At 37.6% G+C, this 60,948-nt stretch overlaps 4 protein-coding genes across 4 annotated transcripts; 2 read left to right on the forward strand and 2 right to left on the reverse strand.

Moving 5' to 3' along the window:
• The first annotated feature begins 20,395 nt into the window (after window positions 1-20,395).
• On the forward strand, window positions 20,396-31,652 carry LOC128745658 (IQ and ubiquitin-like domain-containing protein). The gene is made up of 8 exons (XM_053842736.1): window positions 20,396-20,676; window positions 20,768-20,913; window positions 21,241-21,303; window positions 26,107-26,374; window positions 26,431-26,777; window positions 26,852-27,015; window positions 30,140-30,278; window positions 31,096-31,652. The coding sequence occupies exons 1-8, from the start codon at window positions 20,543-20,545 to the stop codon at window positions 31,650-31,652; spliced, it is 1,818 nt and encodes a 605-aa protein (XP_053698711.1). The 5' UTR covers window positions 20,396-20,542.
• A 16-nt stretch (window positions 31,653-31,668) lies between these two features.
• LOC128743009 (FAST kinase domain-containing protein 4) lies at window positions 31,669-34,417 on the reverse strand. The gene is made up of 6 exons (XM_053839513.1): window positions 34,267-34,417; window positions 33,977-34,169; window positions 33,749-33,921; window positions 32,483-33,548; window positions 31,980-32,049; window positions 31,669-31,921 (listed from the first exon to the last, which is right to left on the reverse strand). Exons 2-6 carry the CDS (start codon window positions 34,167-34,169, stop codon window positions 31,708-31,710), a joined length of 1,716 nt encoding a protein of 571 aa, XP_053695488.1. The 5' UTR covers window positions 34,267-34,417; the 3' UTR covers window positions 31,669-31,707.
• Window positions 34,418-37,814: 3,397 nt separating this feature from the next.
• On the forward strand, window positions 37,815-56,835 carry LOC128736226 (MOB kinase activator-like 1). Its single transcript, XM_053830709.1, has 3 exons — window positions 37,815-38,074; window positions 55,360-55,520; window positions 55,610-56,835. The coding sequence occupies exons 1-3, from the start codon at window positions 38,061-38,063 to the stop codon at window positions 56,080-56,082; spliced, it is 648 nt and encodes a 215-aa protein (XP_053686684.1). The 5' UTR covers window positions 37,815-38,060; the 3' UTR covers window positions 56,083-56,835.
• Window positions 56,836-58,651: 1,816 nt separating this feature from the next.
• LOC128745272 (retinol-binding protein pinta) lies at window positions 58,652-60,436 on the reverse strand. Its single transcript, XM_053842299.1, has 4 exons — window positions 59,979-60,436; window positions 59,590-59,916; window positions 59,434-59,529; window positions 58,652-59,376 (listed from the first exon to the last, which is right to left on the reverse strand). Exons 1-4 carry the CDS (start codon window positions 60,200-60,202, stop codon window positions 59,175-59,177), a joined length of 849 nt encoding a protein of 282 aa, XP_053698274.1. The 5' UTR covers window positions 60,203-60,436; the 3' UTR covers window positions 58,652-59,174.
• Window positions 60,437-60,948: the final 512 nt, after the last annotated feature.

The raw sequence follows: 60,948 nt of genomic DNA on the forward strand, positions 1-60,948 counted from the left end.
ACGTCACACAAACCTTTAATCTTTTAAGAGTTAGTGTATGAAAAATTTGGGTCATTCCATCCCAAACGTACACAAAAATCGGAAAAATTAGATCCGACCATCAGCGATTTCAACCAAACTTGGCATAAATGTTTATTCCGACCCCACAACCAATTTATCAAAGTTTTACGCCGATTGATCAATACCCCTAGCAGTGGCGCTACTTCCTTTTTACAGATTTTCAAAAAAAGTCGTTCTTCGGGCTTAAAAATCTCTGAATCAGTTTGATGTGATGACATGCCAATATACTTTTTCTATAAAAATTTGCACAAAATTGTTACTTTTATTTAAATATATAGGGTAAAGAACTAGTTTTAAGCAGTCTAAGCGGGTCACTGATTGTTTTACCTTATTACAAGCGATGGGTTGACTAAGTGGGGGATATCAGCATACCAATCTTCTTGCTATCTTTAGTTCTTCAAGCTGTTACCATTGGAAGGCACTATTGTTGAGCAAAACTTTTGATTTTTCGCTTTAAAAGTTGGAGCGGTAGAACTAATTTTGAACACACCGAACCCATTTTCACCCGCAAGGTGCTATTTTAAGCAATCCTGAAATCTGAATTTTTTTACGTCCCGTTAAAAAATCTCTCGAACTTTTCCCCCTATTCAGTAAGTTCGCGTTCCTATCCGCGACCTACTAATCGGCATCTGATGCGTAATCGGCATAGCGTATCGGCATAGATGCGTAAAATGCCATCTGTCTGAATTGTTTATCGGGGCATACACTCACCGCACCGTTCGGCAAACGGTATTCGTCGTCTCTTTTATTATCTGGTGTTCTTATGGGAAACTGCGAGTTTGACGTCTCACTCGCTGTTCATAAGGATGGTGGGAGAACAAAAGAGGCAAACATAGGAGTGCACACGATCTAACTCTAGAACAGTGTTGTCAAAGCAAATAACATTGAAACACATCGTTGCTTCATTAAATCACTGAGAAAATCTTCGAAAATTATTGAAAAAGCTGTCTTTTGTGTTGTTTTTAATAAAGAAAAATTAATTATGAACATACATTTCTCTTGAAAGTATTGAACTACGTTTTCACCATAGGAGGTTTCAGTTAATTTCAAACTAAAAATTCTTATTTCCAGAACCGAAACAGTGTCTTGGCAACACGATAGTTCATCAGTTGTGCTGCAGCTGCTGCTACTGGTGAACAGGTTCCGTCAATTCAGAATTTGTTTTCAGTTTTGTTAAAAAATAATAAAACTTTTGGCTAGTGACAAAGCCTTAGATAATAGAAAAAAAGAGACTGAATAATATGGTATGTGACAATTGAGTGCTTGACTTTCAGAGTGGTTGTAATCAGTGCTGAAAATTTGATGAATTCGTTAGTAGCGAGGTGGCGATTGCTGAAGAGCAGCTGAAAAATGTACGTTTTTGGACAACAATTTTTAATTCATCATATTTCTTGTCGGAAACCCAGTAAATTGTGTTTGTGTGAATCAAATGTATGGTTAAGTGATTTGTGAAGATGATCCTATCAAAAGATTTTGAAAATATGAATAAAAAAGTGCATTTTCGGATCATTTATGTTCAACTGATTAAAATAGGTAACACTGCTTAACTCGTTCCTTACCCTACAAACGTATTCAGAACATCAAAATTTATTAGGTTGATTCAATGTTGAAAATGCATCTTTTTCATCAAAATGCATTATTTAGTCATGAAAATGTCCGGAAGCTTCAGGTAGACGCGTTTAAATATACTTACACTAACAATTCGGATAGAATCACGCTTACCCCAGATATTCAAAATGCCATATCTCCCAAACTACCAATATTGTTTTTTTTTTAGTTCAATGATTCTTTTGTAGAATTTTCTGGCGAACATTTTGAGCACATTTATTTGAAAATAAAATTGGGGGTGTTTTGAGATATTTGCATTTTTCGTTTTAAATTGCAAAAAAATATATGATGTTGACAAATTAGATAAAAACTGAATCGAATGATGTATTCGATTGCGCGGCCAAAAATCCATGGAAAAAGTATATTCGCATGTCATCGCATCAAACTGATTCAGAGATCTAAAAATAAAAAATAAGAAAACTTATCCAATTTAATTCTACTATGTGTATTTTATTCAATGACAGATACGTATTTCGCCTACGACTTGCAGGCTTCCTCAGTGTCTGTTTTCGAGTTCGAAAGCAGACACTGAGGAAGCCTGCAAGTCGTAGGCGAAATACGTATCTGTCATTGAATAAAATACACATAGTAGAATTAAATTGGATAAGTTTTCTTATTTTTTATTTTTAGGTTTCGTATTCTACTAAGACGCTCCAAAAACTTCAGTGATTCAGAGATATTTAAACGCGTAAAATGACTTTTTTTGAAAATTTGTAAAAAAGGAAGTAGCGCCACTGCTAGAGGGATTGATCAATCGGCATGAAACTTTGGGAAATTGGTTGTGGGGTCGAAATGAACAATTATGCCAACTTTGGTTGAAATCGATGATGGTAGAATCCAAACCTTGTGTACGCTTGAGATGGAATGACCCATATAGAAAATAACAATTAATAAAAAATAATAACTGCGAACAAGGGCTCTAACAACATTCAATTGCAAATTGTTACAAATCAATGAAGAAATGAAGCTTTGGTTTCAATTGAAGTAGCACGGCTCCGCTTCAAAACAAGCTTCAATCTGCGTCAGCGAAGCAGGTTTCACTACATAGTGACGATAGCTTTAAGAGTTCATTGCACCTTTCTATCCAATATTTAGTAAAACGCTAGAAACTTTGATTGCAAATAAACTGAAATTGATTTACACAACACATATCCTTCAATGTAACGCGTGATGTATCTAGTTAACATTGACAAATTGTGCCTGACTTTCAAGCGCCGTCAGCTGGAACTGGAACAATAAGTTCGAAAATCGAAATAAATCGATGAGTGATGAATGACTGAGAAACATATTTTTGCAGTCTTTTGATGAAAATGCAATTTTTTTCAGCGGATGTCACATTTGCCTAGAACCCCTCTCCCCCCCCCCCTTTTGTCACAACCTGTTACTAAGTTGACACCCCTTCTCCCCCCATAAGCAATGGACGTCATTATTGAATGATCCCCTATGCAATTGGCAGCGAGCTTTCTGCTTATATTCCTGTTATTCGCTTCTGTATGTATCTATGTATGGGGGTAGCCATCATCACCTCAAGGGTTTCCCATTGTATGCAAGTAGAATTACTGCAGAATCGAATTTATCTACCTAGCAACGTTCATGTCAATGCTGTTCGTGAAGGACCAAAAGGTGTTGGGTGGATCTATAAGCAATGTCGCTTATATGATTCCACGGGAATATAAGACACTCCTTCGAGCATAGACTTCCAGATTCTAGATACATAACTTCGCCGTGCAAACTTTTCTTGCGTGATGATTTGTTTGCTAGAAGGGCGCGTCTAAATCCTCTCCGACCTTATATGACTTGGGCTGTTTACCACATCCCTCATCCAGTCTTCGATTCATTCGATACCCTGATGCTCTTTCTCCTTTACAATAATGATGCTATATGGCAATGTAATAAAATATGTGGCGTTATATGAATATATATTACATGAACATATATAGACAAAAACAGAACAATCTCACCAGCAGCCCTTCGAATGGAATAGAGTTGCATCATCTGAGTTTACATGAGTGCTTCCATTATTAATTTAATTATTTCTACTGGTTCTACTTTCTACCATGAGCATTATTTAAACTTTCTTCGGCCCGAGTTTTCACTGTTCAGTAGGAGGTGCTTGCTTCATGAGCTAAAACGAAACAAAACATTAAAATAACTTATGTTAAGCTTACCTACTTACAAGGTCGTGTGGCTCAGCCGTCATCCAAACCCGCAGTTTTGAGATCAGGCAGCCGGGAACCACCCATCATTGCACCTCCTAGCTTGGCTGCTCAATAGAGCATTACCGGGTAAGGCCACGTGGAGGCGCTAAGTAGGGGTTTGGGATGGCTGGAGCTATGTTGGACGTTTTCTCATTTGCCTTCCCCATTTCATACCCATATTCCTGTTATTCGCTTCTATGCGAAAACCTTCCCAAAGAAAAATAAAAATCAGAGGAATTGTGCACAAGACACGACTGCATAGGTGACGTAGGACTACGTAAGTCTCTTAGAAGCGAGAGTAGGAAGCATCCATATATATAATAATACGATTCTTCATGTACTTCATATAGGTTGTACATACGCAACGTTTATCAAAGTTGTATACGTTCAATCCTCAACCGATTTTGGAGTTATATCCATGAATTGATTGAATCTATTTTATTAAAACGAATCGAAGTCCCTTTGATTAAACCAAACAGTAAATAAATTTTCATGATCTGTTTCTACGTTGAATAGTGCTTTTCCTGTGGTAATCGGTAGACAGTACGCGCGAGTTTTCAAAAAGCTGCTTACCCAAAGTGCCGCAAGCTAGCTGCTTACCGATGTGTCGCCAATCAAAACCGCTGACCGACTGACGACGATGTGCACCGTAAGGCAAACAATGTTTCAAATACAACCTTTAAAATTATGTCACGGATGTGACTCGAAAGCTGCCTGCCCGATGTGTCGCAAGCTAGCTGCTTGCCTATGTGTCGCCAACGAAAGCCACTGACCGACTGACGATGCGCAGTAAAAGCCATAGCAGCTAAAACCATATCGTTCACTGGCGGAAGAGTCGATGAATTTTTCGGTTTGTTGACGTCTCGCTTAGTGAATTTGGATGTCTTCGTTGCCTTATCCGGGGAAGCAGCAACAGCTGAAGCTCAACAATTTTCGATCGGATTCTATAGGGTGCAAATAAAGAAGCTTAACCCATAACTCATATCGTGTATATTTCTGTCATCCGTGCTAGGGAAGCACTGACGTGGGAAGGCAAAAATATGAAAATTATTTAATTTTTCAATGACGCGCATTGAAAGTCAATAGTTTTCGATGTTTTCAATATTTCCCAAATTGATTTTCCGTTCAATTGATGTAAATATCTTGGAAATCTTTTGAAAATTGACTGCCGAAGCGTGAAAATGCATTTCCACTTTGATGACGTCATTTCCAACAACCATTCACGAACCGAGAATTCTGGTAAAACATTGGTTCATTATTTTCAATTTTTCAATAGTTCAGCATCAAGAATCCATTCTTTTCTTCATTTGGGCCAATTCTTAGAAGATTTTCCAATCGATTGCTGTAAGAATATTGAAAATCGATCGGGAAATCACTAAGCTATTAGCGTTCAAAACCTGACCACTTTTCTAGAAAGATTTTTTGGAATGATACCCTATACCAGCTACCTTCCTGAAAGACGTAGTCCTACGTCAAAACCATAAAGACTGTTATCAGTTTTGATCGCCGAATCGTTCGGTCTTCCACTTCTGTTCTGTGCTACCACCCTGGTAAACCCGAATCTTACCGCCACGGACATTCCATATTTGGGTTTTATTGCACTCTTATGATGGCATTTAAGACCAAAATTGGTCTTGAAGTAAACCACCATAAGAGTACAATAAAACTCACATTGTTGCTTGGACAGAGCTCCCAATTCAAAACGTGGTACAATGCAGGTCTAACTAGCCAGTCGTCGTATATTCGAATTTCGGCTGGTGGGTGCCGCTAAACGGAGTCAGTCGGACCGTTCAACATTCAACTAGCCCCGTAATAGACCAAATCATCATACTATCAATTGACAGATACTGGCGCCCTTGTTTACGTTTTAGAAAATTTTCCTTTTCGTTTATGTAGCGTGCGTTTTAACAGTTTACAGGCATAATGGCTTTTTAAATTTAGTCCTAATGCTGGTTAAACTCGGTTTAAACAACAAACTTGCCGTTTAAACAGGTGAAACTTTTTTGGACTCTGCGGTCTGTTTGTAAACAATGGCGCCAGTATCTGCCAGATGACGTCACCTTGATTTGGTCTATTGTTCTGTACTCTAACAGATAGCTGCGAAGATTGACCTTTACCGACAAGCATCAAGGTTACTTACATTGTAAATAATGACAAGAAATAGTAGCACAGAGAACAGACTACCAGGTAATTAACAAAAAGTGTGTAAAAGGTTTTTCTGTAATCTACGAGTAATCCTTCAATAGAGCACCCCTCGAGCCCTAAGTGGCAAACTAAATCTTGATGTCGCTGCCATCGCTGCTATGTAACTCCAGCACAAAGAAATATTGATAAAGGTACATGGATATTTTTGATGTATTTGGCAAACTATTTCTGGAGGGCGCTACCGACAGATTTTACACACAAAAAATCGATTACTTCCTTCGAGCCTGTTAATCTGTTCTCTGTGATAGTAGTTTTCAATGTAAATTGTAATCAATTACGTGAATTATCATTAATTCCTAGAAATTTTGAACACATTTACCAATATTACTTTGTGTTGGAGTTATACCGCACTTCCCACCAAACTGGACTCCGCAGTTTGAAAGTGCGACTGCACCCAACTGCGACCAACTGAAATCACTGTAGTAAGAAAGAGAAAGAGCAACAACGACAATGTTGCTGTTTCGTTCCGTCATGTACATTGGTATTAGGGAAAATAATTCAGATTTAGCTGCCAGGCACAATACATAATAGCGATGGCAGCGGCATTAAGTTTTAGTTTGCCACTTACAGCTCGAGGGGTGCTCCATCGTAGGATTACTCGTTGATTACATAAAAATCAGAGGGGTTGTGTACAAGACACGACCGCATATATAGGTGACGCAGGACTACGTAAGTCTCTTTGTAGTGATAGTAGCATGTATTCATACTTGTAATCATTCGATTCTTCATGTATACATGCTATATGCAACATATATACATGCTACATACGTTGTATGTAACATTTATCAAAGTAGTAACATTGCATACGCTCAATTCTCAAAAGATTGTGCATTTGAAAACAATTTAATAAAATCAAGAACACAAACTATTGCTTTCCTGCTACCTTACTGAAATTAAAGATTGTTTTTATTATCCCTGGTTTCCCACGTTGAAGGGATTTTACCAATTCAATCCTATTTTATCATCAGGACATCTTTTTACTACACTCCTAATGAAACGGCAAGCATGCGTATTAGAGTGTCCCAAAATAGCACTATGTCAGAAAACCCGGGGGCTCACCCCTCAAATGATAGCTTAGGGTGTCACAACAAAACTTTTATATGACGTCATCATTGGTTGCCGCGATTTAGGGGTCGCACATTTGAGTTTTATGAAAAAATGGCATTTTTCAGGAGTAGATTCAAAAAAATAGTTTTAGAAATGTTAAAGTAGGTGAAACAAGGTACTTAACTATTTTTTTCACAATCATTGGGATCTGATACATTTATAAAAAAAGTCATGGAGGCATATCTGGAGTCATATTTGGTTACAAAAAATTATTGAATTCGGGAAAAATTTAAAATTTTCGAAATTTCATTTAAATAAACGTCAAAACAGGGTATCGAACAGTATCTCAGAGTAACGTACGTATACTGTATAGATGGGAAATTTTATGACGAACAACTTTGCCGAGGAAAGTACGGACGTATGTTCAAATCTCGCTGAGGTATTCACGTTTTTCTAATGGCGGAACCAAACATATTTTCACAATTTTCAAATTTTAGTAGTTCCACGTGAAAAAGGTAAATGATAAAACTTGAAGTATTTATTCTAAACGTTACCTACGTGTTTGATAGGAAGAAATGTGCACTTTCCAGAGAATTTAGCACCATTTAGGCTCAAGAATCACTTTCAAAAAAGGCGTATTTATTGTAATATGTACTATGTTTGAAAAATCGTATCTCCCGAAACTAGGGTTGCTCCAAAATGATGCCTAAGCGTGAGTTGTAGAAATTTGATTTTCAAACCTGAAAAAATAAACACTGAAATTTTTTTGACGCTTTTTGTACTATCAGTAGATGGTAGAATCAGCAAGGTGTATTCATACAAATTGAAAGGTAATATTTATTCTAGTTGCTAACTTGGTAATATAACACGGATAACATATGAAAAGGGCACGTTTAAAATAAAAAATTAAAATATATTAAACTTTTTTTTTTCAAATATCTGAAATACGGCTGTATTTAAAAGATAATTATTATTTTGAACACGTGTTGTTAAGCACATACGAAGTTGTTCTTCAAATTCAAATTACATATATGTATAACGAGAAATATAAGAATAATAATAAGAAATATAATAATAATCTTGGGTTACAAAATATTCATAAAAGTCGTTGTTCTGCAAAATCCTTTGACAAATGTACCATTTCAGAAAAAGCGTCAAAATGCATCAAATCACCACTATTTTTCCAAAAAAAATATTCGAAGTTTTTCCTGTATATTTTAATTTTACATTTTTTCCTTACTTTAGAACATAGTGAATTTTTTTTCGGTGTTTATTTTTTCATGTTTAAAACTAAATTTTCAAAAACTCACCCTTAGGCTTCATTATGGAGCAAACCTAGTTTCAGGAGATACAAATTCTCAAACATAGTACTTATTAAAATAAATACGCCTTTTTTAAAAGTGATTCTTGAGCCTAATTGGTGCCAAATTCTTTGGAAGGTGCATGTTTCCTCTCATTAAAAACGTTCAGAGTAAATAGTTCAAGTTTTATCATTTACCTCTTTCACATGAAACTGCTAAAATTTGAAAATTAAAGAAATGTGTTTTGTTCCGCCTTTAGAAAATGGTAAATATCTCAGCGAGATTTAAAGATACGTCCTTACTTTCTTCGGCAAAGTTGTTCGTCATAAAATTTCCCATCTATACAGTATAGCTACGTTGCTTTGAGACACTGTTCGATACCCTGTTTTGACGTTTATTTAAATGAAATTTCGAAAATTTTAAATTTTTCCCGAATTCAATAAGGCTTATACAAATTTGGAAAAAAGTTTATGTCCTGGTCTCGAAATATTGTTCAAGGGGGGGCAAGAAAAAAATAATAACATCAAACCTTCAATAACTAAACAAAGGAGAAGAAACCAGTGTTTATTTTTCCAGATTAATAAAAGTTTAATACAAAAAAGTCGTACAGTACTTAAATTTTAGTTCAAACCAAAACAACTTTCAAAATTTTTTGATCCAAGCACATTGCTAGGTATTCTGGCAGAGATGAATCAACTTGAAAATAGTGGAGTGCTACAGGATCACCTTAGTGAGCCATAAACGTGTAACTGGAACGTGTAACTTAGGGTGAAATTAGTCGTCATCGATTCTGCCAGTTTCAAAAGCAGTTTTTTTGTTTGAAACAAAAATTCTGTTCATGAAAATATATTTGAAGTGTTTAGATTCGCAAGAAGAATGCAGTATTTACAATTTTACGAACAAAACTCCGTTTTTGGGCTCAAAAACTGCTTCCAAAATTGGGCTTTCCGACGAAAAGTTGATGACTGCTAATTTCCCGTTAACCTTCATTTGAATATTGCTTTTTACTTGTATGTCACTCGGATTTGGATAATAGTCCAAATCTGATTCACTTACTAGTTCAGAACTCTGTAACCACGAAATATTATCGGAATCTAATCTTCTCGAAAAATTGGCAATTTAGGTCCCTACAACTTTTTTACTTGGAACGCATGTGCTATGCTACCGACATTTTTTAAGAAAAAAATCTCTCACACCATTCACGTTTGAAACCACTTGTTTCTTGAACAACCTTTTAGTCATATGAATATCAGCTCATTCCTCAGCTGATGCTGGTTCTCAACAATAACGTGTTTATCTTTGATATATTAAGGATGCAAACGCACCACTATCAGAAGCGATTGCCATTTTTTGGCTAATAGCATTTGTCCAGTCCGGTGCTGCACTTCGGATGAAGTGCAGTACTGCACTGGGAGTTGTTTTCCAAATATCAGGGCTTCTAACAGCCCTCTGTCGAAGAACCCTGAACTTTAATTGAAAAATGCCGGACATCGGCATAACAGATGTTCCTAGTCTATTTTTTTGTGCCACAGAATCGACATATATCACCTTGCAGTTTCCCCATAAGCTTCGATAGCGATAGCGATAGCGGTTTGGACAATGTCCTGTTATAAGATCAGACTGTTTCGACTGCCTAGCAATGAAAGTGTTATTCCAATTTAATTCCACTTTCGTACATTTCCATACTAAAACTCAATTTTTAAAGCAGAAGCAGATAAAGCTCAATAAAAAAGCAATATAACTTAACATGACTTGATTTGGTGTAATGGTCGGGGCCACCGTTGATCCGAATGATAATCACAACATAACAATAGTCAGAAAAGTTTCGAACAGTTCAGTGACATCCTTTCTGCATGTCAAAAATGTTATCTATAAGTTTTTCGTCCCTTACTTCCAAATTTAAGCTAGGTACTTGGACAATATGGAATAAAACGATCAATTTGGAACCCCGAAAGCTGATGTTCCGGAGTGTGTAATTTGTTGTATTTTTATTTTAATCTTATCTACTACCTATGACAGCAAAATATAATCCCACAGCAATTCGGAATATCTCCGTCAAAAGTGGTAGCAAATTTCACTAATACATTGTTTAGTTGATTGATGCCTCAATCTAATTCGGTTCTTTTGAAGCAAGTTGAATTAAAATGGAACAAAATTCAAAGTAAATGGAGCCAAAAGTCTAATTCCAAGCACCCCAATTTTCGACGTCGGAACTTAAAGGTTAAGCACAATAGTCGCCTGTGACCTGTAGCAGGAATAAGAAAGCTAAGATGGTGTAGGATAGTTGATCGAGACTAACGGGATAATTACTTCAACTTTGCACAAATTGGGTAATTTAGAGATGTAAACTCGTTGAATTGTAAAAATCTGCTTACCATTAAAGAATGCAACATTATTGCAATTTATTTTTTTGCCCCTTCAAATTTCGAAAATTGTTGAAGGGGGGGGTGACAAAAACTTTTTTTCAAATTTGTATAAGCCTAATTTTTTGTAACCAAATATGACTCCAGACATGCCTCCATGACTTTTTTATGAATGTATCAGATCCAAATGATTGTGAAAAAATAGTTAAGTACCTTGTTTCGCCTACTTTAACATTTCTAAGATTTTTTTTTTTAATTTACTCCTGAAAAATGCCATTTTTTCATAAAACTCAAATGTGCGACCCCTAAATCGCGGCAACCAATGATGACGTCATATAAAAGTTTTGTTGTGACACCTTATCATTTGAGAGGTGAGCCCCCGGGTTTTCTGACATAGTGCTATTTTGGGACACTCTAATGCGTATTCATACAGAGTCGTATTATAACCGCACACTACAGCTGTAGCACATTTTTCCAACACAGATATCAAATTCGCCTAGGTTTAATCGTCTCGCAGTAAAGAATTTGCGATATGTTGGGACAACGAACTTGTGGCATTTTTTCTGGCACACTTCTCTAACACAGACATCAAATTGGACTAGGGTTAATCGCGTTCGTAAGAAATCTGTTGGCACGAGGGGGCTTTGTTCCTCTCTCTGGCATCACATCAAAATGGTCTAGGTTGAACCGCGGTGTTAAGAAATCTGGTTGAAATGAGGAAACTTGGTCACTTGTTTTGGCTTACTTCCCAAGCACAGATATCAAATTGGTATAGGTTTAGATCATCGTAAAGAATCTTCCAACCAATCACGAAGCGAGAATTCTGGTAAAACATAGGTTCATGATTTTCAATTTTTCAATAGTTCAACATCAAGAATCCATACTTTTCTTCATTTGGGTCAATTCTTAGAAGATTTTTCGATCGATTGGTGTAAGAATATTGAAAATCGATCGGAAAACCGCTGAGCTATTAGCGCTCAAAACCTTTCATTTTTCGTGACGCTCGCATTTTTCGATTTTTTGGAATGACACCCTATCTTAAAACTTGCCGTAAGACGTAGTCCTACGTCAAAAATTTTTTACACATTTCTCGTCAACTATCTGGTAGTCTGTTCTCTGTGTTATTAGTTCGTCTGAGACTGAACACACATACACGCATTTCTCAGTTTGCGAACCTAATTGAATGGTATAAGTCCTCCGGGCTTTGGATCGATTTCTCGGTTCTCGAGTGCATTTTAAACCATTGTTACGGTTCAACAAAGATCAATATAGCTGCGTATGTAGATTACTACCGCCTAGACTCGTTTTCAACCACAAACAGATTGATTGGAAAAATTCTTTGATTCTTTCCAGCATTTCAATTTGGTCCATTACTCTACGTATTATCATTCCACTTTACGGATTCCTCAATTTTCTTATTGAACGGCATGTGAAGTATGTTTCACAAGCATAGAGGTCGTTTAGTTGCTGGAGAAATCTGTTTACGATCCTTGTTTAGTGCTTCAAATCTGCTCCTGTAGTACCGTCTTTGGCTAAAAATTGCTCGTCCGTTCATCCTCTCGTTTTCCTAAGCTTGATGGTGCCCGTACCAGGTCATGTTACCTTGAAGGAATTACAACCATGTTTTCATTAAGCTGTAAATATTTAAACTAGCGGTTAGCTTGTTTAAGATAAGAAGGTAACCTTTTTATAGGGGTGTTTGGAATTTAGGGATTGACTAAGCATTTCAAAATTAGCTCAGTATTATATATGTAAATATCTGCACCTACTTTTCAAAAGGACCGATCTGCAACATATAAACAAACCGAGTAAGGGTTATTTTCTGCTGGACTAGCGTAGGAAAAGAAACCCTCACTTGGTTTGTTTACATTTTGCAGATTGGCCCTTTTGAAAAGTTGGTGCCGATATAATTAAAGCATGAAAAGCGTCAACGCGGTTTCAAGCACGGGAATGACACTAAGTCTTCTAATTCCAACCTGTACAAAAAACGTAGCCAACATAGAGCGGGCCCAAGCTGACAGCTTCATAGATGGGCTCAAGCTGTCAACCGAGTTCCGAGTCGGATGTGTAAATTGTAAAATTTTGTAAGTTTTAGTTTGATTCTAGCCAAGGTTGTGCATCACATAGCCAATGCCAGGCCGGCAATTGATGCGAAATACATCAAACTGTGAAAATGGTTAGTTAAATTCGTTTTGTGAAATCGCTTTGCGTTTGCCGCCTTTTTTATGTGAGCAACGAAAATGTGACGTCATATCAGCCCCCTGGTTTCAAGTAAATATTTCACATCTACTGACAAGCAGTACCGTCTCTTTCAACCAAAATTCGAAAAAGTTATGTATGGAACATTTGTAGAACTAGTTATTGTATCACAATTTTGCTGAATGAAACTAGCCCGTATCATTCGTATTGAACCAAATGAACGTTCACTTGGATACCTACAATGGAATCGCAGCGTTGTAGCACCGTAAATACAAATAACACAGCAACATTTTTTCAGCAATATTGTAGATAATAACTAGTTCTATAAATGTCCCATACATAACTTTTTCGAATGTTGTTTGGCTAAGATGGCACTGTCAAATAATTTGAGTCAAAGTAATCGAACCATTCTGGCTAACATGGAGCAATTAATCAAATCATTATTATGACGATATATATTACAATTAGACAGACCTGCAACGTTTGTCACGACAGTCTCATTCATTATTAACCACTTATTTGCCAGGGTCACTTAAGAAATTCAGTACTACATAATTTTTAGCAACGAACAACAGTAAAACAGAATGCATATCTTTGCATCTTAGCAAAGATCCAAATCATATGCACGAACGACAAAGTATGTTAAGTACCCCGTAATAAATTATGTTTTTCATAATTGATCTCCATTCACATATTATTGCGATCAGTGCGATAAACATTTCAATAAATTGTTACTTTCCACGGCGTGTAGTTCATATTTTGCATAAAAAGCAAAGCCAAAGAGCGATTTATATTCGCATTTCATTTATGCTTGTGCTGGACAACAGATGCATGTTAAAAATAGATAAATTCGAATTGAATATCATGCACAGCAAAATATATATTAAGAGACGATTTTATTTATAACAACTTTTAATTATATTACGCGCGATGAAATGCGTCCCAGCGGAGAAGTGCAAGTACGTATATCACTTCACGAGACATGTAATTTGTAAGTTTCGTTTTATGCTTCAATAAAACACTTGCACGCTAAGATTAACGAGTTAATCGTCACCTGTTGCGTTTTAAATGCAACTATATAAATGCATAATAAGTGTTCATTCCACTGCCATAAATTCGTCGACCTTTAACAAAGTGCAAACGCAGGCGGGACTCTTTATTTTGATTCAATAAAAAATAGTTAACCCGATCAAAAACGTCTACCATAAATGGATTTGTTAAAGGTTGATGTATGATATTTCAGAACAATATGAATGAAAAGTATGCCAACCATCTGTTGAATAATGTTAAGAACGGGTTTAACTGCGTGTCAAAAGTATGAAATCACCATATTTTCGAGAAATATAAAATCTACAAAAGATTAATAGGCTATACATGATAATGGAGAAGAGTTTCATACGTATTAACACCTATTGATTTGAATTTTATTTATACTATAAGGTGCATGCTATGCCCTATGGAAAAACATGTGTTTCATAACTATAGAACCATATTTATTTTTAATGTTTTTCTTTTTTAACAGATCGTATATTATTAACAATATTAAGTTCGTAAATTACATTTAACGAGCCCTCAATCAATTCCCAACAAGTAGATTCATCAACTTCATTCATAGCAGAAGCGATTGCAAATTACAACTCCTCAATACATTCGTATTGTTTGTTATCGACGTAAACTTTTCGTACAAATATTCGCTGCGTTTTCACGTTTGTATTCTGTTCCGGACTTTTATTAACAGAAGCATTGTCTTGGTGAAAGAATCACTCTATGCCAACGTCTCACTTCAAAATGACTTATGAGCAACTATATAGGGGAGGACTGTACAGAACGCGCCAGTCAGGTTGAATAGCGCATGCCATTAATTATTATTTAAAAACGCAGAAACTGTTAATAAAACTATGAATACTCTTTTGATTTCGGTGTAAAACAAACTAATTCATAATTTTATTGCATACTGACCCGACAAACTTCGTATTGCCACAAATTAAACTGTGTTGTACATAAATCATGAATCTCGGATGATCTTTGTCACAACCTCGAGTTTTGCAACTTTCTGGTGAGTTCATTTTGGCCGTTACGTAACTATGAAAGTATCCCAGATAACCAATAAGCATCACCAATTTTATTCAAATGCAAGGCAATAAGCATTTAAGTCGCCTTAAATGCTACCTTAATGCTATTTTGGCAAAATATACAGCTACTTTACTGCTAACCTTTGCTAATTTTGGATACCAATTTACAACACCTATGCAGCCAAAACGCTAATCTATAACAACGTGCAGTATAAAAGGCCAGATATGCTGATTTGCTGTTTATGTTAATGCTTATTGGTAACCTGAGATGGGAAGTTTAATATACAGATTTGTAATTTTTCCTCACAGTAAAGCAGAAAACAACTTCCGTCATTACTTAGCCAGAAAGCGGAAAGCAATATTCGCCGAGATTGGTCAACATTTCGCCGAATACCTTTATCGTGGAAACTACCATTTCGCAGGGGTGATCCTCTCCGCTGTCGCTCATTCGGACCCAACTGAAGGAAAGTAATAGAAGTCAGTAGAAACCTAGGAAAACAAATAAACATAGAGTCCTAGACAGTGGTGATTTCTGCTGGGGGATTGCAAATACAAATTTCGTTTTACGTCCGCCATTATGGGACGTAAGAACAATCGGTCGAAAAAAAGGTGGACGTTAATTAAAATTTTAGACGTAAAACGAGACGACATTAATTCAAATTCCGTATGTAAAAATATTGACACAAAAGGAAATCACGTAAAATAAATCGACGTAAAAAGGGATTCTAGTGTACCTCCGCCGCTCTTCGCTTCCAGCGTTTGCTCCGTGAAATATCGTCCGCAAGTGCGGGCTGTCCTCCCTGAGTATAGTCAAATCCATAAAAACTACCGGTCTAATAAGGGCTGTGTACTTTGTCAGCATCGTACGGTGGCTATCGTTTGCTAGAGGATGGAAGCGTTTTGCGAAGGGAAAAGTAGACTCGATTTTCTGCTCTAATGCGCCGCAAGATCTCCTTATTTGTGTTAACCGCGGCCACCAGCGATCCCAACGATTACCGATTAAAGCGATTAAAAGTACACGTTCGTCTTTTTGAGCCAGATGGCCTTCGCCGTTGCCAAGTTTCGGCCTACAATATCAAAGTCATCTGCGTAGCCAAGAAGTTTTCTACTTTCACTGAAAATTGAGTCTCTCGTTTCGATTTTGCTCGCCGGATCATCTTCTTAAGAACGATGTAGAAAAGCATGCAGGTTAAGCTGTCAACTTGTCTCGACTTTTACCGCGCTTGGAAGGGACTCGATCCTATTGACTCTAATAGTCTCTCCCAGCCAAGATTTGAATATACAACGTACCACGATGTCAACTGGGAAGTGCAATTTCAACATTTACCTTCTTTTATCTATAACAAAGGTTTAAAAATTGATCGAAAAACACGAAATTGATCCGAGGCTCGGAGGGCCGAGTGTCATGTACCAATCGATAGGGTTCGACGAACTAAGCAATGTCTGTATGTGTGTGTGTGTGTGTGTGTGTGTGTGTGTGTGTGTATGTGTGTATGTGTGTGTATGTGTGTGTATGTGTGTGTATGTGTGTATGTGTATGTGTATGTGTGTGTGTATGTGTGTGTGTGTATGTGTGTGTGTGTATGTGTGAGTGTGTGTGTGTGTATGTGTATGAGTGTGTGTGACGCCTAACTTTAGTCGTATGTTTCTCGGAGATGGCTAAACCGATTCGAACGCCGGTAAGCTTGTTTGAAGGTGTTACTGCCTTGTAGATCACTATTAAATTGCTTCGCATTCCGACGTTTCGTTTAAAAATTATTAGCAAAAATTTAAAAATCACGTGACACGATTTCTCCGGAACCACCCAACCGATGTCAACAATTTTAGTATCAGATGAAAGGTCTTGCTACTACAAAGTTTTTGAGAAAGTTTTGTTGAAAATCATCAAGCAGTTCAAAAGTTATGCTAAAAAATGTGTTTTACCAAGTGTCAATTAGTCGAACGTTTCTCCGAGATGACCGAAACGATTTATGCACTATTAGTCTTGTTTAAATGGTATTATAGCCTCATAGGTCACTATTCATTTGTTTGTGGATTGGGCATTTAATTTGGAAAATATGTGTAATCGTATGTAACACAATAAAATTTACAATAATGTATTACGATTTTATCAGATGAATCAGATTTCAATTATTTTAGTATCAAACGAGAGGTCTTAACGCTCTGAACATATCTGCCAAATTTGATGAGAAATGATCTTACCGGTCAAAAGTTATTTGATAAAAAATGGATGAAATTGCTTAGGAAAACTTTGCTGATATTAATCAAAGAGAATACAGAGCGAGGCCAAACCTCAAAAACGCGAGCGTAAAAAAATCATGATTTTTCAAGGGGTGTGTCTTTAGAGAAGTTTATTAAGGGCATCTCTTTACATTATTAGGGTGACCGAGAATCCAACTATTAGGATGATACAAATTTTTGTTTTTTTTAGTGTACCCAAAACAAAAAATGGTCTCAACAAAAGTTGTAGAACATAGTAAAATAAGCAACTTTGCTGAATATAGAAACTGTCTATCTCTTAGTAGTTGCGAAATATATTGATTTGTTTAAAAAAGCACTTAAGGACTCTACTCTGTAAAGTTGTCAAATAATGCAATTTCGTAATTTTTTTCCAGATTTGGGAATTAAAGTGTTGCGTTTTGTATTTCAATATGTATTTTGGAATTTTTGAATGTAAAAATAGTGATTATTATACTGTTGACAACTGAGCGCGCGAATGCTCACTAGAAAACACTTACTTTGTGGAAATCAACGGAATATCGGAGAACAGATTTGAATGATGATTTCGAAACATAAGGTGAATACCTAAATTGTTTCCTAGTGGTAGTGATAATTGAGAATTCGTAAAATTATCAAAATGGCGGGCTTTGTAAATATTAAAAACCAAGAAAAAAACACACTGTAACTCTTTAAAATGATGTTTTGCTAAAGTGATGCGTTCTGTGCCATTTTCCCTAAACATCCCCTACGATAGGATCCCGTTGAAACATATCATTCTACTGGACGTAGAACCTTTCGGCATGAAAAAATGCCATCTGGTCCAATTGAATGTAATCTACAATCTTTTTGATTGTCTCAGGGTGTCTGATTATATAACCAGGTGAGTTCACGCGGGAACAGCGACTGTTGAAGCAACCTAATTATCACAAATGACAACTTTAGCCAAGAGTAAATCTTACCATTCACCTCAATACTAACCGTATAACAAATCAATATTCAAAACGGAGACGGATTGAATAATATAGATCGTCACAATCTACATTACCATTTTATTACCCAAACATGTTTCTGCTTAATTTAAGCTACTTGCGTATATTTTTAGTGGTGGGTCATTCCACGCCAAGTGTCCGAAACCAGTGTAATCGACCTGATCGGATTTTTACCTAATGCGGACAGATTATTCGATTTGAGCCAATAAGCAAAAATCCCAAGTTTGGTGCAGATTGGACGCACCCTCCTTTTATCGGAGCCCCCTTTTATAAGCAAAAGCCTGGTTTTCGTCAAATCCGCTTATTTTCTTTTGCTTATATCTCCGGAAACATTAAATCTAGGACACTATTTTTACATTTTCAAAGAAAATTACCCAAGGAATTTAAAAAAAAACAGTATTTTTAGCACCAGTGTTGCCAAATAATTTTAATTCAATTTGAAAACTAAATGTCTATTTTTCTATCAATGAAGACAATTTGATCTCAAAACTTTCAACTCCATCGTGTTCTGCAGATTTTTTTACATAAGAATCACTTATTGTGATGAAGTATTCCTTTGCGATCCAAAGATCAGGCGAGCGTGTCTTTATTTATTTATTACCCAGTAGCGTAAAGGTAAACTTTTTTCAAATTTGCTACCTGCGGATGTCTTAGTATTGTACATCATAAAACTTAACTTTAACAAAATACTTAACTTCTAACATTAATTGCGATTCCAATATTTGAGGCAGCCCCTCTTAAAAACTGTTTCAGAAGTTGAGCGTTTAACAACTGGAGGTATTGCGTTATAGTTTATCACATATCTAACGAACAGTGAGCTTGAGTAGCTAGTCAAATTGTTGGGAGGAATTATCAGGTTGTGTAGCCGACGCGCGCGGGGTGGCAACAATTTCTCAAAGAGTACTGAGGGAGATTGCTTTCTGATCTAGGAACACACAAGAGTGGTGCGCGTAGAAATTTTCCAGCGGGCATCCGATCAGGTTTTTCTGCAATTGAGATACATGCGCGTAAACCCGTAAACAAAGCTTACACATGAATTCAGCGCGACTTTTAGCCTGTCCATGGAGCCCGCACTTGGTCTAACGTGAAGTATTTATCTCGCCAAATGTGAAGCGGGGTAAAATCAACGCTTTGAACGATTTCAGGCGTGTGTTGGTTGGAGCAGCAGAAGCAGAAACTTAGAGCGACCGAAGGCTTGCGCAGATTTTCCTGCATTGCTGATTTACTAGGCTGTCCCATTTCAGATCCGTCTGGAAAATGAATCCAAGATTCTTCGCACTCTCTGTCCACTCAATAGTTGGCCCGTCCATAGTGACAGAAGGTAAAAAGTTGGTTTGATCTATGTTTCTACGACGACTCTTCAAACACATTGCTGTACTCTTCGATTGGTTGACGAACAACTGGTTACGTTGAGACCATTCCATTATTCTCACTAGATCTTCGTTCATCATCCTAATCAATTCATGAGAACAGGGACCAAGGCGGTGGATATACAGCTGAACGTCATCCGCATACGCGTTTTTAGATGCCTTAAAAACTCCAATAACAGAAGAATAAAAACTTTATGTAATATTTGTAATGGCCTTATTAATTAATTAATAAGAACCAACTAATACAGCGAATCTATATGTATGTATATTTAACAGACCTTTAAATTGTGTTTCTAAGACACGTCGAATTCTATCTTAAATGATAAATGTGTCGGTATAACAAAGGTTCCTTCCACCATTAGGTGGATTATATCAGCTTTTTATCATGTTTTTGCAAAGCATTTTCTTTCATCCCTAAATGATGTTGGGCTTTCAACTAATTCACAACAAATTGACACACCATATTGAAAACCTTTTTACCTGCCTATAATCAATTTTATTTTCTTAATAAAGCGTTAAACATAGCAACCGTTTCTGTGCACGCCGTTAGAGCCGATAATCGATACTACGATTACTGAAGTTATATGCAGTCACCGCCTTTTTTTCATCTGCAACAGAAGAGTAAAATAAACCGGTGCAAGTTGAATTTTTAACGAGGAACTGCAAAATGTCCAGACAGGTCAAACCAAAACCAACGGAACCCGCGAATTTTGAAGAAGAAACCGAAAACAACCACGACGATGATGATATGTTGCTGCTCAAAGACGTTACCGTCAAATTTCATATACTGAAATCGCAAATAGTAACCCATGCTTATCCGAACATCTACACAATAGAGGAAGTAAAAAGGGACATTTCCAAAAAGTTTCAAACTTCTCCGAAATTTCTCGTTCTAAAACAATCCAACAGTATGAAACCCTTGGAGGAAAATCAACGTTTATTCGACATTTGCGATAATGAGTACGGTGTGGTCGACATGGATTTAGAGCTGTCCGAAAATGCATACGAGCAAAATGTGAAGTTGGAACCGCAGATCTATTACAAGTAAGTAACTTGATTTAAGGAACTGAACCCAATGTTTAAAATTCAATGCTCTTTGTCAACTAGCATGAATTACATGAATTTTTCCTTTTAGCAATATTAACCTACCGGATTTTATTACTGTACGCGTATCCGCTGACGACAAGACGGATGGAAACTCATGTCGTGATTTAGTTGTCGAAATCGAAAATCAAGCCATTATGAAACCTTTTATCGGTGGATACGTCGACAAAGTTACAAGTACTTCTTCTGCTTTTTAACAATACAACCTTCATAGCTTATTATTCCTTTTCAAAGTTTAATTATTTTATAATACCTATTAGCTAGTTCGGTTATAGATGTGTAAAAATTTCTTTGGTGATTTGGTTTCTAAATTCAACCTATTTGCCTTTTCTTTCGCCAATAAAAATACTTTGCCGGCATACAATTTAGAACATCAAAACCACCTGTTCTTCCGCTAGAACTAGGCCATAGACCGAAAAAATAGATGCCATCGCTCAATGGGCTGAAAATACCCTTCCGTTTCCTATGTCGTAAGCGTTCATTGGTGTCCTTTATGTTTTCCAGAAACCGAATATCACGATGCCTTTACACAGACTGGTCCACCATTGGAGCGTATTAAGTATGAAGGTAAGTCCCAAGATGAGCAAATATTATGACGTACAAGAACAATTAATAATCCAATAATAACTCATCGTAAGCGGCGATATTTTCAGATAACATCATTTTATAATGCTTATCCAAACCTAAATTTACTCTCAATAAATAATCATATGCAAAGCATATTTCAATTAACTCTTAGTATAGTATACAAAGCCTTGTTTTTGAACTGTATTTTGGAACAATGCAGTATAACAAAATTCGTATAACGTGCTTTGGCACATATAACAACAGGACCATTTTCAAAATTGTCATGCAAAACGGGCCGAAAAGTCTTATAATTTCATGACACTTTTACGTGAGCACATACAGGGTGTTCAATAAGTTCGAATACACTTTAAAAATGTGTTTGAAAAATGAAAATAAAAGATGTTCTTTTCTGAGTCAATTTTTATTGAAGCAATATTTATTGAGAACCTTGACGACATATTTGGTGGAAGCACCCTCCCACACCCTTTGTGCTTTATGACGAGCTTGAGATGTTTCTCAAAAGAATCACCCGCGGCACGCACCTGGTCCATGGCCATCTCGTCCCAGATCTTGGAAATGAGCTTCTTAAATTGGTCCATAGTGCTCACTTTATGTTCGCTCTGCTTGGCCAGCATGTGCGACCATACATAAAAGTCTAGGGGATTAAGATCCGGAGAGCTGGTAGGCCACAAAGCCTTATCAAAAAAATCAGTCAAATTCTCCCTACACCACGCTTGGACGATATTCTCCGTGTGGGCCGGTGGGCCATCCTGTTGAAAGACGTAATGATCTTTCCCGTAGAGGTCACGAAGTGCCGGAGCCTCAACCTTCTCCAGAAGCTCGGTCTTATAGTACGCGGCGTTGATTTTCACGTTTTTAGCTTAGCTTAGCTTAGCTTAGACTGATTGCATATATCAATGGTTGCACTCAGTGACCTGAACCAGTGAAATTGCACAATGAATCAAGTGAATGAGGTTGGGAGTGACCGATCATCCTCACTGTGCAAAATTCAGTGACTCGATATATAAAGGGTCAATAACTGCGCCGGCCACGTCCTTGGAATCAGATGGGATTGGGGAAGGAGTGTTAGTGTAATCTTTGCTGTTTTTGGGACCGTGTTAACCTCTGCATCCCTGCAAAGATTACAGGAAGGAGTTGCGACTTGTTAGTAAGGCAGGTTTCGTTGGATCGGGATTCACCTTGATAAGTGATGTGATCGTTATTCTTTAAATTTATTTATTTTTTAAAACGATTAGAATTATTACATATTTAAGTATTTTTAAGTCGACAGTCCAGATAAGCCTGTTCAAGATATTTTAGTTTTGCGAACAGATTTATACAAGAGAAATTTTTACGCGGCGTTGATTTTCACGTTTTTCTCGATAAACACCAGTGAAAGCTTCCCACGCTTGGATACGGCCCCCCAAGCCATCACCAACGCGGCGCTCTGGAACCGCGGGATGTTTATGTGGGACGAGGGGATGCTGGCCAACGTCGGCGCCCACAGCCGATCATTTTGTTAATATTTTTTGAAACGTTGGTTCTACAATTGATGAAGGGACGGTAGGGAAAGTAATGAAAATTTGATGGCTGCTGGCGTCCTCGCCGAACGCGGCCACCCGGATCTAGCACGGTCCTTGGCCGAGCCCGTCTCCCGGTACCGACGGATGGTGTTATAAATGAAATTCCGCTTCACCACGTGGGATCTCAACCGCCGAAATATGTCGACGGGTCGCTCATCTCTCGCAAACAACTTTACTACCACGTAACATTGCGCGTCGGTTAGCCTATATATAAGGCTAAATCTGACACAAATACCAATATACAGAATGCATATGATGCGCACTTACACAACGATGAAAAGTTGTATTCGAACTTATTGATACAGGGTGTTATAATGGATTTGTTTTTGGTACTTTAAAAGCCGATTGTAGGCTCTTAATTAACGATATGTTAATTGTAACGATGGAAAGAATTAAGTAAAAACAGTTTCATGAGCACTTTTTTTTGGCATTGTTGATAATAAGTCCCAATCTCGCTATGCTTCCTGGCTCCCTAGCCAGTGTGTGTGTGTCTGTGTGTGTGTGTGTGTGTGTGTGTGTGTGTGTATGTGTGTGTGTGTGTGTGTGTGTGTGTGTGTGTGTGTGTGTGTGTGTGTGTGTGTGTGTGTGTGTGTGTGTGTGTGTGTGTGTGTGTCTGTGTGTGTCTGTGTGTGTCTGTGTGTGTGTGTGTCTGTGTGTGTGTGTGTTTATGTGTGTGTGTCTGTGTGTGTGTCTGTGTGTGTATGTGTGTGTCTGTGTGTGTGTGTGTGTGTGTGTGTGTGTGTGTGTGTGTGTGTGTGTGTGTGTGTGTGTGTGTGTGTGTGTGTGTGTGTGTGTGTGTGTGTGTGTGTGTATGTGTATGTGTGTGTCTGTGCGTGTGTATGTGCGTGTGTGTCATATTTTGGAAAAAACAGCGCTGTTTGGACGATATATTGCAATTTGTTGGTCATGCGTTGGTTTTGTAGGTCGAATTATACCCAAGGAACAAAACGGCAGCAGTTAAAAGAGCAGGTGTGGAATAAGAGTTGCGTGGTAGCATCCAGTGCTGAATAAGCGAATTTGCTGAAGTGCGTGTTGTTTAAACGTTATATCCCACATTTTTCCTAGCTTTTAATCAACATCTACATGTTGTTATTTAAGTGTGGAACGAGAGTCGAATAGGCATTGTGCAAACGTATCAGCAGCACAGCTAAGAGCAGGTGTGGAATACCGGTCGCTTAAAAGCTACCGTATCAGCTAAGAGCAATTGTGGAGAAAAAGTGGAATTAGAGTGGAATAAGCATTGTGCAAACGTTTCAGCAGTATTACAGAAAGCACATGTGGAATAGTAGTGGAATAAGGATGGAATAAACGTGGCGCAAACGTATCAGCAGCATTGCTGACAGCACGTGCAGAATAAAAGTGGAATAAATGTTACGCAAACGAATCAGCAGCATTGCTGAGAGCAACTGTGGAATAGTGATGGAATAAGGGTCGAATGATAGTTGCGCAAACGTATCTGCTGCATTGTTGAGAGCAAGTGTGAAATATGTGTCGATTAATCGTCGTACAAACGTATCAGTAGCACCACCAAGAGCAGGTGTGGAATAAATAGTGCTTGATGGCAGCCAATAACACCAATAACTTGAATGACACTTTATACTTTACACTTTATAATTTATATAAATAAATTTATATTAGGTACACTTTATTTCTTTTTTTTACAGATTAAGAATAGAAAAAATTTTCATCACCACTTTTAGCAGACAAGTCTTTGCTGGTCGTGGCAATCCTTTTATTTGTTGTTGTCTGGACGGTATGTATCTTCTCCCTCGGCGTGTCGTTATCCCTCGTCCAAGGCAACCAGCTCTGCTTGACGCTTTGCGAGTTACTCACAATAGATTTGCTCAGCGAGATGAATTGCGTCGGGCTAAAGCCACCAGAATTGTTATGGTCGGGTGGCATAGTGGCGATACCACCACTGCTGGTAGCACCGTACCGTAATCGCGTGATCAGCTCCCGCTGCCGGTGCGCAAAAAAACCACTTCTGCTCTTGCCATCAACCGCTGCTTTTTGTTTCTTAGATGAAAAAAACTAAATCCGATCCGATGACAAATATACGTAGCGTTTAGCTCAGGAAGCAGTACTATCTGCGTAAACTAATGACGGGGTGACAAAAGTACTATTCCTCTGCGGTACTGGCACGAACCACTTCTGCTGTTAACTAATCACTACTGCTGCTAACTAATAACATCACTGCTAACTAACTGAACAATCGCACACAATGTTCGCAGCTAGCCGAAAGTTCTGGATTTCCAGTTTCCAGTGAATTTCACTCAGTAGTACCGCTCACCGTCGTCAATATTCAAGAGAAAAAAAACTTTGCGTTGTGAGTGTGTTATGTTGCTGGTATTGCTGGTGGTACAAGCGAAATACTTTAGCACACATAGTTTATTAAATGTTTAACATGTGCAGAATAAATACTTCTAAAGCAATCTTGTACAGCAGATGCCAAACATGATTTAAGAAACTACTTTTCAGCACTTAAATGTATTTTAGCCCATTTTTGTTCCATGCTTGACAAACTTAAACTGGTAAATACACATCGGCTAAAAACTCGGCGCCTGTCATCTGTCAGATTATCTCAGATGTGTTCGTCGATGGCTTCCGATCGTCAGGATGTAAGTTCGAGTCCGGATGAATGAAAAAAGTAAATGGCAGGCTTGATAAATTTTGAGTCAACCAACGATTTCCTACTAAGTCTCTCATTAAATTATAAAAATACGAATACAAAAGTGAACATGAAAATAACGAAACCCACAAAATGAAATAACAGTAGCTACTTCCTGCATATTTTATTCTTTTTGCTTGTCTAAATATTGAACTGCTGTGGAATAAACGTAGCTTCAGTGTCATTAGCAGCAGTTTAATAAACATCTCTATGCGTACTGAATAAACGTTTTACTATACGTTGATTAACAGTCATACAAACGCATCTTCCACGTCCATATTCAGCACTGTGCTGTTTAAATTCTCCAAAACCAACTGTATAAGCATTGAACAGAGGTGTTTAGATATACTTTAAAAGCAGCTATACAGCATGTGCTGAATAAAAGCTGTCGGTGAAACGTTTAATAAGCAAAAATTGTTCCTTGGGTAGTGCCCTTAGCCTAGTAGATACGGTAATTAAATTAAGTATCTGTAACAGAATCTACTGCACGGAGCTCCCTTCTGTGTGATAAAATGTAGGCACATTTTTAACATGTTTTTCTAATTCAATAAGGGATCAACAGTCGTGACACCCAAACGGTGAAAGAAAGAAATATTGAAATCGAAACACCTAGCGATCGAGCCACCGTGAGCTATGGAGATGCAACTGAATTGTCCTACGCATCCAAGTATATGGATAAAGTAATCGTGGCCCAAAGCTACGAAAGCTTTGACGACATGACAAAACGTATTGATCCCATCGGCAAAATAACCCTAATACAGCGTAACTTCCGACGATATATGTGGCAAAAATTAATTAAAGAAAGCGCTGCAGAATGGAGGTAATTGATTCTTGACTTGAAGTAAAACATAATCTAAATACAGTTTTTCCTCGAAGACATTTGCAGAAAGAACAGAAACGGCGTGAAGGTAAACGTTCTAAAGCGCAACAGGATGAATATCGAAAAGAGTGCATTGTAAAAACTTTTCCCAAAACTAAGCAAGACTTTGATGCGCTGTACGCTCAAGTGCAAATGTGGAAAGAAAACGAGCTCAAGCAAATTAGTGAGAAATATTCAGGAGCCCCTAAGATCGCGGAAATGAACATGTTACTAGACAAAGAAGTTCAGTTGCTAAACGGCATCGAGCGACAGCGTCAGATTCTGCAGCAGGAGGCCAAGAAAGTGCTAGATGAGCAAACGTTGAAAAAACTAAGCGAACCTGTAAAATGGGTTGGATACAATAGTAATTGATCTTAGCATAAAAATAATACAGATTTTTTTTTCTTATTCTTCTTATTTGTATTTCTATTTCTACAGGTCTCGTCATTCAGATGGATACATTAAGAAATCAAAGAGCTCGGTATTTGTCTCAATACTACCGAAAACTAGCGGACGAACCGCTTGGTGCCCATGGGCGAATGACATTACTCAACCGTATTTCAGATGTTATTGCCAAAGAAATTCATCCAGCAATTAATGAGGTAATTGCAATGTTAGAACCGTTAGAACTCAATAACTACCTCTAACGAAAAGCTCTTTTATTGTTAACATTAGGAATTGAGCTTGCTGACGTTTGCCGCACGCACACATCGACGCGCGATTTGTTGTTGCTGTTGTTAGATTTTACATTGATTTTACACGTTTGTTTTTGTTTTCCCCCAGTTATACCCCGGTAAAAAAACATACGTTTGAGTGATAAACGATAAGTTTTTGTAGCCTTTTGCACTGGGATTAGCAAGCTCTATGATCTTAACCGCCCAGTTAGCTTCGAGGTACGATGCTAGTCTAACAAGCCAGTCGTCGTATGTTCGAATCTCGGCTAGGCGGTGCTTGCTAGATAAAATCAGTAGGATCGTTACACTGGCTCCGTAATTTTCGTGTACTCTAAACAGCCGGCTGCGAAGTCTGTCGATAAAGAAGGGTAATGTCTAATGACGGTTTAAGCCCACGGCTTTTTTTTAGGAATGATCTTTCGTTGACCCACCGCTGGCAGATTCCGGTAGCTGCACGGAAAGACAATTTATGACTCTAATAAAAACTAGGCATGAGCCACCAGAAATTTGCACTTGTTTAAAACCAATGTGGTAGCCAAACCAATTGAGTAAAGTGCCCCTAAGTCTAACAGGTTAGGGATAGACCATCAATCTGATTGATGATTTCAACATGCAACATAGTGCAACATAGTAGTAACCTGAGATACTAACAAAAGTAATTGTCACGTAGAGGAAGATTGTAAGTAACAATGGAAATACGTATCTACGAAATATTTGTGCAAGTGACGTAAGACGCAGTCCTACGTCAAAAAATTCTTTTACTCATATTTGAGTTTCACTAAGGCTGTGAACCATTTCGCGAAATTTTTAACTTTTAGGTTAAAATTTGACAGTTCGATGGTTATTTCTCCTTGAGTGGTTAAAATCAGTTCAGGCTGTGAACCATTTCACGAAACATTTAACTTTTTAATTAAAATTTGACAGTTCGATAGTTATTTCTCCTCGAGTGGTTAAAATCAGTTCAGAATGCGAACCATTTCATATTTGACAGATTGATAGTTGTTTACTCAATGGGAGCATATATAAGATGAGGATGAAAATATGTTTCTATAACAGCGAATTTATTTATTCAGTCCAGGTTGGAATTGAATGAATTTTTGGTGTGCATTTGCTATTTGATAGATAAAATTTATCTCATTTCATTTCGAGTTGAATAAACAAATTTGTTATATGTTAAACATCCGTACATTGGTGAAAAAAAATTCAAGGAAAAATCAGTGAAACACATCGAAGCTCTTTCCTCCACCCGTGGGCCGTGGCATATCTCATTGGCTCTCAGAAGCGAACGATCGAACTGTCAAAACTAACCATGCTCCCAAGCTGGGTTATTTTCGACAGAAGGCAAAAAACCATCAAACTGTCACATTTTAACCAAAAAGTTAAAAATTTCGCGAAATAGTTCACAGCCTAAGACGCTCTGCAATAACTTTTGGAAATTGCTAATTGTCCACCTTTTGTATTTACGGAACAGTTCCGGTTCACTTCCGTTGGTCCACAAGGAATGCAATTGTGGGGGTAGCGTGATTTATGTATACTTCCATTTGATTTTGCCGAAAATGTCCTAAATAGAGTACGCGTAACGCCTGTCCAAAATAGATAAATCACCCTAAGTGTACACTCTTAAATGAGTTTACCCGTAAATTGGTTGAATTTAGCTAAAACTTGGTTAAAACTACTCAATATGCCCTTAAAGTGTACAAACTCAAATTTTGAGTAGTTTTTCGACCAATAATTGATAGTAAGAACTTAAAAGTGTGTTATTTGTCACAGAAAATAATTCAATTATCAGTAGCAAGTAGCCGAAATTGGTTGAATTTTTACCCAAAATTTGGCTTTGTACACTTTAAGGGCATTTTGAGTAGTTTCAACCAAGTTTTAGCTAAATGCGACTATTTACAGGTGGAATCTTTTAAGAGTGTACACTTAGGGTGATTTATCTATTTTGGACAGGTGTTACGCGTACTCTATTTAGGACATTTACAAAATACCGCATGCGTATCGTCTGTCCAAAAGACATAAATCACCCTAAAACAGAAAATCAAGTTCTAAACACGGAATTTAGCACCAAAGCTTTACTTTTCTTTAAGTGCTGCATACATAATACTTTTAAATTTTACTTGGCTGAGTCATACAGTCAAATGAATAAAAATAAATAGAATCGATGCACAAAGAGCGTGACGGCCGTGTCTACCAACATAGGGTGATTTATGTATTTTGGACAAGCGTTACGCGTACGCTAATTTGGACACCTCCATTTAATTTTGCCGTAAATGTCCAAAATAGAGTACGCGTAACGCCTATCCAACATAGTTAAGTCACCCTAACGGCTACATGTTCATCGGACGTACCACCGCCAGTCTTTTTGTAATTCAGCAAAAAAATACCAGAGTGGGGATACATTGAAGAAAGTCTTTCGTGAAAGTCCTTCGTGAAAGGAGTAAGAGACCGCATTTTGCAGTGACTACCGTTCACAACTGACTGATCATCCCAGGGAAACTGTCAACCGATTTCCGGCGACTGCCACCGAATCCCAATGCCAATAAATTCCATGGTCCTAGAGCAGCGGTTCCCAAATGGGGGTTCGCCAAAACTTTAGTTCGCTGCAGAACAGTATAGGGAAATCCGTCAGGGGGTACGCGAACCGAAAAAAGGTTGGGAACCGCTGTCCTAGAGGATTTATTGACTATATAACATACATGCTATCTGAATGTTAGCTTTGTATCAAAGATTACACCTAGGTCTTTGATACGATCGACCCGCTCGATAGTGCTCGATAGCAGCGCGTAGTTGAAAATAACATCTTTTTTACGTTAGAAGGATATTACAGAGCACTTTGAGGATTTACTACCATTCTGTTTAAGGCACACCAAATAGGGCGAACTGGCGTTGGAGAGCGAGGCAGTCTTCAGTTGAGCGGATACGGGATGATACATGTGGATTGGCATTTTGGTTCCTTTTAATTTAATTTAACTTAAGTTTAGTTTCAACTCCAGAAACTAACAATGCTGGGTATCAAATCTACTAATAGACAGCATCTCTTACCTTCATCTAGCTTGAATCATTATTAGAGCGGGAACGACAGCTACTAATCAATAATGTTGCCGACACGGGACTAGATTTGCTGAGAAAACGCCAACTTACGCTCTTGATGGATATAATCGCTTTTGATAAAGACGGAGGATCACGTATAAGTATGTATCATTGCTATGACAAATTTATAGGGTAATATAGCAAAAATATCCGATTATTCAGAATAGTAGCCTAAGTACGACGACAAGTGCAGAAATGCTAACAAAACTTTAAATTCTATTGTTTTGGTACCTTCAGCGCACTTCTTGGTAAAGGTAAAGTCCGGACACGAAAAATTCTGCCATTTATTAATTTTATAAGTAAAATATTTCTAAATTCCGCTAAATTGCGTCTAGAATGTATAGAATAACAAAAGTCGATGTGAAAATAAGTTCACTTTCTTACATCGTAGCGTCACCAATACAAGCGCCTCGCCTGAGCTCCACTAGAACCTTCTGATGACCGCTATAGAACTGCCCTCCTACCAAGTGGCTCACTCTTCAGAAGGTTATTATAACCTTTAGGCCATAAGCTCAAGTAGCCTTATTACGCTCTGCAGAAATTAAACTGATTGTTTTCCACTGGTTGGCAGCGACCGCCGTAGCACCTAAGATTTATTCAAGTGGAGAACTTTTGCTTGGATGTCTCCCATGTCTGTTCTCTGTGATTCAACGACGCATTTAATAATAGGAAATAGGGCCTTTTTTGCCCTCCGCAAGACATTCCGTTCAAGCAGCATACATCGCTGTACGAAGCCATAAAGCTGAACTGTTTAAAATCGCGATCTAAAATGAATACTGCTAACTGAGATAAATTCTAGGTTAATTATTGAAATGAAAAATTCGGAAGGCCATGAATAATTATCTTAGCCGAATAAATCACCTGAATCACAAGCAGAAAATGTATTAATACTGTCAATTTTTCCCTATTTTTTTTCAGAACCAAATACACGTTTATGTAAAAAATGTAGTAAAGTTCGTCCAATAGCTAAGTTTCCACTAGACACACGACAAACATCGGCAACTGTTTGTGATCGATGCACTGCCCTTCAAGGCCCTGCGGTGGACATTGCTATCTACCGATCTATCCTACGTTCAATTCGACGAGATGAGAAAAAACGCGGAGCGTTATCCTCATTTGCCTTTATTATACAGGATAACGACATTAAGTATCTAGTTGAGAACATTTGGCATGGCCATTCGGTTATATCAAACGAAACAAATCGTTCAGAACTTCGACTACCGCGCTGGAATTTCGCCAATGATTGGGCACCGTGGAACTGCATATGTGTAACCGAATCTGAGTCGCGAGCCCATCTGAAAATAGTAAATCTCGACTTATATTATGAGGCAAGCATAATCAAGGACATTAAAAATAAGCACGCCCTTTCAAAATCTGCATTTAAGCAACTACGTGAAATTGACCAAGTCTTTGTCGAATCAGGATCTTGGTGGCAAGTTGGTCTAGATGGTAAGAGCATAAATTTTATAAAATAAACATAAACTGCGATCCACGTGTATTAGAATTTCTATATTTTGGTAAAAGAATCAACTAAGCTCTCTGACTAACGAGGGATTTGAACCGTTTCTGGAGATACTCTACTCGTTTTAGTAGTTTGTCACTGGTATTGAACTCGTTGTAAGGAATTGACAGCACCGTGTAGCCGCTTTTCTCCAGTAATCGACAAGCAAGAATTTGAACCCCATTTAAGGACGGGTGCGGCCCCTGGCACATGTCGTGGTAATCATGCACAAGTAAAGCAATCCTACAAATACATATATTAATATCGAAACAATCAAATCAGACACAAACCAAATAAGTACCGTTTTGCATCCGCATGTTCTCTGTCAACCGCCAGCGGTAAGCATTTCGAATCCAACACACATTCTGCGTCTGTAAAAATGCATTTTTGTTCAAATTTTATAAACTAAGCAATTGAAAAAAATGGAAAAATAGTTAAATATTCTATCTCACAAATTTTGCACGTTCTTAACTGCCGCTACTCGCATAATAGTCCCATTTTCAATGGAGTTTCATATATAAATGGGACTGTTTGCGATTAGGGGCAGCTAAGCACTTAAGGTAAACAAGAAAATTTAAGACTAATTTACTGTCAACGTTGACTATTTCCACAACCCTATGCAATTCCCCTGCTATTTCCAACCAGTGCTCAGTGTATTAATGTCTTTTAACCCGTTGGCAGCGAAATTAATTTTATTTAATAATTTAATTGTTTAATAATTATTGATTTAAAATTAGTAATATAAATGTAAATAACAGATATATTAGTATCATTTTTATGTTATAGCTAATTTTATTTACTCACCAACAGCAAATCCCATCGTTGTTCTTTGATTAATACGGACATGGTTTTCCGATGGAACAAGACTTTTAAGTGCATCCAACATACCGGCAACAAGCACACGTTTGCTCTTCGAATACTCTATGGGAACAAACAGCTTAGGGTCATTCGGATCCAATATGCTAACAGCTGAATCACTTTTCGCAATATTGCAAGCAATAGCGTTGAGGTTCAGAAGCTTCATTTTGATAGCCGGGGTTAGCTCGCCACCCCTTTCCTTTTCCAAACCAGATATGAAACTCTCATTTAGCACAGAAGCCAACTGCTGTTGTGAAACGCAATTCAGCACTCCCAGCGACCAGACCGTATTCAGCCAGTCGACCGATTTGATGAAATCGCTTTCCATTAGTTGATTGATTAATTTTTCCCTAATATTTTCCATGTTGTTTGGTTCATAATTCAATGTTGCCAGAGACAACAAGAATGTGCCCACGTGGGTGGGTTTACAAACATCACTGTTTGAAACAATCCAATCCGAAAGCACATCCAATGTTGCCGTATCTCTATACCGCAGTAGACTTAAACTGGTTAAAATAGAACCCACGGATCCAGGCTTGTCTTTGTTTTCTACTAAACCACCTTCGACGTCAGTACAAATTTTAGCAGCCAATACCGGGTCGCGAAAATTTAAGCTAGCCATGGCGTACAGCAAATCACCACACTCTTTCAAATTAATATGACTGGGAGAGCTACTAATATTGAACGCGAGTGATCGAAGCAAAGGTGTACTCCTTTTCTTTTTTTGTGCCAAAGAAGTCATAACCTTTATCATTTGTGACATTGTCAAACCTGCAATGAGCTTGGCTGCCTCATCGTTCGCAGTAACGCCCAAAACCGTTTGCAGATCGTCGACATGCAAAGCGGATCCGGTCGCTCGACTAGCCGGAAGCGACAGCTTGTTTGAAGGGTTGTTGTTTCGATTATTGGTCCTTCCTAGTACGCTGCATAATTGAATGAATCGAGGATCATTTTCAAATTCTGACAATTTCACCTTTTTTATAGAGCTCCATTCTGCCAATATCGAAACAATCTGCAAATAATAATCAGTAAGTCATATACCACTTACAAAATAATATACATCCTTTTCCTGTATTCCGACGGATATGTTTTTTGAACAAAAGTGGATGGCATTCTCCATTCCGCCAGTAAAATCAAAAGGGGCAAAACATCCCGTTCGAAATAAGTCTAACAAAACGAAGATTCATCGGAAAACAGAAGCTGATAAATTACCTTTAAAGCTTGTTTGCGAGATATTTTTGCTTCGCTTGGAATTGCCAGAAGATCATTCACTGTACTAGCTTTGAAGATTTTCTCCTCAATTCCATTCAAAATCCCCGATCTGGTCTTATCGGCTGATCGATTTTCATGCAACAATGAGGCAAAAGCAGCAGCGACTATAGGATCTGAAAGAGATACGCTGTTAAGTCTGCAACTGGTAGTTTAATATCGGATATTAACTTTTAGCTACGTGATGATTGCCCAATGACCTCGTCTGTTGGGTTTCCCGCAAGCCGGTCTCAGACTTTTTGTCGTTTTCGGGTTTGCCTTCGTCCGGTGTTACGTGAGAAGCAAAAGGAGCTACAGGAGCACTAAAGTTTCGCTTTAATATGCGAAAACCAATGCTTCGACTGAATCTGTACAAGCTTAACATCTGAACCAGAAAAAAAATTATAAACAAAATACCCCTATTTATGTAACATAACCCTTCGACAAATTGTCCACAATTTCTAATTATGTTGAATACTCACGTTGATGATATACAGATAGTACTAGTACAATGGGAGATCTTCTTTTAAGTATTAGGCAAAGCAATTACGGCAATACATCAAATCCTGCTAAACTATTAAAAAAATACAGTACTTCCATTACTTGACATGCCTTACATTTTGTGTGATCAAAAAGCAAGGCGCAATGGTTCAAAAAGGAATTTAAACTGAAACGAAACGTCAAAAATAAACGATGAATTCTCGCGTGACTTTTCAAAAGGACCAAAGTATTTTCAGTTTCAAGGGGTTTCCAACAGCAATGATTACTACGCCCCTTTGAAAAAAGTTACTTTTGATTATTTTACTGATTACCACGATTACCACTGATTACCAGTAATCAATTCGCTATGACGGCGCCGCAGTGAAGACACCTACATTATAGCGAATTTGTTGATTCAAACCGGGTTGGAACTGGATGAATTTTATCTGTCAGAATCCGGTTTTAACCCGGATTGAATAAACAAATTGGCTATTAGTTTCGAGTTTGCGTGAAGCAGAATAGTGATTTGTTAGAATGTAAAAGACAGAATATTTATCAATCGACATGAAGACTCAACAAAATTTTGATTGCGGGTATATCATTTTATTTTTCGTATATCATTTTAAATAACAATTTTTCGTCGGTCGGTAGAATAAGTAATACATGCCTAAAATTCTACTAATTCTAAAATAATAAATTAACAACGATCAATCACATCACTTATCAAGGTGAATCCTGATCCAACGAAACCTACCTTACTAACAACACAATTCCTTCCTTTAATCTTTGTAAGAATGCAGAGGTTAACACGGTCCTTAAAACAACAGAGATTATACTAACATTCCTTCCCTAATCGCACCTGATTGCAAGGACGTGGCTGACGCAGTTATTGATCCTTTAAATAACGAGTCACTGAATTTTACACAGTGAGAATGGTCGGTCACTCCCAACCCCATTCATTTGATTCATTGTGCAATTTCACTGACTCGAGTCAATCACTGAGTGCAACCATTGATATGTGCAATCAGTCTAAGCTAAGCTAAGCTATATGTTCTTATATAGCGTGAAATATAACTTTTTCGTTTAGATATGATTTCGTATATCTCAGTTGCAATCGAGATATACAAACCAAATGGTTTACTGGGAGGCACAAACATCATTTGTACCGCCATGAATAATATTTATGACCCCTTTAAAAGTATGTCCAAGAGCACATAATTTTCGACTATCGACCTTTTCGCGTGCCTCATGGTGGCTAGTTAAAGCCCTATCCACCTTTTCGCGTGCTTAATGACGGCTAGTGGGTACACTTTTCGACAACGTTTATTTGCTTTTGGGAACCCCGCTCACGTACGCTTGAAAGTTCTACCACAGAGAACAAAGACCCATTCAGGAACAAATTTTTCACGAATTCTTGGATAAAATTTCAAATTGAAATCACCTAATATGCTAGCGTCACCACCACTATAGTTTCCCAACTAAATGATTCTTTTGATTTGCACACTGACAACCTTTGGGTCCACTGGCGCTAGTATATATGGACTATAAGCGTTATGCTAGTGCCAGAAAGTAACTTTTGTGAGTTTGGTGTAGAATTTTATGCGTCATAACTATACTTTCCCAACTAATTTGACATAAGTTTTATCCAAGTGGGGATCTTTAGCTTGGATGTCTGTTCTCTGTGGTTCTACAATAACAATTAAGGCTGGAAATATCAACTTGACGTGAATAAAGCCATGCTAACGATTCTCGAAAGCTGTGCCCACTAGCCGCCATTACGCACGCGAAAAGGTCGATAAAAATATCATGGTTCTCGTTTTAGTGTAGTCTTAACTTTCGCCTTTATTTTAGTAAATATAGACCTTTCCGGTAATGTGTGTATTGGTGCTTGAAAATGAGGCAAACAACAACAGTAAACAAAAGAGATGCATTCCTTTGTCACCAAGGTACAGAATGATTTTCGTCTTCCGCTGGCTTAAATACCAGCAAATTTTCAAAATATGTGCTTGAATTTAGAACAGGATGAAAAATTTGAGCGAAATATGTGCTCTGCAGTGTGGCAAACGGAGCAATACGACTAGTAATCGCTATTTTTCGGTTTGTTCCTCCAGCATCAGCTGCTCCCCAAAATGAGGTAAACATCATGTATATACACGCGTATTTCGTGTTCGCTAGTGTGGGTGCTTGAGCTGTCAGAAAGCTCTATAGTTCAGAAAAATACTTTTACTTGCACGTTCACGTTTTTAAAAAAATCTGGCAGCTATGCAGCAGTATCTTTCTTGAAAAGAGCTGCCAGATGTGAAGACATGTCTTCATTTTGAAGACATTTTTGTTACAAAGAAGACTTTTATTTTGAAATGTCTTCACTTGAAGACATATCTCGCGTCACTTTTCATTTCGTCCAATGTAACAAATGTAAACAAATCCGGTTTATCACAACAAATTATTGCTCTTTTTAAACTCTATGTTATACAAAAACACCTGCCCAAATAGAATTATTTTGAGGTGAAAAAATTAGCATTATCAAAATGTCCAATGTGCACATTCGAATTACGAATGACTGACTGTTACTTCGGTCGTTCTCATCTGATGTCCAAAGTGCAAAAAAATCAAAACAAACCCAATCCACAGATAAACAGACATAACACTCGTTTTCCATTCATCGTACCGATTAAACCGTCATTTCAAATTTAGGCTTAGTTGGGAATGTCTCCGTTTTGGTCAAAGTGGCGCTTTTTGACGAGAGAAGGGAAATTCCCCATAAAAAATACTTGCTACTTCGAGGGATACCCATATTGCTATTTGATATTTGGGAATGTCGATCATAGATGGCGCTAGTGTTCAGGCTAAATGTGAGTTACGATAATTTTTGTTGGTTTTTCTTCCAAGAGTTATGTCTGTTTGTCTGTGCCCAATCTGTACATTGGACGTTTAGCAAGTGAAAGTTTTTTTTCGCATTATTTATGCATTTTAAGTGAAACAAGCGGTCTAATATTGAAAAATAACCTCGAAAATAGCGTAGCACGGCAACGCACGTATTTTACGGTGATCTCGCTTAATTTATGTGCAAGAGCCTGGAAAAATAAAACCGTCCCAAGTACAGCATGAGATGGTAAACAGTCCAATGTAACTTTTTCCATAATAAACCAAAACTGCTTAGTTTTAATTAGATTTTTAAAATCTCCGTTAAATATTGAATGTTATTATTCATCAACCACGTTGAGTGAATGACTGAAAATTATTTCATTTTGAAACAATTTAAAGTTCAATTCGAAGAACTTCGATCTCGTTTTTCTTAATATGGTGGAATTGTTACATTGGACGAAATCAAAAGTGACGCGAGATATCTTCACCATGCAATTCAAATGGGTAAAAAAATCTGGAAATCCGGAAGAAGACAAATGAAGACATTTTTCTTGATTTGTGAAGACTTTTCAAAAAATCACCTGGCATCCCTGTATCTTGAAGTTCTTGAAATGTCATCAATTGACAAAGAAGAATCGTCGGCACAGAGAAAATAGAGAGAAAAGTGTTTAACTTTTTTCACATTTTTGATTCCGAGCGTGGAGATTATTTCATTTTCTGTCATATATCTTCATTGAACAGCTATTGTTTAATTCCTATTTGTTGAGTTTGTTAACCACTGGTTGTGCATTTTTTGAATGGGAAGAGTTGCTTGAAGCGACAACTGTCTATGCTCGAATTCGATAAGCAGCAAACGAAATAATTTCTTCGGCCCGATTAGGTTGACATTAAACAGAAGTGAAAACAACAGATACATTCTAATAGTGAAGCAATGAGTTTTCTATTGTAAGTATTTATAAGATTTTATTATTTTACATCGATACTTTCAACATGCGTTAAGCTGATTCAAAATTGTACTCAAAACTATGAAGTTAATGGTTTCTAACTTTTCCTCCAACAAATTGCTTTGAACGACAGATGTCTTAAATGGAATACATATTCACACACTGAAGTTTGTACGTTCATAAACTCAAATTCTTTCCTAGTTTTCTGTTTGTGTCGAAAATTGAGATTACTGAAGTACAATAATTACGACATGGCTCTGTCGACTCAATTTTTGCAAATGAACTCCGTCAAGAGCAAATGAACGATAATTAAAATCTTTTGTAAATAACGTACCATCACTGCTTACTTTGCATCTTTTACAGGTAAGCAGTAAAATGCTTAAAAGGAAATGTACCTAATGTTCGTATTGGTACAGCATAAAACGGCAAGAAAATATGAACAAATAATATATAGTTAACGCGCAGAGTGATACGAAAAAAGTCACCCGAGTTGAAAATCTCCCTGTAACAAAACAAAGCGTTTTTGTACTGAACTTCACTCTAATAAGCAGTTGTTTAGCGTTAAATGGAAAGTTCAGAATATTTTCTGTTCTAGCATATAGAACTATCACAGAAACAGAGTCCTTATTCAACGATTTTTTTACGCAAAGCCGATAGCAGTATTTCTTTTTAAATTCCTAGATTTTCTTGATAGATATTTATAGATTCGTATACACTCATACATATTATCACATTATAGCCCAATCTATCCATAGCCCATCCAATTTCTTCTAGGTTACAAGATCACAACATTCAATTGGGTACATTATTTTGTGTTAACTTTTCCAACCAGTAGCGCGAATTTTATTCGTTAATCAACATGTAGCTCTGTGTTATTTATTGAATGTTGAATATGCAAAGCGCTGGAAGCCTCGCAGATCTATATGCTATTTTAAGACTAGTCACTGGAAGCTGTGTGGCGACTACAACTTTATTTAAATCTTGACGGACAATATATCAAAACAGCTTACATTATAACTCTAAAAATCTATATACATAAAAGTGAGCGTGAATGTTGTGCCATCACTCCAGAATGCCTTGACCGTTCTCCGCCAAACTTGGCACACATGTTCCTATACACATAAACGATTCAGCACTGGAGGGATGACAAAAGAGGGTCCCTAACAAGGAGGGAAGGTCCAAATAAGCAAAAAGGGTTGCGTTTCTCTTGCATTTAGACAGACTGCATTTGCACTAGTGGTTAAGAGACGAGAAGGCGTGGAGGGATACATATCCCTTCGCCGAGGATGGATATACAGAAAAAAGGCTGCGTTTTTTTTTCGTTAAAAGGATTTCCAGAAAGCTAATAGATGCACAATTGCACATTAACTTACTTATTAATTTATTTTTATTAATCAACGGGCTCGATTTGGTCCCTATGATTGTCAGGTTAACAAATAAATAGTCAAGTCGAATTACGTGAGTAAAGTACTATCAAACGTATACAAACAGATCTTAAAATAACTCCTGAAACAGCGAGCGAATCTTCCCTGTAGTATCCGTCGTGGCAGATGAAAGTCGAATAACGACTATACTTGATTAAAGGCTCGCTGCACACCGCCGATAGCGCTGTTCATGCTGTAGTTAGTGCAACGAAGTGGCAATCTCAACACTGCATTGTTCCGCAGCGCTCGAGGTTGATCATTTATGTTAATCTGTCCCAGCAGCGCAGGGCAGTCAATCTCCTTTGTATGCTATCCACGATAAACAGTGCTCTGGAGCTAGCCCGACGAACACGGAGAGGTTCTAGATCAATCAATTGACAGCGGCTTTCATATTTGGGAAGAAAGAACGGGTTTCTGCATGGCAGTTTTCTCAAGGCGAATCTAAGATATCGACGCTAAACGGACTCGTTCTTTCAGCGCTATTGTTGTAGTTAGGATTCCAAACAGACGAACGGTATTCCAGAACTGTCATATAGTATATGTCAGAGAAATTTATTCCTAAAGATAAATCCTAAGGACCTTGAGACTTTAGCAATAACCAGTGTTGGGCACCACTAATTCGCTAACCGATACAATTTGCTCGATAATCGTGGAAATTTCGCTAATCACTAATCGCAAACTGCAAATTAACAGTCACTGTTTATTTTTGAACATATCACAACAACCTGCATTGTTATCTATCACTGTACCGACTATTACTAATTTATATATATTGCACGACTTTTCTTAATTTAACTAAGATCAAAACCTATTATAATGGATAAAATGCTTTACAGTTTATTAGTTATAAAATAAAAAGCGTCACTTCATTTGGAATTATGGACCAGCAAAAATTCGGCTAGTCTGAGTATAAATTATAAAGTATAACTAGCGTTTCTCGATTAGTCGGTTAGCGAATTAGATATGACAACATACGAGAAATTTGGTCCTAATGATAAAGCTTAGTACATTGAGATTTTAGCGACAACATACAAAATATGATCCTTGTAACGCCCACGTCATTAATATGCAAAACACGTTCAATTACTGTGCCCTTGAGTTCATAACGGAACAGGATCGGATCTTACTTACGGGAAAATGTGATTGCTGAGCACTTCTCCGGGTTCACTATCATACAGTTCACGTCGCACCAAGTATAGCAAAGTCCTCGAGTTGATTTTCAAGAAAGTGACAGTCGTCAGTCGAGCGGATCCGGGAGTACATTTTAAAATCATCTGTAGTCGTGGGCCCTTCATATCCAAATTAACGTCATTAAAATAAAGCATACAAATCAGAGGAACTAGGTGACTTCCTTGAGGTATACCTGCACTCAAAATAATCCGCACATAACTAATGGAAAATTTCCATATGAAAATCCTTATGATTATTATGTGCCACATATAAACACAATCCGCCCAGAAGTACACATGAAAATTATATGCATATGAATAGTATGTGCAAATTTTAAAAACACATAAATGGTAACTGTTTGGGACATAAAGTTCATTTACTGGGCACATGGAAAAAATCTATGTGTGAAACACATAGAAACTATACGAAAAGTTTTCGCAGTGTGATGAAGCTGGATAGCTATAGGATCGATAGTAGGGATGGGAACTATCATTAAAAATCGTTACTGATAACTATCAGTAGTTTCCGGTGCGTTACAGATAACCATCAGTAAATATCAGTAATTTTACCCATCACGGCATTGCAGCAAAAAATAGGAAATTTAAATGTTAAAACTGCGTTATTCATTGTAAGTTTACATCCTGAGAGTGCAACGTGTCCATGCATGGCATCTTTATTGATTTCAAAGTAGCATAGGATACAGTCGAACGAGACCAGCTATGGCACATAATGCACGAAACCGGTTTTCTGGATAAACTGACATCGACGACCAAATACATGAAAGGAGAACACGCTATGTCCGAATGCACTTATTATTTAACTTTCATGCACCTCAAATTTCTCTTCAGAGGCTGTTAATATTGATCAAAACAATTAATTTAAAGAAGGTCTTAAAATATTCTAAATTCAATTTTTAAGTTTATACAGGGGCCATTCCCTCTCAAGTGATCTTACCCGATGTAATCGCCAACTTCCGATTTCAACTAAATTTGGTATAATTACTCATTCCGACCCCACATTCAATTTTCAACAGTTTTATACGGATTGATCAATCCCCCCTTGCAGTGACATGCAGTGAAAAATGAGTTTTTTCGAAAATCTGAGAAAAATGAAGAAGCGGCACTGCAATGGGGATTGATCAATCCGTACAAAACTTTGAAAAATTGAATGTGGGGTCGGAATGAGCAATTATACCAAACTAGCTGTAATCCCCGCGCGTCTAATTGAGAGAAATTTGGAGGTAACTTGTAATGTAATGTAAGTATGTAACTTTATGAGGTGCAACTACGTCTTTTGCTCGTCTTGAATGTAATCTGGTATGATTGGTTTGAGTCTTTGCTTAATGTTTTGGCGACAGACATAAGCCTCTTATATTTATGATGATGATGATTTGGTTGAAATCGGAGGTGGTCGATTACAACGGGTAAGATCACTTGAGAGGCAATGACCCCTATATAAACTTAAAAAATGAATTTAAAAAAACCCAAAATAGAATATTTAAAAACCTTTTTTAAATTAATCGTTTTGACCAATACTAGCATCCTGTGAAGAAAAATCTGAGGTGCATGAAAGTTAAATAATAAGCACCTTCGGACATAGCGTGGACAGGTTCAAATCAAATAAACACATACCTTCCTCAAACGGTAACCGTTGACGGCAGCGAACTAGAAGTGACAGATGAGTTCTTGAATTTGGGATCACTGGTGAGCGCGGCCAAAACTAGTAAGAGATTCAGTAGCACAATCAAGCGGTAAATTAGATCTACTTTGCCTTTCGTACAAAGCTGACAAGGCACAAAACCCTTATTAAACCAGTAGTTTTTTATAGACTTGAAGCCGTATTCGAGCGGAAGGTACTGCGGACGAAATTTGGCAGGTACAAACTGGAGCGGAGAGTGGCGGAGGGGCGTCAATTATGAGCTACTTGCCTTGATTGGGGAGATTCTCATCGTACATCTGGTGAAAGTCGGTGGGCTGCAGTGAACCGGATGCGTTGTAAGGATGCCGGACAACAATGCGACGAAAATAGTTCTCTTCAACAACTCCGGGAACAGAGGACTCAACGTGCCAAATGGCTCGACCAAGTAGAAAGTGATTTTCGACTGCTGAGACGACTAGGATTGAATTGGCGATGAGAAGCCCTGCTAAAAGTGCTACAAACAACACGAGCCACCCCGGCTCTATGCTGCCGAAAACAACGACGACACATTGCGTCAACCTCGTCTATCGTACGCGACTACCGACCAATAAGTTTAATCTAACTAATTTTTCTAACGGGACGACGTAACTGTATCAGTAAATATCAATAACATGGAAACCTTACTGATACTTAGTGATATTATTGCTTACTGATAGTTATCAGTAGTTAATGATAGTTTTCCCATCCCTTCCGGGAGTTTGAAATTTGGATGTTAATATTGTCAATTGCAAGGAAAATTGTACCACCCAAAGTGCGATATCGCTCATAAAAGTGCTATTTTGCATTAAATCGTTTCGGTATCTTCGGCGCACTTTTTCGTTATCTTCCAAGCAATAAGTGCGCCGAAGAGACCGAAACGATTTAAGCTAAAATAGCACTTTTATGAGCGATTGCGCACTTATTGATTGGACAATTTTTCTTGCAATTGACAATATTATTCCTACTGCAAACAGCCTCAGCGAGGGCCCCAGTTAATGTCAAAAAATCTTTATATGAGTACGTGGTGGAATACTATGCTGCTTATGTAATTCCAGCACAAAGTAATATTGGTAAAGGTGCATGCATATTTTTTTATGCGTTTGGCAAACTATTTCTGGAGGGCGCCGCCGGCAGTTTTTACACATCAAAAATCATTGGCGGAACTAGGAGGGGGTTAGAGGAGGCTAAGCCCCCCCTAGGAGAGCTTTAGCCTCCCCTAGAAAAATTGACTTGGCCGACCAATAAAATGGGCGAAAAACATGCCGGGGCTACAGCCCCCCTAGAAATGAGCGCTAGTTCCGCCAATGCAAAAAAATCGATTACTTCAAGCCTGATAATCTGTTCTCTGTGTTACTATTGCCCGTTTCTTTGGTAACAAAACGCGCTGCTCACTTTTTTGATAGCTTGAAATCGTCGCAGAAAGAATCTGCTTGGCTGTATGTAAGTTATAAGTATTTATTATGCTTGTCTAGCACGTAAGCTATTGATTTACTTGACAAAATAAACGATATTTTCCCCCGCGACGATTCTGGCGACGGTTTCGCCCGCGACGGTTATAATTCATCGCGTACGAAAGGGTGGCAAATTGATAATACTACTCATAAGTGTTAGTGATCGCAACCATCTGAAAGAATGTATGAAGTATTTTGCGGTTTCGTCACTAACCAGAATGACATTAGCTGAGGATCGGTTATGTAGGAGTGAGAGGGGAGCGAAGAGTGGAGGAGAGGATCCGGGAGTTTGATATTTGATGTTTTTGATATTATTCCTACTGCAAACAGCCTCAGCGAGGGCCTCAGCTAATGTCAAAAAATCCTTATATGTGTGCGTGGTGGAATACTTCATGGTAATGCGGGTAATGTTGATGTACGATATCATGCAATGGTGTCAGTGTGGTTGTGATGCTAGAGTGACGGCACGTATACAACTTAAAAGCTACCACCGTCATCCTTAAAGGACGTACTGGCCCTGTCCTTCGAGATTTGACAGAGTGTCAGAGAGGTGGTTTTATGTTAACACGCCACGATAAACCTAGTAACGTGAAAAACTTGGATGGTTTCAATGTTTGCTGTGGTTTCCAGCAACACTTTTGCGCTTCCCTTGTGAACTTTTGTTTCTACAGTTGCACGCTTGAAATCAGCCAGTCAGGAAGCTGGCTCTTCTTTGACAGCATATTGGTTCTTTTGCGATACAACGTGTCACGTCCTAGATTATGAACACAAACGTGCCGCGTTTGCTGTACCTTAGTAATAGTGTAAATATACTGAGAAAACTTTTCGTATCGACCTTTTCGCGTGTCTAATGGCGGCTAGTTAAAGCCCTATAAAGATATATATTTGTAGGGCTTCACGGCTAGTGGGCACAACTTTCGGAAAAAATAACATGCTTTTGGCAACTCTGCTCACGTCAAGTTGACATTTTCCCCCTTGTAAAACTGTCAAGCGTACGTTAGCAAAGTTGCCAAAAGCATTTAAATATTTTCCAAAAGTTGTGCCCACTAGCCGCCATTAAGCACGCGAAAAGGTGGATAGAGCTTTCTGACAGCTCATGCACCCACACTATGGAACATGAAATACGCGTGTATATACCTACGGGGTGAAGTGGCTGTCAAATTCATACATTTTCGATGTCCCACGCATAGGTACCAAACCGTTAATTATGACAGGAACCAAAAAATTTGTTGGACCATTTGAAAGTTGCTCTCTTCATTCCTACATGAGAAAGAGATAGCAACACGCCATGCCCTTGGTATATACATGATGTTTACCTCATTTTGGGAATCAGCTGATGCTGAAGGAACAAACCGAAAAATAGCGATTACTAGTTGTGTTTCTCCGTTTGCCACGCTGCAGAGCACATATTTCAGTCAAATTTTCCATCCTGTTCCAAATTCAAGCACATATTTTGAAAATTTGCTGGTATTTAAGCCAGCGAAAGACGAAATTCATTCTGTACCTTGGTGACAAAGGAATGCATCTCTTTTGTTTACTGTCGTTGTTTGCCTCATTTTTAAGCACCAATACACACATAACTGGAAAGCTCTATAGTTTCTATGTGTCCCACATAGATTTTTGGAATGTGCCCAGAAGGGTAACCAACCTAATTTGGACCCCAGCCATCAGCAGCTGTACATAATTTGGACACTTCCATTTGATTTTGCTGTAAGTGTCCAAATTATGTACAGCTGCTGATGGGGTCCAAAATACGTTGGTAAATGATCTTTATGTGCCAAAAAGTTATCATTTATGTGAGTGCAAGCGAAAAATTAGCACATACTATTCATATGCGTATAATTTTTTTGTGTATTTCTGGGAGGATTGTGTTTATATGTGGCTTATGATAATCAAATGGGATTTCATATGGAAATTTACTATTAGTTATGTGCAGAATATTTTGAGTGTAGGATATTACAGAATATCCACCTTTTCACGCGCCTAATGGCGGCTAGTCAGTACACTTTTCGACAATGTTTATTTGCTTTTGGGAACTCCGCTCACGCACGCTTGAAGCTTGTACAACAACAATCAAGGCTGGAAATACCAACTTGACGTGAATAAAGTTGCCAAAGGCATGCTAACGTTTTCCGAAAGTTGTACCCTCTACAGAGACTATAGATTACAGAGGTGCCGAGACACTCAAAAACCGCTAGATTTTGAACGAAAGCGGAGAATTACCTTTATTTATGATGGTACTCTCCGTTTTGTTTCTAAATTTAGCGGATTTTGAGTGTCTAGGCGCCTCTGTAAACTGTAACCTACAGTCTCTGTAGATTACAGACGCGACAAGGCACTCAAAAACTACAAGGTATCCAGCCCTAACGGTTGTACGAAAGGGTGACGTAGGACTATATCAAATCATTAGATCAAAGACTATCGTTAACTACCACACGGGAGAGGGGTCCCAAACCATCATAAAATAAATTCATGCCTCCAAAAAACCCCACATGCCAAATTTGATTCCTTTTGCTTGATTAGTTCTCGAGTTATGAGCAATTTTTTTACGCAAATTTTTTACGCGGTTTGTTTTTTACGCGAATTTTGGAATTCACGTGGTTTTTGTACGTGAATTTCGGAATTTACGCGGTTTTTTACGCGATTTTCGGAATTTACGCGGATGTGCTCAAACCGTCTACTTTTTCGCGTAGTGTTGAAATCCACGGTTTTTTACGCGAATTTCGGAATTTGCGCGGCTTTGATTTACGTGGTTTTGATTTACGCGGCACGTATCCTTCGCGCTAAGAGCGACTTGAGTGTATTTTATTTGTATGGCGGCCCCCGTCCCCCTCCCTCTCCCCTCCTAAAGAGGGGAAGGGTCTCAATTCACCATAGAAAAAATTCTTGCTTTTTGAAACCACCACATGCCAAATTTGGTTCCATTTACTTGATTAGTTCTAGAGTAATGAGGAAATTTATGATTCATCTATAGAGACCCCTCCACCCCTCTTACGCCCTCCATAAAATTGCTCTCTTGCCCCCTCCATAAAGTTGCTGGTCATTTTATTTATCCAACGACATATAAATTGTTGAGTTTTGTTCAGTAATTTAGTAGTTATTACCATTTGAAATCTTTCATTCAAACGTTACACTTCTATCACAGACTAACAGGCGTAACACTTCGACCAAATTTTCTAACAAAACATCGTTTCAATGACACCCCCAAATTTGGAAAAAAAACACTAGCATCACCTGATGCAGTCTTCGCGCTACGCAAAGCAGGTTGCTATAAATATTGCAATGCTATAAATATAGCAATGCTATAAATTTACTTGTATATTATCTGACAACAGCGCCAGCGCAAGAGAGCGGCGTTCTCGCGCAGTGACTATTGATTGAGTCTTGGCTTAAGTGAACATTTGAAATGATCGTTTTTGTTGGCGATGGAATGAAGTTTCAGTGTTACGTCTGTTAGTCTGTGCTTCTATTTTCGTTATCACAAAGTGCTACCCAGTCCCAGTATAGTAAAGAAAGATGTAGTCCTACGTCAAAACCACTAAATTTTGAATCAAACCGGAGAGTACCATTATAAATAAAGGTAACTCTCCGCTTTGATTTAAAATTTAGGTTTCTTGCAACACGCAACTTATCCATTTTTTTGGCGGCTAGTGGGTACACTTTTCGACAATGTTTATTTGTTTTTGGGAACTCCGCTCAGGTACGCTTGAAAGTTCTACAAAACCAATCAAGGCTGGAAATATTAACCTGACGTGAATAAAGTTGCCAAAGGCATGCTAACGTTTTCCGAAAGCTGTACCCACTAGCTTCCATTACGCACGCGAAAAGGTGGATAGCGAATTTGTTTATTGCAATCCGGGTTGGAACTGGATGAATTTTATCTCAGAAGTCAGATAGGAGCAAAAAAAATTCATCCGATTTCAATCCGGATTGAATAAAATAAACAAATTCTCTAAGGTTTTGCAAGGTGACGTCATGAATGAACGCAATTCACGCATTTGATATCCACTCATGGTTTGTTTACTATTTGTTTGGCGAACGCGATATGCATAAATTGGAGTTAAACCTTTTAAAAGCGTATTGTCCAGCAGTGTCGCCCTCCAAACCACTCGGAATGGCAATTTTTGTGCTTTTCTGCTATACAGCGCACCACCTGCGACGTAGTGGCGACACACAGAATACGAATAAAACCGAATGTCGCACGTCGATTATTACGGTTTTCAACTGCAACAACAATATTGTGCGCGCATTCCCTTACTGGACACGACGGTTGAAACAGTCGTGTTTCTGGACGGTCGTAAAAAGGGTCGTTTTTAGCTTTTGACAGATAAAATGTCAAATCGTGTCATCATCGCTGTTTCATTATTGGAACCAATCGAGCAAAGTAAATAAACCTAGGAATTACCGTTCTATCAGAAGAAACGGAACGAAATTCAGCATGAAATGAATTTGTATTTTCAACGCCGGTTTGCCGAAATTTTATAGTGAATAAAGCGTAGTTTATCCTTCATTATCCAAACAAGCAATAACAAAGCAATAACGTTCGTATTCGAAAACAATTTGTTTAATGCTTTTGTATGATTAACACGAAGTCACGATCAAGGTTGCGACAGAAACGCAATGAGCCTGTGTTGCCAGTTATGGCGATAAAACATTACGAACTGTGATGCCAATTTAGTCATTTTTTACCTATTTTTTTGCTCGCAACACGTTAGGAAAACAGAAGCGAAAAAGTAAACAAAGAACAAACCGTGTAAAAGTGAATATTAAAACGCTAAAACTATATATTAAATCTAATTATACTTATCTTAAAGCTAATTTGGTAACTATGTGAGTAAAATTTGGTACAATATCTAATTAAAAGTGGTAAAATAAATACAAACTTGCAGAGTCACCGGACAGGTTACAATCAGTGCTGTAGGAGTTAGTGGTGAATGATTTTACCTAAAATATTACACTAGTAAGTAATTCAAATAAAAAATAAGCCTAAGTGAAACTAATTAGAAAATTATGTATAATTCAGTTGATTTGTGGTATCGACGTATTAGAAAGAACGCATTTAATCTGCATGAGGAAGATAAAAACGGATCTAAAGACTTAATTTGTAAGTTTAAAAGAAGTTAAAATGCTATAATTAAATAAGGAGTAAAATTGTATTTACAGTTTGATCAGTCGTTTAGGAATTCGCTCTTTTTTCATTAAACGATTAAAAGAATCCGAACAAAATCAAACAAATTATCGTTATTTAACCTCAAAAAATGAATACCGAAGGATACGATTGCCAACTGTGTGATGCTTCCAACTTAGTCTGCGACATGGTGCAGTGCAATTCGTGTGAGCAATGGGCTCACTATTCATGTGCTGGCGTTACCGAAGCGGCGAAGGACCAGGATTGGAGTTGCGGCAAGTGCGCCTACAGGCTTCAAGTTCCGAGTGGACAAAAAACTACAAGGTATACAGCCCTACGGGTTGCACGAGAGGGTAACGTAGGACTATGTTAGATAATACACTGAAGTCGCTTTTTACGCGGTTTGTTTTTTACGTGAATTTCGGAATTTACGCAGATGTGCCCAAAATTTCTATTTTTTCGCGTAGTGTTGAAATCCACAAGGTTTTTTACGCAAATTTCGGAATTTGATTTACGCGGGACGTATCCTTCGCGTAAAAAGCGACTTGAGTGTATTCGTTATATTATTAATATGTGTTGCTCCATGAAGTAATTCTTTATGTCAGATTATTAGATCAAGAACTAATGCAAGCTGCATTGTTGGCGTGGATTGAGAAAATTTTCGTTTAACCTTTATTTAATCAATTAACCCTTATTTTCATTTTCGGCATTTGAAAAAAAATCTATTTAAAGTTCATTTAATTTGTTTGTGAAAAAGGCCATTGGTTACAAATAACATCAATGGAAATGGAGAGAGCTCTGAAAAGCGATGACTTCAGGAGACGGCATTTCGAGAGAAAAAAGTTGCGGCTAGAACAGGAAATTAAAGAGCGTTTGTTGCAGGAGGAACGCGAAATGCTGGAACGAGAATTAGCTGAAGAGAAAGCATATCAAGATAGGCGCAGTGTTCCAGCGGTAACGGAACAAATAAAATGATCACTGACTCTTTTTAGCAACTTTCCTTCATTTTCTAAGGAAACAGGTTTAAGTTATAAAACATAATTTAAGTTTCGAATTTAGTGAGGTTATTGTAGGTTTTTAGGTTAACTTACAATTTTCAGTGACAATGTTTTAGGTTTAGTTAATTTTAAGTAGAAAAATGAATTGTGTAGCCGCGAAACCACTAGCGTAACTACTCAACACAATAGGGTGTTTGCAGAGTGCATATGTATTGGAGATCTGTTGGGCAGGCACAAGTGACAGCTCCATATAAAACACACGGGCTGGGAAGAGCAAAATTTTTTAAATGATTTATTTTCTTTATTTAAAACAGAAATTACAAATTGCTTCATACATATGGCAAGGTAATATATCTGTTTACTAAATAAAAAAGTTATTTTCAACAAATAAGCTAAGACGCGGTAGCAATGATCAAAAATGTAACTATGACCTATGTTAGCGAGATAAAACTAAACAAATATCAATAGCCAATAGTTGCTTTCGGCTAGGAAAGCAATTTATTATGCTAAAACCAATTTTATATTCCGTTACTTTCAACTTGGCCTATGCCGTATACTGCTTCAAAAAACAGTATATTTGAGACACCGATTTAACGCGAATTGACCGAAACCCTGGTTACCAAAAGTCAACATATATTTCAGGGAACATTTGTCGGTTATTTTGACTATTAGTTGCTTTAAAATGATGAATAATTTTAGAAAAAATGATAATTTTATCCAGCACGTTTTTGCTGCATCGAATAGGAAAATATGCATTGTGTGCCCAACAGATGTCTTGCATGTGTGTGTAGCAAAAGCCCTATTTCTGATTTTTTTTTCCTAGAATTTTGTTAATGACTGGGTGCGTGAGGGGGATTTCTATTCTGAAATACAGCAATGGTTTGCTTATTAAGGATAATTCCTATGTTTTAAGCCATTGTGCCAACTCATGACTGATCTTGCTAGAGCAGCGTGTTATATCTTACACTTCCTCTCTAGCAGCTAGTATGGAAGTTGGACAATTACCAATGTTGAGTATTCCAAGGTTGGTACTACTCAAATATGAAATTAAATAAAACATTAGGTCTCGTATTCTAAGACGTTCCAAAAACTTCAGACTACTCAAATATTTCATCAAATCAGAGCCTCAGATTGACATCCGAGCTGCCCCAAACGATGTGATGGACGTTGACATGACTGCCTACAATGAGCGGAAACCCATCATATTGGCAATATCTCAGCACATTTCTGAAATCGTCACTGCTAGACGGTTCGTCATACTGTGACTGCAGAAATATCTCGAGTAGTCAACTCAAAGACAAAACATCTACTTATTGACTTATGCAACAATATGCATGCTCTGGGCATCAAACGAAGATTTGTCATTCCAGTTTTGCTGCAAACAGCAAAGTTCTGGTTTCCAATATCCGTATTTTCATCCACCCTATACAAAAATATGGCTTCTGTACTACCCAGGTAACCTTATTGGTTACCTGGCATTAGTATAAGCAATAAATTAATCGTTTATTAGCATCCCTAGCGTTTTATACTGCAGGTTGCTGTTTACCAGCCTTTTGACTGCATAACTGTTGTAAATTGGCATTCACAATTCTATTTAAATTCTTGTCGGTAAAAGCAAAGCCAAGGGTATAAGGAGTGGAGAACTTGATCCTTCTTTATCGACAGACTTCGTAGCCGGCTACAGGACAGTTACGGTTACGGGGTACAGGACAGTTACGGGGCTAGTGCAACGATCCTACTGATTTGCCGGTATTGTCAGTTTCATTGAAAGCTATGCACCGCGCTGCTCAAAAATGAAATGCTCTTTCATGGTTACTGGGTCGATTTTGATATTATTGGAAGAAATCTAGGACAGGACGTGACACGTTGTATCGCAAAAGAGCCAATTTGCTGTCAAAGAAGAGCCAGCTTCCTGATTGGCTGATTTCATGCGTGCAACTGTAGAAACAAAAATTCACAAGGGAAGCGCAAAAGTAAAAACAACCTGAAACAACCAAGTTTTTCACGTTACTAGGTTTTTAAAAGTTTGTTTATCGTGGCGTGTTAACATAAAACAAACTAAATCGAAATGTAAGTATTATTCGATTAGATTGAATCTATTTTTGTGTAATTAGTGATCAACTAGGACAAGTGGCTTCTATCATAAACTGCAGCTGCATTCTTGGAAACACTTTTCGCTTGCCGTAGTATATTTTGAAAGAGAATCGCCAAAACAAGAAGAAGAAGAAGTCACATGTCATGTCCTGTCCTAGGAAGAAATTACACAGAAATCATAAAGTTTTAGTTACCTTTGGACACCCGGTTACCTGAACAACATGTTTGTTTACAACATTTTGGCAGCAGCTCTAGCGCGGCGTTTGCTTCAAGCGCGGTGTTTCCTTTAGACCGCGTTTAACTTTGGGCAAATAACGGTTATCCCAATAAGCATTGTCAGCACTATAAGAGGGCTAGCAGTAAAGTAGCCACATATTTTGCCAAATTGCATTTAAGTAGCATTTAAGTCCAGTGAGTCCTGACGGCAAGAGGGTTTACTAACCAGTGATAATGTTCGTAAAGCGTTTTCATAGCCGCACGTTTAACTATACGGTCTGTCACTAACCCTTGTGTAAAATGAGTAGGCGATACAACGACAATGATAGTCTAGTAAACCCTGCCGCCAATAATTAGAGCTGATAACATACTTTTTCATATGTATGCGAAAATGGAAGACTGGCATATCTAGTTCCTTTAATAATCTAAGGTGCTAAGAACATGGACGCGCTGACGTAGAACCACAGAGAACAGAAATTTATGTTCATATAAAATATCATGCAATTGGCGTGTAAACTTTTCAATAAGACATTAGCGACATCTCTGTTGAGGTGCACCAGTTGTCCAATATCCTCGTTGCCAAATTCAATATATTGTCTTGCTATATTTTTCATATTCGGAATACTTTGACTTTGATCACCTTCCAGAAAACCATACCGCTATGAAGACTTTCATATAGATGAACGGGTGTGGAAAGCCGCATAGAATCACTTTGAACCAAAATGTAAAAAAATGGTTTATTTACGCAAACACAGTTTCAAGGACGGATTAAAAAGGAATAATTCAAGCGCTACTTTTTTGATAAATGTTGTTTACTTTCATTTTTGGTTAGATAGATTGCATAAATAACATGCTAGTTGCTGTAGCGACGCCTTGGTGAAAACGTGAATACTTTGATGGCATTACAAATCAAAATCAATTCTCTTAGTGATGTGAGCGCCACGTAGCGAGAGGAGTACCACATACTTTCAAAATGGCGGCGGAGCTTTTACACATGTTGCGAGATTAAGATGAATGTCTGTTCTCTGTGGTAGAACTACGATTTTTTTAACGGGGCTTTAACCTAGAATTACGGATGTAGATACAATTCGGCATACGTAGCATTTGACAAATTTTCATCAAATTTGCAGTTTACTGTATTGTTACAAGTCTTTAAAATATAATTTTAATCAATTTGCATATCACTTGTATCAACTGCTTGTTTCTAAAGTTTGCAGTTCCAATACTTAAACCACTGCATACGTGCAGTAGTCTACTTTAAGAAATTTTCTCAAAACTTGTAATATTGTGCCTTGCAGCAATTTTACGAGTCCTATGCAAATTCATATACCAAATACATTGAAAACATACTTGTCAATATTTTTTCGAAACGATGATTCTACAATTGATGAAGGGACGGTAAGGGAAAGTAATGAAGAAGGATTTTTTGGGAATGGAGGGGAAGAGTGGAAAGGAAGGGGGGGATAATAGGTAGCTACGCTTAACAAGTTGTCGTTGTGACTCCTGTCTTTTGTCCAATTTTGTCAATTGTAGAATCATCGTTTCGAAAAAATATTAATATATGCCTGACCGCATTTCAAGGTCATGACTAAAATCACGAGTTTGGTCAATACTTGTCAAGCAAAAAGGGGTACAGGGTACAGGCAATGACGAAAAACAGACGGTTCAAATTGCTTGCCATTGATTTAAGCAAACGTGTGTGGGATACGCAGAAAATGACCACGCTAATGATTTTTGCGTGGGACTCTAAAAAGGTGGAATCTCCGCAATATTGTGTTATCATTTACAATATTAGACAGTATGAATAAAAGAATTAGAGCAAATGCTCCCATACGATTTAAACGGGAAAAGCAAAGTAAACTGTTTTATCCATACGGCTTATTGATTTGTCAATTTCTTCGTCGTAGCTGTCGTCGCTAGCAATAGACCAAATCAAGGTGACGTCATCTGGCAGATACTGGCGCCCTTGTTTACAAACAGACCGCAGAGTCCAAAAAAGTTTTAGCTGTTTAAACGGCAAGTTTGTTGTTTAAACCGAGTTTAAACAGCATTAGGACTATATTTAAAGGCCATTATCCCTGTAAAATGTTAAAAAAACACGCTGCATTCGCTATAAACGGAAAGGAAAGTTTTCCAAAATGTAAACAAGGGCGCCAGTATCTGTCAATTGACGGTATGATGATTTGGTCTATTCGGCACCCACTTTTCAAAAGGTCCAGTCAGCAAAATGTAAACAAACCGAGTGAGGGTTTCTTTCCCTATGCTAGTCCAGCAGAAAGTAACTCTCACTCGGTTTGTTTACATTTTTCAGATTGGCCGTTTTGAAAAGTTGGTGTCGAATTATTTTTTTATATGGACACGTCATTATTTGATATCTTGGCAATGGCAGGTTCAACAATATGACTGGTTATCGAGAGATCTGATCATATTTTGTACCCTGTTTCGTAAAACTTACCATACCCATCTCGGATTACTTACGAATTGTCGAATCGACAAATGGCATAATAGATCTAATAGCCGAATCATAAAAGGCTGAATCACAAATGTCATTTTCGGCCGAAAATATTCACAGCCTTCGACCTGCACAACTGTTGGGTATGTGTATGTGCTAAGGGATAATCCCTACTTGTCAGTAAACCTACGAAAATGCATGCACCTAAATAGAAATGGTTTCAGCGAAGGAGCTGCCCCCACAAGGGCCTGCGCTTCCGACGGCTTTCAATAGACATTTTAATTTGATTTTGCCGTAAATGTCCAAATTGGAGTACGCGTAACCCCTGTCCGAAATAGATAAATCTGGCCTGATTTTTGAATAGGTCAAACTGCAAATGAGAGATTCTCTTTGCGTCGCTTCTCTTACGTCTATCACGACGCTGCTAAAACACCTGACGGCATCTTTTTCGCACGATATGATTACTGGCGTCATATGCTACCTAATCGTTAAGAAAAATTGCATTGAAATGCTTTCAGTATTAGACGTAAGAGAGGAGACCCAAAGAGAATCTCTCACTTGCAGTTAGAACCTATTCAAAAATCAGGCGAGAAATCACCCTTATAGCCGCGTAGATCCACATTGCTAGCTTATGCTTTTCAGTACTACCAAAGTTATTTTCAATTTCTATCCACAGTCGCTCCAGCAAAACCTTCAAGCCTAAGAAAAACATACCTGAAGGCACACATCAATATGACCTAATGCAACATGCTGCCGCCACTCTCGGATCAGGCAATCTTCGTAATGCTGTACAACTGCCAGATGGTGAAGACCTGAATGAATGGGTCGCCGTAAACAGTACGTATTTATATATATACGTAAATCTACAATTACCTACTTGTTTCTTGTTCCTTCTACTAATAACCTACTTATATCTATGTTTGCAGCCGTTGACTTTTTCAATCAAATTAACATGCTGTACGGAACTATCACCGAATTTTGTACCGAGGATTCGTGTAGTATCATGTCCGCCGGTCCGAAATACGAGTATCATTGGGCGGATGGCCAAACCGTGAAAAAACCAATCAAATGCAGCGCTCCCAAATACATAGACTATTTGATGACATGGGTTCAGGACCAGCTGGACGATGAAACTTTATTTCCGTCGAAAATTGGAGTTCCTTTTCCGAAAAATTTTATTCAGATAGCCAAAACCATTCTGAAGCGTTTGTTTCGAGTCTATGCACACATTTACCACCAACACTTTTCTGAAGTAGTCCGGCTGAGTGAAGAAGCACATTTAAACACGTCGTTTAAGCATTTTATTTATTTTGTTCAAGAATTTAACTTAATTGATCGACGTGAACTAGCCCCTTTACAAGATCTAATTGATAAACTTATTACTAAGGATGGTCGATAAACGCAAAGCGCAAAGGCTGGAAACGAGCAAACGTCATGAACATTAGTAAACCGTGTTTTTAAAATAGCGATAGCAAGCCAATAATACAGTAAAGTGAACGATTTTTACAATCATCTACTCATTTCTTCCTGATAGATATATTCTGCTATGTTTTAAGCGTTTGTTCGTATCCATATATATAAACAAAACGTCCTTAATCTCACCTTATTTTAATTATTTAAAGTGTTATTTTTAAATATCAATTTATGTTAGGAATCTATGTTATTTTTGTCGACCAAGCAAGCTAAAAGGTAAACAATTTTACTGATGCTTATGTAAATATTTGTGTTATACAGGCGTGAGGAATGAATTATCTTTACTTCAAAAGTAAAACGCTAGCAATTACACCGAACAGTGAATTGTCTTACTTATTTGTCAATTAAGCCATCACGATCATCCGTCATCAACTACGCCATCACTTTGGTAATATTCCTGCCTCCAGTAAGCGGCGTTTAATTATATCTGATAGCTCTGCTTTTTGAAGCATGTTGATTTGCTGCAATGACAAACTTATCAATTTCGGTTGTCCTCAATAAAAATGTACAATAAATATAACCAATTCTAAGCGCTCTACACGCAGTGGTGATTGCCACGACCGAGACATTAATATTAACGACATCTTATACAACCTAAACATGTAATGATCAAATTACATGATTTTGATATACGACGACTGAACATTGAAATGTGAGACAGAAATATAAATTTGTATAAAATAAATCAGTAAATATTTTGAAGAATTAGTCTGTAAGAACTTGAAAGAATTACTTCATAGCAATACAACATATTAAAATATCATGCGAAAGTTTGTGAAGAAGTATCACTTTACTTGAGTCGACTAGTCTAATTTGGTATTATAGAAGTCGAACTCAACACGATTCTATTGCCTAAATCGACTGATCAGTAAAAAGATGACTCGACTTCTATAATGCGAGCATTTTACTTGATTGAGTCGCATCGACTTACTCGAGTAAGAAAAGTTATTCCACGGAAGTCTCCGAAGAGCAAAACGAATAAATCTCTGCTGCACTGACTCGATTCGGCTAACTCCATTTTGATAGTATGGACTCCAAACTGGAGCACAGTATTCAAGGTTGGAGCGGACTAATGCACAATAAAGAGCTTTCAAGCAGTAAACATCGTTGAAGTTCTTGCCGATGCGCATAATGAAGCCAAGGTTCCTGTAGGCTTTGTCCACGATGAACGCGATGTGCTGTTTGAATGTAAGTTTAGAGTCGAGCTGTATCCCCAGATCCTTGACGCAGTTTTCGCAACGTAATCAACTAAATTTATGGTTGTTTTAAACTAGCCACATTTGTAAACGCAAACGAAGAACACGTTTGTTTTGAACTATTTTTAAGGTTGGTATTTACGTAACCATAAATTTAGTTTATGTGTACCAACGGTTTAGGTTAATTTAAACTAATACCTCAATTTGAATTCAGGTAAAATAACTGCATTTTGCAACCTAAATTTTGGTTGAAATAAACAAGATTATGGTTGAAAAAAGCAAACTTTTAGTTTGGATCAACTGATACTTAATTTGAAACAATGCGAATTAATAAAGTTGAAATAATGTGGAAAAGTCATTTCTTTCAACTAGATTAGTGAATTTAATTTAAACAAATTCCGATATTAACGTAATCAAAAATTTAGTTTGGGCTTCAACCAAATTTATGGTTGTTTTAAACTAGCCACATTTTTCTCCGTGTGGCAATCCATATCGACGGAAAAATGAACAAACTTTTCTTCTTCGGAGATACTAGAGGTGTTTTGCTAAACATTCAAGCTGTTGTATTGCCCAAGGTAAGTGAGAAGAATGCCGATATTTCTAACATTTGTATCAATTACTAGACACCGTCCTTTTAAGGATGAAAACATGCTTATATGAAGATTTAAAAGATTGTTGTTCTCCGCTGATCAAAATAAAGTTTATTGGGCCAGCAATAATTATTAAAACAAAACATTGGGTTTGGTTTTAATTCATTTTCTTGCGGATTGTTGGGGTGATTTAGTGTTTCATTTGGTGTTAACTTGGTATTAATCGCTATCACTTGTTCACGGCAGGCAATGTTTCAAAGTGACGATTATTGAAATTAAAATATCTGCGAGCGGCGCCGCTCGTGTTGCCGTTGCTGGTACACCAGAATAAGGAATTATCAAAGCAAATAGCAATCAACGAGAATGGGTAGGATTCCATTTAGTTCTCTTGTAACTTTGTTATAGTATCCACCTTTTCGCGCGCTTAATGGTGGCTAGTGGGTACAGTTTTCGACAATGTTTATTTGCTTTTGGGAACTCCGCTCACGTATGCTTGAAACACTAAAGAACTTAAAAGTTCTACAACAATTAAGGCTGCCAAAGGCATGCTAAGGTTCTCCGAAAGTTGTACCCACTAGCCGCCATTACGCACGCGAAAAAGTCGATAGAATTAAATGGAATTTTCCATCGACTTTTTCGTTGATTCCTGAATTGTACCAAGAATTTTTCGAAAATAATTGGAAATTATTTCAACCAATCACGAAGCGACAATTTCTAGTTAGACCGAGTTAGTTATTCTCTATTTTTCAATGACGCGCATTGAAAATCAATTGTTTTCTATATTTTCCAATTCGATTTTCCGATCGATTGGGTTAAATATGTTGGAAATCTATTGAAAATTAACTGAATTATAAGCCGAAAACGAGTTACCACTTTTGATGACGTTATTTCCAAAAACCAATCACGAAGCGAGGATTTCTAGGTGGACAATGGTCCATTATATCCGATTTTTCAATTGTGCACACTTAAAAATCAATAGTTTTCTTTATTGGTGTGGATGCGTAGAAGATTTTCCGATCGATTGGTGCAAAAATATTGAAAATCGATCGGAAAACCGTTGAGCTATTAGTGCTCAAAACCTTAGGTATATATCATTTTTCGCGACGCTCGCATTTTTTGATTTTTTGGAATGATACCCTATCTCAAAACTTGCCGTAAAACGTAGCTCTACGTCAAAAAGACATACGGGTGTGTGAGGAATAACTTACTATATTATTTATTATTAAATAATGTCAGGAAGTTCGCTGATTATTTTGATCTGTTTCAGCAAACCATACCGCATGTTCTTGCACTTGTTGCTTCCAGTACATGGTGAGGTCATGATAGGACTCTCCAGTTCCTCCAAGTTCCGGTGGTAAATTGATGTATTTGGAAACGTATGTATCCCTCCTGGAAATCTTAACCCGAGATTTCATTTTTGCACTCATGAAACTCCTGAAAGAATAAGTTTACTAGTATATGATCAAGAAAATCAAGACAAATTTGTCTTACCGGAAAACATTCAATATGACGTTAACGTGTATCGGTGCATTTACAAATTCCAACAATTGTGGCCGACACGGATAGTTTTCCCAGCTCTCAACAGTTCTTGGATAAATTGTGAAAATATTAGTTTGAATAATTTAAGCAGCCGTGCTCACAATTTACCTTTTTACAAGGGAGGGTGGTAACTGAAGGGCGTGACCTAAAGTTACATTTTTCATGTCGAAAATCGCTACTATACCGTAGATAGATATAGTCTCATCTAGATACAGTAAGAGATCCAAAATCATTTTGTCCACTTTAAAAACATTATCCTGGCTATGACATTTCGGATTATGAGCCGCAGTTCTTATAATAACTACTTGCCGGTTTAATTCATCTTTTTCACGCAACGGAAGAAAAATGCCGATATCTAATAGTTCCAGAACCTCTGGTAGAAAAGGATTTCGATTTTTAAACCATTCAATACGAGCGGAGCGAATTTTACAGTACCTGGAAGAGGGTTAAAATTGAAAATAACAAAAACTTCGATTACATTTGCTTTAGGTACTTACATCTGAATTTTTCGTTTAGCTTTATTAACGTCGAATTTCGTAGTGCGTAAAAAATACACGACATATCGCACGTCGTTGGGCAAAACAATATTAGGCCGTTCATTTTGCAACCATTGCTCAATTTCTGCTATTCCAGCATTTCTCCGTGCAGCTGTCTCTCCAAGATGTTCTTCGGCGTAATGATAACAAGTTTCGTGCAACAATGCCATATATTTTTGCGTCATTTTTGAACGTTTTATTTTTTTCCCGTTTGCAATTCGGTAATCTCAAAAGTATAGCATTAAATGTCTACTACACTCTGTTCTTCACAGCTGACGAAGACGATGCATTAAAATCTTGGGTTTGTCTAAATGTGATAAGAATTTTATTACTGATAGCGTGTGCTAGTCCCGATCAAAATAAAATAACAATATATTAACACAATTAGTGTTAAACACGGTTTCCAAGCGTTTCTAAATTTGCTTTGCATTTTGTTGTAAATTTAGTCTTGTGAGTGTTGCAAATAACGTAATCATTCATATCCAGAAAATCCTTGTTAAATATTGTTTACAAACTCATAAATTCTCGGGTAATTTTTCAAATAGACCTAAGTGACAATGAGAGATTCTCTTCATGTCTTCTCTCTTTCGCTTTTTACGGCGATGCGATACCCAAGTAACAGGCTGATCAAACGCTTTTATAGCTGATTTTATTCAACCTGTGGCTGATCTATAGATACCTAAACCATATATGGTTTAGGTTTAGAAATAAAAACCTCAGCCTTTTTTCAGCTCTTAAACATCTAAATCTGGTGTTTTTATCAAGCTTCAGGCTAATTAATAGCTGCTTTCGAAGCTGCAATGAAGCTTAATAGAAACTTTTTTGCGCTTTTAAATAGCCAATTTGCGCAATGCTGTCAATTCTATTTGTAGAACGAGAAATAGTTTTGCAATCTGCTTTTCCAGTCGCTTAATCAATGCTTCATCAACTT

Source organism: Sabethes cyaneus, chromosome 1 (assembly GCF_943734655.1).
Source record: "Sabethes cyaneus chromosome 1, idSabCyanKW18_F2, whole genome shotgun sequence".
NCBI classification, from domain to species: Eukaryota; Metazoa; Arthropoda; class Insecta; order Diptera; family Culicidae; genus Sabethes; species Sabethes cyaneus.

Bases quoted from the DNA above. Each gene is read 5' to 3' on its own strand.
- LOC128745658 (XM_053842736.1), top strand. From the start codon at position 20,543: ATGAAACCCTTGGAGGAAAATCAACGTTTATTCGACATTTGCGATAAT. The intron at 21,304-26,106 runs GTAAGTCCCAAG...TAATTCAATAAG, and splicing joins GGAGCGTATTAAGTATGAAG to GGATCAACAGTCGTGACACC. The intron at 26,778-26,851 runs GTAATTGATCTT...CTATTTCTACAG, and splicing joins AAAATGGGTTGGATACAATA to GTCTCGTCATTCAGATGGAT.
- LOC128743009 (XM_053839513.1), bottom strand. From the start codon at position 34,169: ATGTTAAGCTTGTACAGATTCAGTCGAAGCATTGGTTTTCGCATATTA. The intron at 33,922-33,976 runs GTTAATATCCGA...TATCTCTTTCAG, and splicing joins CAATCATCACGTAGCTAAAA to ATCCTATAGTCGCTGCTGCT. The intron at 32,050-32,482 runs GTGAGTAAATAA...GCATTTTTACAG, and splicing joins AACGATGGGATTTGCTGTTG to ACGCAGAATGTGTGTTGGAT.
- LOC128736226 (XM_053830709.1), top strand. The intron at 55,521-55,609 runs GTACGTATTTAT...CTATGTTTGCAG, and splicing joins TGAATGGGTCGCCGTAAACA to CCGTTGACTTTTTCAATCAA.
- LOC128745272 (XM_053842299.1), bottom strand. From the start codon at position 60,202: ATGACGCAAAAATATATGGCATTGTTGCACGAAACTTGTTATCATTAC. The intron at 59,917-59,978 runs GTAAGTACCTAA...ACCCTCTTCCAG, and splicing joins GCTAAACGAAAAATTCAGAT to GTACTGTAAAATTCGCTCCG. The intron at 59,530-59,589 runs GTAAATTGTGAG...AATTTATCCAAG, and splicing joins CCACCCTCCCTTGTAAAAAG to AACTGTTGAGAGCTGGGAAA.